The following is a 67,725-nucleotide window of genomic DNA, read 5'->3' as shown; positions in this document are numbered from 1 at the left end:
TTTCTTCCTCTACTTCATCTCTATAACTTCTACAATATTCATGGGAGAAAACTCCTAGTTGTTGTTGTAGCAGTAACTTTGCCCTGTCAGTGTAGTGTAATCACCGATCGTTTTCGTCTAGCTCATCTAACGGTAGGCCCAGGAAACTTGCTGTTTCGACAGGTTGGGTCCAGAGGGAGAGGGGTGTTAGATGAGTGGGTTTGATGGGGCATATGAAAAGGCGGTTAGTGTCGTGCGGGGTACCTTCACATGCCGGTGATATGTTTAGTATGTAGGTGTCGATTCTGGATAGGTAGGAGTTTAACCTGCTATAGTATCCATTCCTAGTCTCAAGGATGGCCCGCCAAATAGCTAATGACCAGTTATGCAAGCCACGACCTTCGAAATATCCACAATGATGCAATGAAGTAATAACTCAACTTTGTTCTAAATTGACTACAGCTGTTATTCCTTGTGGGCGCAGAAATAATTACCTCTCAGATTTTGAAAAACATATCCCATAAGAAATCAGAAATAACAAAACATATTTGCTAATTTAATGCAGAACGCAGCAGAAATTTTTTTGAAGAGTTTTTTGACTTCAGCATAGTGAGATTGAGGCCCCAGTGAAGAATAGTTTGCAGATAACTAGCATTTCGTCCATGTAAAAATGTTCTATGTAAAAGCAGAGAATGTTAACATTCTCTGTTAAAAGGTAACAACTAACAGACGCGACTGGTAGGAGATGCAGATAAAAAATGCAGTCCGCATTATCCAATATCCCTATATAGAAACTTATATAAAGCACTCCATTGAGTTATTCGGATTTGAAGTTAAACACAAGTATGCTACAACAACAAGGCAAATTGATTTATAATGCAGACAAACAGTTTGTGTTCACCAGGCTCCTGATTGAAGATAACACCCAAGATGAGATGATGGTTGAGAACCACTGACGAGTTGGTCAATTCAATCAATGAAGAGAAACTTTCGACTGCACGACAGTCGGTTCTACGTAACCGGAACGAACCGGATTTATATCCGGCCAAGGACTGTCACTTCAGCAGCATTCCACGTATATGTATAGGGAATGTTTATGCTGTTACAAAAAAAAAACAACAACAACTTCAAATTAAATTGTCTTTCTGCTCTTGATAGCGAGTTTACAGTTTTAGAACAAAACTTGCCAAGGCAATGAGTGTATTGATGCCCAAATTTCTGCCCATCTATTTAACGAAAGATTAATCAAAAACGTGATAAGTGATACGAATCTGACCAATTTGTTGGAAATTAGGCTCAATTAAAGAATAAACTTCAAAGTGGACGAGATGCCGATCACATCTATAAACCGCGACTGTTGAGTTTTCAGAATGATGTGAAGATATTTATGTGGTTTATCCCCAAATATTGTCAAATGCTTCGTGGCACTACAGCAATAAAAGTAGCAAATCGATAACTGGAAATTTATAGCTGACGTTCTATGCTCCAACTGGGAGTTAGAGGATCTTATATAAGTAAAGTCTCTCTCTCGCTCTCTCTCTTAGCTTCACAGTGTGTGGTGGACCATAGCTTCATCAACAATCCTCCTCCAATTCAGTCTCTCTCTTGCCTCATTTCTCCAATTACGAACGATCATCTCTTTTAAGTCTGCTTCAACGTCATTAAGCCATCTCTTTCTTGGTCGCCCTCTCTTACTTCCTCCAATTGGACGCAAAGTAAACAACCTTTTCTAGATTCTTTCAATGGCCATTGTTGTGATGTGGCCAATCCATCCAATCCGCTGCGCTTTAAGTAGAGCCGTCTTTCATGTAATTTCGCTATTAACTTCTACGCTGTTCTTAATGTTGACAATACAAATCAAGAAATAAGATGAGATGATGTGAGATTTTGCATTACCATCATCTACGTCAACGTTAAAACTAACCTCACTTTTTTCACAAGCTTTCTTTTTATTTCATACAATAAACTGTGTCCACATACCAGCAATGGGACTCTATTCCAGTAAAAAAACAAAAACAAATACGAGAAATTATAAAAAATTTTGCATTAAAACTTTAATGTCAAACTAATGAGTGTCCTTGTCATGTTTCTCATTTGTGTATATTCGTCCGTCCTCATACTTTTCCTTTCTGCACAAATGCATATTTATTCACGAACTAACAAAATAAATTAAATAGATTTCCTAATGCACAAAAAATTTAACTAGCAAATACATGAAAAAAAAACATATTGATAAGTAAAAATATTAAAGATGTGTAAAAACAGAAAAAACAGAAATAAAGCAAAAATTACAACAAAAATATATATTTAAATTAAGTAAAATATTTATAATGAGAGCGAAGACGGAATTATGTGTACAATTGTAAATTTGATCACTGTAAACTAAAATATACGCATACCCTATACACAAACACACACACATACATGCATATATATATAATATATGCAACATGAATTTCACAAATAAAATTTTACTAAACAAATACAAGATAAGTGATAGGCAAAATAAGCATAAATAGTGAGCAAACTGTAGTGAATTACAAAGCGTTGAAATATGAAAAAATAATGAGCGATTGCATTTTTGTAGTTTTGCACAAGACAAATAAACAATCACCGTAAAATAATAAAAATACAATTTAAAACCAACAATTAAATATTATTACCTAGTAATTGCACGAGTAAGAAATAGGAAAAACAAAAAATTATGTTAATTAAGAAGCACAGACCACCACCACCACCACAATACGCAATTTATCTATGTAAAGAACCATTGATGAGTGAGTGCTCTCTCTCTCATTCATTGTACGGTAATTGCACAAACTAAAGAGCTCACGACTGTAAATACGTACATACACACACACACACACATATGCATATGTACATTCATACGAGCATTATTAATAGTTGAAAGAGTAACGCTTGAATGCAGCAAAAGGTGTGAATTTAATTTGAATTTAAATTCGTACGAATTTGTAAATAGTCAAAAATCACAAATTTAAAACGCAATTTAGCAAACGAAAATTGTGTATGGAAAAGGCAAATAAAGTAATTGTATGGCTAAGTGTGTGACCAACTTGTGAAAATTAAAAAAAATTAGAAATGCAAGGCGAAAAGTGAAAAGTGAAATTAGACATAAATGAATTGATTGAAGCTTACAGAAAATGAATGTGAATTTTAACAAGCAGGCGCCAGAAATCGCAAGCTTATTAGCGCGTTGCGGATGTGTAGTTAAAAAGGGTAAACAGTTAAAAATAAAAAGTATTATTAATAATTAATTGATTTAAATAGCACTTAAGATGCATGTAGAATAGAATAATGAGAGGTTTGCACTTCGACCTAAAGATCTTTTGTATGCCCTAAGATGCAAGAAAGCTGAACTAAGGAATATTGCTAAAAACAACAACAAATGGGAGAAAAGGGGAAATAAATGGAGGAGTTTAATGCATAACAAGCAGGTGTTTAATCAAAGTAACAGCAACATAACGAAGACTCAACCCACAACAGAGATGAGAGGCGAAAAATTGAAGGCGCAGATAACGAAAAAGCTAATCTTAAAGTTGTAGGTGTTTTTTGGGAATGCAATAATTTTAATTTGTTTAATTTCAATCGATGATTTCGATATTCAAAACTCAAATTGTCTGATTTAATTGCGAAAAAATGCATTAAATCGCCTTAAAACTACTTTCACAGTAACAGCTCACTATTCCGTTTCATGGGCTGCATTCGCTGATGTGGGTTAACACGCAAATCGAATTAGCGGATAGTGTCAAAGTAAATAAGTAAATAAATACTATTTTATATTTACTATATATGGCCCATCGTCCGCAAACAGGATTTCGTGAAAAGTTCTGCTAAAATTAGTAAATTGATACGACTTGATTGAGAAAATGCAAAGGGTTGCGCAATCCGAATTGCGTCAATTTGAAAGAATCAGCTGCTTAGCTGGCGTAATTGTAGAGTTTTGTTAAAAAAAAAAAAAACATTTTTATTTACAAACAACTTAAAAAAAAAACTGACTGATGGGAAATTTACCTCATCTACAGTTACGTTAATATACAGGTGCGCTCATTTTTTCGTGCGATAATTTTGCGCATTGTCATGTCTCAAAACTTGTGAAAAACTGAAATTTCATAAAGATCACAATTTCAAATATTACTAAAAATTTAAATTAAAAACATAATAAATTGAATAATTTATTAAATTATTTTTATAAAAAAAATATCAAAATTGAGTCGTTTATAAAAATATTTACGAATGGCTTGGCTGAATTCTCGGTATCTCAACCTATCAATGTGATTTTCCTAGACTTTGTTGACGATTGCGGACTCTTTCTCTTGTTTGTTTTGTTTGTTTAACAGCGTAGGGCATATCACCGGCCGTCTTCGTCAAGCTCATCTAAAGGTAGGCCCAGGAAACATGCTGCTTCGACGGGTTGGGTCCAGAGGGAGAGGGGTGTTAGATGAGTGGGTTTGATGGGGCATGTGAAAAGGTGGTTAGTGTCGTGCGGAGTATCTTCACATGCCGGATATGTGTTTGGTATGTCGGGGTCGATTCTGGATAAGTAGGAGTTTAACCTAATACAGTATCCAGAACGTAATTGCGACAGTGTTACACGTGTCTCACGGGAAAGTTGGACCTAACCCGTCGAAATAGCACATTTCCTGTGACTACCGTTAGATGAGATAGGCGATGCCGATCGGTGACTACCCCGTACCGAACTACAACAACAACAACAATTTTTTTTTGGGATTAGGGGTTGTGAATTGGCATTGCTCGAAATATAACCTAACTTTTAAAAGCGTTTGACGACGAACTAAGCCAGTCTTTTGCTTTTCTGAACCACTGTGTGGCGGCGATAAACATTTAAATGTGGAAATCGAAAACAAATTTTGCTGTTGACTCAAACAGCTGGTAGTCATGCTCCACAAAACAATCTTCATAAAAATTAAAATATTTTCCTTACGCAAAATTTCTTCATTAAAAAAATTATATTTATTCTATTTATTTTTTTTTTTTTAACTTTTGTATAAATATACAAAAATTAAAAAAAATTTGGTTATCTAAAAATATTAGTATTCTATTTAATTTTTTTTTAACTTTGTATAAATATACTTTTTGTCAGACAAATTCTATTTATTATTAGTCTTACTAATTTAACTAAATGCAAATTTATTATTCTTAAGTTTATAACTTATGCAAGCCTATGTATGTATGTATATTCGTACATATATGCATATATACATATATACATTATAAAAAAATACCACGAAAAATGTGTAAAAATAAAAATAAACGTTATATAATTTCAAGAAAACATAGCAGAATATATTTTCAAGCCTGTTTTTTTTATAACTTCTTTAAAACTACTCAAATGAAACAAACACAATATCGTCTAAATGAAATTCGGTAATTTCTTTTACTAAAATCGCAGCTAATGCGGATTTCCAGCTATTTTAAAGCGGCAGCTTGCATTTCAAAGCCTACGCCGAAAAGTAGACAATACACCGAGTCGATTTTGAACGATTCATTCATTAGTCTCCTCCTTATCGGAAAGAATGCAGTCCGTGGAGCTTAGCATGAACGATTTTAAAGCTAATTTTTTCATTATTGCAGCATTCTCCCTTAAATCCTACTTAAATAGATGATCTAACTATTAAAAATATATGGGCATCAAGCCGTGTCCAAGCAAAATAAAATGGATGTTTGATGATTAGAAAATTGAAACTGTGCTATTCTAGATAAATAGGAGCTCATCTTGCTGTAGTGGTTGATTGTTGTAACAATTTACTAAAATTGTGTACCACAGTATGGGTTAATGTCCGACTATGCTGTTCACACGGCGAGAGTTTTAGAAGATGTTAATTATCACCTTGGTGAATGTCATATTTTGTCTGAAGGCCGTTTTGTTTGTAGTCCGTCATAAATATAGTTGGCCTGTATATTACTGAACTTCATCTTTGAGCTTTGTAGTTGTTGTACCAGAATAAGCATAGAGGAATGTTGCAGAAGTGACAGTCCTTGACCGGATATAAATCCGAGTCGTTCCGGTTACGTAGTACCGACTGTCGTGAAAAAAAAACACAAACAAAATTTCTTCTGATGTGGTTAATCAAAGCTAATCATCTTCTAGCAAGTGTCACTGTAGCCAATTATTCCACTGGCACTGTGTTGCAATAGTAATATAAGTACTTGCAGAGCAATATGTTATGCAACTCAACCGAGAGCATATATACTCGTATATATGTAGGGGTGACAGAGAATGTTAATGAAATCAGAAGGCGCAAACGGTTACTGTGAAGTATTTTGAGTACAATTGAGTTTTGAAAGGCTTACTGGTAAGGGATTTTAGAAGGAATCTACATACATCGACGATATAGACACCACACTGAGTTTGGCAAAACACAAAAATTCAAAACATCACACATCTCTCACCACGAAAATTAAACTTTTTACTATTTTCTTATTTTTGAAATGATACGCGAATACATAAAATTTATTACACAAAATTTTTTTCGACTACATTTGTCTTGGAGTTGTGGCTGAAAGTATAAAAAAAAGTTTAAATAAAAGAAAAAATATCACCGCAATAGTTAAACCTAAATCAAATATACTGTACGCTCTCCTCCTCTGTTAAGAGGACACCCTCCCGTAAGTGGGAGTACATACCACAAATCCTTAAGAATTAAAAAGAAATGTCTCTCTATTATTAACTTTTTTAACACTTTTCCCACGAACACCTCCTATAAGCGAACAAGAGAGAGTACACTGTATGCCACAAAAACCACCCAAGTTGTTTTTGTAGCAGCATAAGCATTCCCCGTGCATATACCAGGAATGCAGCTGAAGTGACAGTCCTTGGCCGGATATAAGTCCGGCTCGTTTCGGTAACGTAGAACCGACTGCCCTGGGAACGGAAAACCCAAGTCATCTCTTCGACTTAAGCGCTTGCGTGATAGGTTAATTCTATAGTGAATCTTCAATTTAGTACGCGAAAAATGTTATCTAACATTTGTGCCTTCTCATTTCACCAACATTCTGCGGTGGTGATCCTCATTGCTGTCAAGTCCATAGCGAACAAATTTTTTGTGTTAATTTTAATAATTTGCGTGATTTTAGTATTTCTTCGAAGTGCTTTGTACACCCCTTGATAAGCTCGAATATTTCTGTTTGGTAGATAGTTCAAACTACATCTTTACCGTACCCGCTTTTAGATGGAAACTTCCTCATAATTTTTTTTTGTTCACAATTTACGAATGAAGAATATAGCCGAACTCCATTTAATTCTCCTTCCAAATACCATAATAAAGTAATTGATTTGAGCTGCAGCAACCTGGCTACCTAAATGTGATCGCAAAATCAACTTCACGTTTAACGGCTTCGATTTTATCTGCTCAAATTCCATGTTGCATTCTGTAATTAATTTGTTGGCTTCAGAAGTAGATGGAAAAAGTTGCAGAAACAAATGTAGCGCAACATCTTCGCCAAAACTTAATGACTTCTGCATTTTTCGTGAGTACGATAAAAGAGCTAAGTACGAAAAAAGCACTGTAATCTAAGAACGATACTGCCGATTTTATGTACACTTTGAATAGGATGATTTACTTGCATATATCATACCTACTTGCGCAACATTTCTCTTTCGCTAACAACACGTACTCACAATACAAGTATGCTTGTGTCTAGCAACATCTGTTGTTGTGAGCCATTAAAAAAATGTTTCTGTATCTTTTGGTGCCATGCTTTTGTTTCTTTTGTTAGGTACAGGCCGACATAAATTTTGAACCAAGAAGCAGAACACATTTTTCTGAAGATTTTTGAAGTACTGAATAATAAATAAATAAATATTAAATAAACCTGAGCTCAGAATAGCCCCGAAATATATGTTACATTACAATGCATCAATAATGTTGCATAACCTCAAATATCAAACATTTTGTTTCTTGCACTTCTAAGTTGAAATATCTCAAAAAAGCGTTATGTTGGGTCTATTCTGTTATCAGATTCAAATTCCGCACGGCAGGAGCCTTTGAAATAGCAGTCTAGTTTTTAATTTTGAAATTTTGTGGGCATCTAATGATTGAAGAAATTTGTTTGGGGTTAAACATTTATCGACTTTAAATTTTCCATTCCCACTGCGGCTTGATTGATTGAGTATAAAATATTTCCATTTTTGTTTTCATTATCAACTATTGCAACTACCGAACTTTTTTTTTTGTATTAAAAAGCAATTTATGAAATAAAATTGCCTATGGTAAAACGAATTACAGTTTCTCCCAAACTTTACGATTTCTCCCAAGCTTTACAGTTTCTCCAAAACCTTTGGAATCCACTTATTTCCTTAAAAATTTCACTCCTTACTAATATAATATCAATTGTGTTGAAATATTACTAATTTTGCATAAAATGATTTTTTATAGAGAGAACATTATAATTAAGAAATGTGAATTTTAAAACCCAGTCAAATACACATAAATAATCGACGAAACAAAACTAAAAAAACAAATATTTAACACAGAATACCAAACAATTTTGCCGCATAAAATAAAATGAAATTAACAAAAAATTAAACGTAATTTAAAAATGAGAAAATGTGATCTACATGTCGTTGTAAAATACATACATACATACTATTTATGTGTAGTCTAAGCGACCGTTATATGCAGCAAATGTAATTTAACAAAATAATGTGAAGAAACAAAGTGACCGTCATTATTTTTGATTGGCAACATTTTCAACTCGACAATTTGGGTGTTTTTCTTGCGTGGGCACAAAACTTAATGTAAAATGTAGACATCAGAAAACAAAACAAAAATCGCACATATATATTTATACACCTACTATTTTTCCGGACCAATTGGAAAAGCAAAAGCAAGGCTTCTAAAGCTGCTGTAACTTACTTCTCAGCTTAAAACTACAAAACACACACACACACATATGTACGTATACATTTATGTATTGATGTGAAATAGTTTATAAACAGTGCAAATGTGCATAAATAAACACAAACACACACACAAATAAAAGGTGAATAGAAATAAAAAATAAAATATTAGTAACAGCTAAGCATAATGAGATTAGAATTATAAAGATATATATTATAAATATAGTATATACATATATATACATATATTAATGAGAACAGAAAATGAAATGAATAAAAGTAAAATAAAAAAAGATATTTGGGAAATTTTTATTTTCTTTGGAAAGAGCGGCTGCTGTTGTAACAGAGAAAACATTTCATACATTTTTTTTATAACGCTCTTTGATCAGATTTAAGACCGGGTCGTTCATGTAACGTAGAACTGAGTGTCGGAGCGTCTGAAACCAATCACCTCTTGGCAGATGCATTTTAATCATATCTCATCTGATGGCATTTTCAGGGAGATACTTGCCTCTCAAAGCTTCGTCCCATACAGATGCTGACGGTTGTTGTTGTTGTAGCAGCTTAAACATTCCCCATACAGATACTGGGAGTGCTGCTGAAGTGACAGTCCTTGGCCGGATGTGCATCCGGGTAGTTCCGATTACGTAGAATCGACTTTCGTGGGAACGCAGATGCTGACGGTCTTCCAGCTATCTTGCTCAAGAATCTGGTGTTTTTAAGAAATCTTTATCTACAGGCACCTTTTTACATCAGTGGAAATTTAAAATCATTGCGCCTTTTTTTAAAAGCGGAAGAAAAAATTATGTTGGCATTTATATGCTCTCCAACTTATAAAGGGTGGTTAAATTTCAAGGGCCGATGTTGAATGTGAACCACACCTAAACGTCAACGACACCGTTGGACTTCTTTCTTTGGGGTTATTTGAAAGCAAAGGTGTACGTCGATAAGCCAGCAACAATTCAAAAGCTAAAGGATGAAATAATTCCGCACATTAACGGCATAGAACCTCAATCATGCCTCAGCGTCATCGAAAATTTGGACCATCGGATGGAGATGTGCCGCGGAGGCCGCGGCGGCCATTTGGCCGATATTTTGTTCCATACGAGAATGACAATAATTTTCTAAAAAAATTGTACTTTATTCAAAATCAACGCCGGGCCTTGAAACTTAGCCACCCCTTATATGCCTATTACCAAGCTATCAAACATCTCTAAACTGTCACAAAAAGGACAACATTTATTTTGCGGTTAATCTTGTTGTTTTTAGATGGAATATGGAAATGGAGAGGCAAGTAATAATTTTTTTTTTTTTTGTTGTTGATATGATGAGTTTTACGTGTATCATCCTTTATGTAATTAGAAGCGGTTGGAGCGGCCGTAGCAGCAGCAGCGGCAACAGCAACAGTAGCAGCAGCATATGTATTTGTGTCAGCTGAGACACCAGATACATGAGTTAGAGAACCACAAGTCTCAGTTGAGATTAAATATGTAGAAACAAGAGAGTTGGTGCTGAATAAATTTCTCTGGTTATTGGTATTGTTGGTGCTGGCATCGGTACGTAAAGTATTAATTTGCGCAGTGAGAACATTGATCGACGGCACTAATTTTTTGAATACAAAGTTTGCTCTTCAATGAGTGTAGCTCATTCCATTAACTTTAGCAACAACAAATGCATTTTGCTCTCTAAGAGTAACAACCTCAGTAAACAACTGCTTCAAAGTTATTTGTTCTTTAGTATCAATTAACTGAATTGTTGTACCGAAATCTTTCATATTTTAATGAGTCGGATGGGTATATCAGGCAATTTATGCATTTGGCAGGCATTGGCATTATTGCTGCGTTGAGAAATAATTTCAAAATTAGAGGCAGCCGATTCGTTAATGAGAGTGGTAATAACACTGTCATCTAAAGGGTTTTTCAATTGGCGCGGGTCGATTTTGGCGCCCTGTGGTAGCCATTTTGTTTTGGTGACATCTGTCAAATCTTTTGTTTATTATTCAGTTGTTTATGCCAAATCATCATGGCAAGTTACACGATTGGACAGCACGTTCAAATGATGAAATTTTAAGCAAACGCCATTTTATTTAATTTCAACATCTACCCGCCCTTATTGAAAACCCCTACATATATAAAGACGATAGAAGGCGGCACAAACTTTGCAATGTCTTTTGCTTGTCTGAACTGCGCAAAACTCAGCCGCAGCTGGTAAAATATTTACGCAGGGCAATGAAAAGTTACTTTAGCACAATAAATTTTGTGGAGTGACCACTTCACCTTTTTTTTGTCTATGTTAGACACGGCATGTTGAAGATTTAAAATTAGAAAATTATAAATTCGATTAGAGTTACTATCTCATAAACTGCAATACATAGGTAAATCAACGATTTAAGCACAGCAAAGAGAGATCCAATCTAAAAACGTACACACAGCCATAGACTCCTCTAAGGCATTTGACAAAGTGTCGCACGAGATTTTAGTAAACAAGTTGGCTTGCTTGGCCATTCACTTCACCTTTCTGCAATGGACAGACGGTGCATGGTAAAAATCGATGGAGTTTCATCGGACCACTTTGTCGCTACTTCAGATGTCCTCCAAGCGAGCATCTTCGAGCCACTTCTTTCTGCCATTTTTACCACGGCATAAGCACATGTGTTTCTTTTCTAGTTTACTGTTCTTCGCGGTGGATCTAAACATGTGCTCTTCTGTTAAGAACTCAATGGATGCTCCGAAGCTTCAACTCGACTTGAACAATGGGGATACGGGATACGCTACACTAGACAGGGCCAGTTTACTGGGGCGGCAGCCCTTGGTTGGGAAAAACCCGAGTCATTCCGGTAACGTAGACGCGGCTGCCATGGGAATGGTGACTTGAACAAACTTCATCGATCGGTGCATGAGGTCGCGTCTCTCTTTGAATATTAAAAAATGTTTTTATTTTCGAGGTGTACATTTTTAACTCAGTCTACACTATTTCTAAAAATGTACTAAATATAAGCTGTAACAGAGTTTGAGGATCTTGGTGTTTTATTCGGTACGAAATTTTCCTTCAGTAATCACATTCGTTTTATTCTTTTAAAACCGTACTCGTTTCTAGTCTTCATTCGTCGTCGTACAGCAGAATTTTCTGATCTGTATATATGTATATATATGCATATAATTGGCGGGTACACCCTTTTTGGGTGTTGGACCGAGCTCTTACTCCTATTTGTGGAGTGCGTCTTGATGTTGTTCCACAATTTCACGCCGACTCCGAACTGTAGATATTTTTCATGAGGAGCTTTTTCATGTTGGAAATACACCCGGCGGTGTCTCATTGCCTGCCTAGGGGCGACCACTATTAGCAAAAACTTTTTCTGATCCGTACACCTGTATACGGCTCTTGTTCGTTCTCAGTTAGAGTAGGTTGCTGTCATTTGGAGACCTTACAACCAACTTTCGATAAATAGAATTGAGTGCGTTCAAAAAATATTGATTAAACAGGCATTGCGTTTCCTATGATTTGAGGTCCCTGTTCCGCTTTAATTCACGGCTTAAGCTAAATAATCTAGAAGCTCTAGAAAAGAGAAGGACACTTCTCTCACTTTCGTTTTTTTCATTGTTGTTAATGGCATCGTCGAATGTCCAGTTCTACTTGAGCGGTTAAGCTTTAATCTTTCACAAAAAAGTCTTCGCAAGTTTCAACCTTTTTATGAGGAAATCTTTAAGACTAAATTTGCGAGTAATTCACACATTGCTCGCGCACTTCGAGACTATAATTCGTTATCCAATTCCCGCCTACTTGATTTGGCTATATCGAAATGGAATAAGTATTTTGACCGTTCGGCTATACTGAACAGGAACACTGTTATCTCTTCCGACATAGACTATCTTGTAAGTCTTCCATCACCACCCTTGCTATTATCCTGTTCACTCCCAACTAGGGAAGAATGGAAGACAAATCTTACCGAAATCGATGGCTCTCTGATTATATATACAGATGGTTCAAAACAAGACGGCAAAGTGGGATTTGGGTTCTTTTCCAATTCCCCTCACATCAATCTATCATTTAGATTACCCGACTACTGTACTGTATTCCAAGCGGAAGTATGCGCTATGTGGTATGCTGCGGAAACTATCTTAGAAAAGAGAATATCACTAGAGGATATCCGCTTTTTCACTGACAGTCAAGCGGCCGTTCGAGCACTCAGCTCCTCTTATACCCACTCAAATGTGGTTCGATCCTGTCTCTCATCTCTTAACGAGATAAGTGTTCAGAATTCTGTCCAAGTTATCTGGATACCGGGTCACAGTGGATTCGAAGGTAACTGCAAAGCTGATGAGCTCGCAAGAGCTGGAGCTGTTAGTAACTTACCCACAATCCACATTCCGCTCTCAACATGTAAAATGATCATTGATCGAGAATTTCACAGCATTGCTGATCGGAGGTGGCGAGTGGAATCTACTTGCGTTACGACCAGACAAATCTGGCCATCCTACAATCTGAAACAGACAAAAGTGTTTCGAAACACAAACTAAGGCATATAATATCTCTTATCACCGGCCACTGCCTTTTGGGCACTCACGCACGTCGGCTCAGGGTTCCTCAAAACGACCTGTGCAGATACTGCGAGGACGAAGATGAGGAAGTATCGAGCAGACATTTGCTGTGCAGTTGTCCCGGTCTAGCCAGAAGTCGACTCGCTCTTCTAGGCTCTCCAAAAATTGGCAATCTTTCAGTACTCTCGGACCTGAAAATCGAATCGCTCATCAAATTCTCGAAACGAATTAATATCTTTGACCAAAATCTACAATAAAAATCTCGGTTAGGTGGGGAAATCATTTAAAATAATGAGCTCTAGGGCAACACAACGGACCCAACTAGCGGTCTATGTGGCACTCCGATGCGGGGTCACCCTTAAACCAACCAACCAACCAAACCAAACCAAAAATAAAAATAACAAAAAATAAAAAAATAAAATAAATAAAAATATAATAATAAATTAAAAAGAAATAAATAAAATAATAATAAATAAAAAAATATTAAATAAAAAATAGTAAATAAAATAATAAGCAAAATAAAAAAATATATATTAAAACAAATAATAAATTAAAATTTATAAAATAATAATAAATAAAAAATATTAAATAAAAAAATAATAAATAAAAAACTATTAACTAAAAAAATAATAAATAAAAAACTAATAAATAAAAAAATAATAAATAAAAAAATACAATAATAAATAAAAAAATAATAAATAAAAAAATAAAAATAAAATGATTCTTATATTCATTGGAGGATTATATTGAATTTCAACAACATAATTAAAAAGTTATAACTTTCTTAAAGGTTCCGAAAATTTATTTGTCGTTTATATATTAATTTAGAATTATATTCCTATTATAATAATATTACTTAGTAGTACAGATGGTGCTTAAATACAACGAATTTTTTTCTTTTAACACGATTTTCAATATTTTATGAAGCTTTCTTAATCTAATCCAAATAGAGTGAGATTTCTCGAAACATGTACACGAAGCGTTTAAATTAATCTCAGGAAAAGTCTCGAGACTCGGTAGATTTTGCTCTCGCCGTTTAATAATTTATTTCTTATAATATATTTAATAAATTAAAATGTGTAAGCACACAATAAATTCTTAAGTGAACTCTAAACAATTTTTTAATATTGTTTTCACCTAATTCTCTTTTTACACGAACTTTGTGGGAACGTATTTAGTTGTTATTTTTGAAGCCACAAAATCGTTTAACTTAACTATTTTCATTTCATGTCATGGTGGCCATTAAATCGTTTAACTTAACTATTTTTTAAGACATGGCACTTTTGACACTTTTGAAAACAGAGAATTATCACATCGGCATTTTTACATAATTTGGCTTTCGAGTCCAATTTAGTTGCAGATGGCATATTATTTACATGTATGTATGTATATATGTATGTATGTATATGTTTTATTTTCCTTCAATTGCTCTTTGCATTTCGTGCGGGTCCTGCACAACTACTGAAAACTCAAGTTTCAACATGCCATGATGGCTCTTTGGAAAGGCACCAGGTAACCATTCAATTTTGAAATTATTTTTATATTCCTATAATGAAACAAAAAATGTATTTGATTTCATGCATAATGAGCTTATAAATAAAGACGAGTGAAAAAACTTACACTGCTACCGCTTTCGAGCCAAATATGCGTCTTATACAGTGAGAGCTTGGGATACACACGCTTGTGCTTTCCTTTCGGAGCGGGCATAATTGGTTGTCTTACATAGGGCACAAATATACCATCGGAATTGTATTCAAAAATACGTTCGGTGTCGAGTGAGATCTGGTATACACAAAAAAAAATTAATTATTTAAAAAAAAATAATTATTAAAAAAAAAAATAATTATTAAAAAAAAAAAAAATTATTTAAAAAAGAAATTAATTATTTAAAAAAAATAATTATTTAAAAAAAATTAATTCAAACTAAAAAAAAATGCATTATTTAAAACAAATTAATTATTAAAAAAAAAAAAAATAATTATTCAAACAAAAAAAAATTTTAATTTAAACACAAAAATTCATTTGAAACACAAAAATTCATTATTTAAACAAACAAAAATGTATTATTAAAACAATAACTAATAAATTATATAAAAAAAAATTAATTATTTGAAGAAAATTAAAAACAAATGTATTATTTAATAATTACAAAAATTATTTATTTAAACAAAAAAAATTTATTATTTAAACAAAAACATTAATTACTTAACAACAAAAAATAAATTATATGAACAAAGTAAATTAATTATTTAAACAAAAAAATGTATTAAAATATTGAAATAATAAATTAATTATAATATTTAAATAAAAAAATTATAGTATTTAAATAAAAAAATAAATTATTCAAAGAAAAAAATTATTTAAAAAAAATTCTTATTTAAACAAAAAAAATTATTTTAAAAAAATTAATTAATTCAACAAACAAATTAATTACTTAATAACAAAAAATATAAATTATTCAAACAAAAACAAAATAATTATTTAAACAAAAATAATAAATTATATAAACAAACAAAAGTTACTTATTTAAACAAAAAAAATAATTACTTAACAACAAAAAATAAATTATAATATATAAACGAAAAAATTAGTTATTTAAATAAAAAATATAAATTATTCAAAAAAAAATAATTAATTATTTAAATAAAAATAATAAATTATATAAACAAACAAAAATTAATTATTTAAACAAAAAAAATTAATTATTAAACCAAAAATAAATTAATTATTAAAACAAAAAAAGGATTTATTTAAACAGAAATATTAATTATTTAAACCAAAAAAAAAAATAATTATTAAAAAAAAATTATTTAAACAAATTAATTATTTAAACAAAATATATTAATTACTTAACAAAAAATTATTCAAACAAGAACAATTATTTAAACAAAAACACTTACTGATTTAAAAACAAAAATTAATTATTCAAACAAAAACAAAGTAATTATTTAAACCAAAAAAAAAAATTATTTAAACAAAAGAAATGAATTATTTAAATATAAAAATTAATTATTTAAACAAAAATAGTTATATAAACCGTACGGCGGCCGCCGTAGCCGAATGGGTTGGTGCGTGATTACCATTCGGAATTCACAGAGGTCGTTGGTTCGAGTCTCGGTGAAAGCAAAATTAATAAAAACATTTTTCTAATAGCGGTCGCCCCTCGGCAGGCAATGGCAAACCTCCGAGTGTATTTCTGCCATGAAAAAGCTCCTCATAAAAATATCTGCCGTTCGGAGTCGGCTTGAAACTGTAGGTCCCTCCATTTGTGGAACAACATCAAGACGCACACCACAAATAGGAGGAGGAGCTCGGCCAAACACCTAACAGAAGTGTACGCGCCAATTATTTATTTTTTTTTTTTTTTTTTAGTTATATAAACAAAAAAAATCAATTATTTACACAAAAACAACTATTTTAACAAAAAAACTTACTGATTTAAACACAAAAATGAATTATTCAAACAAAAAAAATTAATTATTTAAGCAAAAAAACTAATTATTTAAAAAAAATTATATTAAAAAAATTTATTATTTAAACAATAAAAATGAATTATTTATAAAAAAATAATAAATTATATAAACAAAAAAAATTAATTATTTAACCAAAAAACAAATTAATATTTAAACAAAAAAATGAATCATTTAAATAATAAAATTTGATTAATGCAAAAAGCTCATTAAATTATTTTTACATTTTTTGTTGTGAAAATTCGTCGAATCGTTGTTGCATTGGAGAAATACCAAACATATTTGAAGAGCCCTTTGTATTTCCCCGCTTTTACAACCGTTGTACTGTTAGGTGTACGCAGCTTAATACCGGTACTGAAGCGTTTGCTAAAATGCGCAAATATTTCCTGTAAAACAACAAGAAATGCTATAGACGATTTTTGAATTTAATGCATGTGTAGAACATGGCGCAAATTTACAAATGAAAAATACTAATAATATAATAATTTTAAACCCATAAAAAAATAAGCCAAGCAGCAAAGTCCCACCTCATGTACATGAAAAGTGTGTTCCACATTTCTTTCTTCTACAGTACCGACACTTTCGTTGATCACTTCAATCACATAATCCAACCAAGCAGAAAAGGCAAGCGATGGTTCTTCAATATCATTTGTTTGGCTTCCAACATTCGTTTGTTTCTCCTCCGACTCCAATTTTCCATTAATAATTAGCGATCTCTTTGCTGGTAGTGGCGGAAATTTGCGCGTATTTACTTCATTTACCAGCTCAGATGCTTTCACCGGATATTTCTTCACCATGGCTATTGTTGGTAACTCAATTGGTGGTGCTTCAACCACTTGGTTTGTTTTCAGCAACGAATTACTATCATAATAAGCTGTGTGCGGTGTGGTGCTTGGCGTTTCCAAAACGGGTGACACTTCATTGCAGCCAATAGTAGAGGCTGTGCTATTTAATACTGGCGCTTCAAGGATGCTTATACCATTGCCAAGCCATGTTTGCTCTTGCTGTAGAGTGATATCGTCAGTTGTCGATAGGTCAATTTGATCGGTAAGTTCGAACTGATCCATTAGCTCGATTTTGCAATCGCTAAGCTCCAGGTGTGCTGTCGTTAAGTTGCTGGCCAAATTCGATTGCACCGCTTTAACTCCATTGATGGAGGGTGCATTGTGCAGTTGTATGTCCTCTACATCCTCTGCCGTAATGGCGAAACTTAAACCGAGATTCGGATCACCAGGATGTAATATATCATTTGGGTTTGTGGCTGCATTTGTGGGCATGCAATTATCCGAAATATTTTGGCTTTGCAAATTTTCCACAGAGTTGAGTGGGTAGTTGAGGATAATATCTTCGAAGTCGGGAATATTCTGTGGAAAAGATATTTAAGAAATAAGTATTTGAAGCAAAACGTAGTAGGTATGAAAAAAGCATTACTCAGAAGGTATCGAAATTATTTACATTGATAAAGTGAAATAATTTATTCAATAATTTTATCACAAGTCTACTCACTCCATCAGACATAAAATCATTATTGTAAATAAAAATATCGTCCACTTGTCGACTATCACTTCTTTCCATGTCGAAGTTGCCACCAATGTCTATGCTTAAACCGAACAGTGCATCCTCCTGCGTTGAGTCTACAATTGGTGTCTCAATACTAGTTGGCATCCAGTAGGATTTAAGTGCGCTTGCGAAGTTCCCATATGCCGTTTTACCTTTTCGGTTACTTAGCACTGCCGCTAAGACTAACAAAATATGGTCACACACTTCTTCTTGCATCACGACTGAATTGTCTGGCTCGACTATGATTTTGAGCTTTTTGCAGGAGCAAGAATATATGCCCTTTCGTGTAGAGATGCCGTTGCTTACAGCTGTAACATGTAGCCGTCCAGCAGGAAACACTTTCGACTCATCACACCTGACCACAAACAATGAGCTGGAAATACGTTGCACAGCGGGCACACTATTTTCTTCTTGTTGGTAGATGCTCCACAGCCGTTTCTTGTGCTCTTCATCCAAGCCGTTTAAGTTCCAAAGCACATCGCGAGAAATGGGAAATATTTCTGCTTGTGGCAACGAATCTACATTTGTGGTATTGCAGGCTAAAATGTGTTTGCAAAGTGCTGAATTGTTGATGCCGCTAGGACAACAACTGTAGCATTCGAATGTTGTCGAATCGCTTCCGCATGCGGCTGTTGATAGCACAAAATTACGTGGCTGTGCATTTTTTTCTTTACTACGCAGAGAATACAGTGTTTTGCGTTTATCCAAACTCTCTAAGCGTATAGGATCTAAAGGTATATGCAGACGCAGCGCATCTTTTCTCAACTTACAGTCTTCATTGCGACAGATAGAACTACGCACACCATTCAATTGACCACAACCTGGACATCGCTTCAAACCGCGCAAAGATCCGCGCGCAATTGAAGACGGTACGAATTCAAATCTTTTTGGTAAATTTACGTGAGCCGTACGCCCCTGGTCAGTCATTTTTCAACAAACGAAAAATTCCCTATTTTCTGTTACTGTTTTTGTTGTGGTTTTCTAATTTTGCACAAAAGTAAGGGAGAAGGCACAAAACAAAGGCCACACATAGTGTTGTAAATGGCTAAAAATAACGCGACAAAATTAATTAAATTTATTAATGTGCACAATCTAGCAAGCCTGTGATATAAACAGAGAAATATAAACATTATTCGCAGAGTAAAATTATAATATATAAAAACAATACATATTTTCTTGTTGTTAATGCTTTTGCTTTAATCTCCATATTACTTTTTATTAGATCGGGGTTTCTCGTAATATTGCCATGCATTTAATAAAATCCAATGCTGTATCGCTTTTAGCGGTATGGCAACCCGCTATTAATGTCGGTGACCAAAACAGAAAATAAGCAGACAAAGGAATAAATAAAATTTTTAAATAAAAATAAAATATAGTACAACGGGATTTTACCCACCTGGCCTTAAACTCTGTCTGTCCATTGCATACGAAACTATTTATATTCAAAATGTTCCTTTTCATAACTATCGCGACGCTTTGCCTACTGTTGGCTATTGTAGGTGATCTCATCAAACTGGTGAGTGGCTAAAAGCAGGTGCTTACTTAAGACACATGTGGTAACAAACTAATTTATCACTTAAACTTTCCTTTCTGTGCTGCAGTTACAATTGTCCAAAATATTTCGCTGTGTTTACGGCTCCGCCTCCAGCGATGAGCTGCAGCAAGAACTAAAAGAAGCCCGCGAAAGAGTGGAGCGCGTGCGACGGTCTTCCGCAGCAACAAGCCACTATACCTACACAGTAAAATTGATGCGTGCGGAAAACGAGCTTAAGACCATACAATCGAAGCTCCGCAGTGAGGGTAACATGCAACGTCTCAAAGGTGCATCCGTCGAACTTTTTGTTAGTTACCTGCTAAAGGGTATTATCTCATTGGTACTTTTCATAATAACTTTACGCAATCGATATACACCTGTTATTATATTTCATGAAAACATAAGCTTTGAACCAATTGGTGCGCTGTTGAGTTTTCCAACAGGTGTTCCAAATGCGATATCTGTGCCGTTCTGGGTACTATCCTGCAACAGCGCATTTCGATTGATTGTCAACGCTCTCAAAGGAAAGTGATTGTATTTGTTTTGGCAATGACAATGGGAATGGTGGTGGCGGTAGCGCAGTACGTAAGGGAGGATCGAGTGTTTGTTGTAATATGACTGTATTGGAAGTGTTATTAGCTTTATTAGGGTGCAAAAAGAAGGTTGTCATGAAATTCATGGCTACACCTCCCTATAACTGAAACGAAGTGCTCTGTACTGCCAAACAAATACATAAAGCATTTCATACATTTTCAATTATTTAAATTGTATAAACTTATTTATTGTGAAATAGTTTACAGCATTTTAGATGATGTTTTCAAATAAAATACATTGATGTAAAGTTTTGTCGAGAAAAAAACGAGTGCTATTTTTTATTATTTCTTTGTAAGTCGATTGAACTTTTGCGGAGCAGTTTCATACAAAATAAAAAAAACACCAATCTAACGGTTAGACGCGATAGAAGTGAAACCTTCCGTAAAACAAACTGAGAGAGAATAAGACGAAAGCAGCATTAGGAGCAAGATAATTATAGGTTCATTATAATATTGCTATAAAGTTCATATTTTATTTTCTTCATTTTATTATTATTCATCCTCAATGTTTTCAATTTCAACAAATGATACGAGTGGCTTATGATAGCTAAAATATGATACAAATGCTTTGGTTTCGATGTTGTCAACATGTCTTTGAAATACCGCGTCAATGGTTGTTTTTGATCGTGTTGTCGATTCAGTGCGATTGTTACACATTTTTAAATTGAATGTTGTATTGAGAACGTCAATTAAAGGAACCGCTGTGTCCAATGCAAAATTTACGTTAAAATCGCCACTTAAAATCATTGGAACTTTATTGTAATCTTTTCTAAGTATCCGCGATACTTCTGGTGTATACTTTATTAAATTTTCGTGAATGAATTCCGTGATGCTATTTATTGATTTTTTTTTCTGTCGATATTCACGACACTTTTCTGCATTATTTTTCGGCATAATTGCGGTAAATATTTAAAAATGAAAATATTTACGAATATAAAAATACACACGCGGTTGCTATTATGAGCGTCCCCAGCAAAACCTGCGTGACCGAAACTCTAACACAATTACATTTTTTTGAATGTTACAAACACATATGCACGCAGGTTTTGCTGGGGCGTGACCGAAACTCTAACACAATTACACATATGCACTCGTATTTGTTTGAAAATCGACTTTTTTTTGGTTCTCCGTCACCTTTGGAAAATGTGTAAACAGTAAGCAAACTTTATTCATATATTTTTCCTCATTTTTGCATCAGTAAAATTAAACAAACGCCGTAGCCGAATGGGTTGGTGCGTGACTACTATTCAGAATTCACAGAGAGAACGTCAGTTCGAATCTCGGTGAAAACACCAAAATTAAGGAAAACTATTTTTCTAATAGCGCTCACCCCTCAGCAGGCAATGGCAAAACACCGAGTGTATTTCTGCCATGAAAAAAAGCTCCTCATAAACATATCATAAAATAAAAAAATAAAATACCTGTATAAAAAAAATTTTTTTCTTGTGATTCGAACCAAGGATTTTGGATCGGAAGCTCACATTGCTAGCCGCTCGGCTATCGCGCCATGCTGTCGGCGCTGGCCTAAAAGTTATTTAGTTCGTCGCTACGTGTATATGTAATATTCGTAGCCAAGAGTGTCGCTTTTTTCGTTTCACTTTTTCTCAAATCACTCCCAACGATTCTAAAGAAGTTTTCACTTCAAAAAAAAACAACAACGTGCTCGCACTACGCTTGAGCCTAATTGAAGGCTAGTGATTTTTCTTTAAGCTTACATTAACACATTGAGTGCCACCATACAACAAAAAAATGGGGTTCGTCCGGCCACGATTTTTTTTTTACATAATACAATAGAATATTGTTCAACAATTCTGAATATCCGATTTTTCTTAAAATATATGTAATATTCGATAAATAGCGGTACTTTTTGTTTATGGTGACGCGTTGGTCTCACAGGGCCAGGAGATTGACCGTTAGAACTTCTGTGCCACATGAGACCAACGTGTCACCACACATTCTTCTTTGCAGTTTGCTAATAATGATGCATCGGATGAATATCAACCAAGCTCAAGTGATTCCGACTGTAGTGAATATAACGAACCACCTCCTCGTAAAAAAAGAGCAGAAGTAAATCCTGAGGATGAACCATCATCTTCAAGACGCGAAATGCACGCTATTGATCAAACGTTTTCGAGTGTTATTAAAAATTTGCAAGTTTCCGATTCCGAAGAAGAAAATGAAGAAGTAAATTTATCTGAAAATATAGCAAACAGATCTCACAGAAAGGAGTACCTTTGATTGGTATCCTGCAGATGGAAACAAATTTAAAACTTTTTCTTTCACCGAAGAGTCTTCTGGCTTTCAAAGTAAGCTATACGATATGTTCAATAAAGAGCCAGTGGACTTCTTCAAATTGTTTGTAAATAACGATATATTGGACCTAATTGTAAGTTGTCGCCATTGGAAGCAGGTAGATATATTCAATATCTAAAATTGTTCGTGTTTAGGTACTGGAAACAAATCGCTATGCTTCTCAATGCACCCAGAAAAACTCTTTGCCGAAATCCCGTTTTCAAAAATGGACACCAACTAATCGTAATGAAATTGAAAAACTTATCGGTATAATCATCTGGATGGGGTTGTGCCCATATCCTTCATTGCAATCATATTGGCAGAAAAAGTCGATTTATCAGAATTACTTGCCCAGCATAATGCCAAGAAATCGTTTTCCATTATTTCTGAAAATGCTGCATTTCAACAATAATGAGGATCTGACAGAAAATAGGTTACATAAGCTTTCACCATTAATAGAAAATGGGGAAGAAATGATAAAAGTAAAACAAAGTCAACGAGAAGTATTGAAACCAAAAAAAGAGGTTGTCTGTAAAGTCGGTTTACTGACGATAGTTTAACGTGATAACGTCATAAGAAAATACTGATTGAATGATTGCATTTTTCAAAAGAAAATTTTAATTTTATTTGTTTGATAGATATTTTGTATGGATATAGAGAATGAGTTAACATTAACATAACATAATATACTTTAACATAACATAACATAACATAACATAACATAACATAACATAACATATCATAACATAACATAATTTGCTGTTCAAGCAAACATGAGCAAGATAACGACGCATTTTTTGGTGCGTGCAGCCGGCTACATAGAATTATAAGACGTTATCACGTCAAAAAATAATAATAACATTAAAACAACAGGTATTATTAACAAACTTGGTTTTATTTTAAATTCTTCAAGTGAATCAAATTAATAATAATCAATAAGAAGGCATATGCAAATACAAATACGTGAATTTATATATGTACATATATATATACGCTCACTTAAGTAGGAGAGAGCAAGATGTCGAACGTTGCCGTTCGTTTGCTTTGTCGTTCGTTCCGCGCTTTCGCTTGCAGTTCATTCAAGGTAACGGCAATGAGCAAGGTAACGACAAATGTGCAAGGTAACACTAATGAGCAAAGTAACGACACATTTTTTCGTGCGTGCAGCCTGTTAAATCGAATTATAAGACGTTATCACGTCAAAAAAGTAGTTGAATATAACAAATGCAAATCCTACATAGATATATCTGACCAAATGAAATCTTACAACACCTGTCTTCGCCGTTCTTTGAAATAGTATAGGAAACTTGCCATAGAACTAATAACAAGAACGGCTTTAGTGAATGCTTTTGTGGCTTATAAAGAAGTAAACAATGAAAAATTATCAATAACGGAATTCAAGGAAAAAATTGTTGAAAGTTTATTCGAAAAGGATCATGAATTGGACGTACCAGAACCAAAAGCTCATAGATTGGAAGATCTCGGTCGATCAAAGCGCCGTCGATGTATAATATGCTACAAAAGAATAACTGAAGAGTCGGGTAGAGAACAGGCTACCAGGAAAACACCGAAAACAAATGCGTAGCATGTGAAAAATACTATTGTCTTCAATGTTTCTTTTACTGCCATAAAATAACACAAAATTCAATAAATTGATGTAAAAATGTTAAAGTACTTGAAGTGAGTTTATTTTTTTACTTTTTTCTTAATGAATTGATGTAAAAATATTTAGGTATATGAGTTTGACTGTAACTAATACGTTTATTTTAATCAAAAACTGTATCCAAAAGCTATTATTTCTCCCTACAAATATAAATAAAACCTACACGAGTAAAAAGATCCGTTAATTTTAATCACTTTTTGAATAGGCCATATGATGCCACATTGGTCTCATACACATAGGCCAAGCAGCATAAACAATGCAATGGCTCTAGTATGGCGTGAATACACTACTACTAATAGCCTCTATGAAGCAGCTGCATCAGCACAAGCCACATTATACCGTGAGACCAAGTGTCACCACGAGGCCTGAAAGTCTCTTCGCACTGTGAGACCAACCTGGACTTACATGGCACTCAAGGTGTTAAATACACCTGTTGGCCACCTTCTGTATTATCGACATCTTGCCTAGGCGTAATATGCAACCAACGGTGCTTTCTAACGGAAATTTACGTCAATTATTTTTAGTTTTCACTTAGACTACACTTAAAGTGTGATGATTAGCTCGTTTTAAAATTATATTGTCTTTTGTTTTTGGTAAACTCCTTTCAATTTGTATTTAATTTTGATTTTTTGTTAATTGTAACCAGTGTAATTAAATTTAAATCCGACTAAAATGGTACATAAGCTACGTGATCGTGATGTATGCCAAACTTCACCTCGTCCCAGCCAAGTGCAAAGTGCTTTGTTTAGTCCAGAACAAAGAACTGTAGCACATTCTACGCCTAACCATAAGCGACAAATGCAGCCGGTAAGCAACAGCGTTGTAAACTTAAACTATTATATTAAACTAAAGTTTTGATGATAATAATTTAATGCTCAAATTCTCCTTTAGCTGGAAACAATCCAAAGTTCGTTGTTGGAGGCTCATTTTCCCACGATTACTTTAAATCAGTGGCAAGAAGAAATTTCGTTTGATAACTCTGCTGATTTATATGACCTAAACGTACCGAAATATAAGTTGAAGCTGCATAAATTGGTTGACAAGTACATATTTGCACATACCTTCAAAAAACGGAGCGGAGTCTCATTGTATACAATTAGGAAGGCACTAAAGGAAGAACATTCATGCCATCCTTTGAGGTGTAAGTTGTGATGATAACTCAGGGGTGAAAAAGATGTGCAAGTTTATTTTATTTTAAGTCGGAAAACCTGTATCCCGTTACATTGCCTTGGGCATTGCCACAGGAAAATTCCGGCAAATAACCGGTTATGGAGCGTCTGGCACGTTTCGCTTAAATCGCACAATACATGCAAAATATGCGCACCAATTGAGAAAGCTCCATAAAGGTTGGTAATTTAATTAACTAATTTAACTACCAAAAACAAGTAAATAATATAAATAACAATATTTTTAGTTTCATCGCATTCGCATACTATACAAAGACGGGTACAAAAACAAACCAAAGCTAATACAATGCCATAAATTTTTCCAAAACGAATTGAGAATACTTAAATGATTTATTACCAGACGTCTAACAATAACTTTGCTTTAGTATAGTATTTGATTAAATTGTCACAAAATTTACATTAATGCATACACGTTTTTGATAACCAACGTTAGAAAATAAAAATTAAGTTTGAATTTACATTTTACATTATTTCTTATTCAGCAGTGTACTTTATGCTTCAATCAAGTCTGCTTCATTAACATTAATAAAAACAATAAAATTTAAACTATAACTCCAATAACGGCGCTGAGTAACTTTGTAATTATTTTTAACTGCGTGCTGCATAAATTTGTTCATTAGCTAAGGCATCGAATTCCACCTGCGATTCTATCCAACTAGCCACGCGTAGCAACATTTCCTCATTTAGTGACCGACTCATCAATTGCAAGCCGATTGGTAGTCCACGTTGTGAAAGGCGTATTGGTATGGAAATTGCTGGTACGCCTGCCATATTAGCAGGTTGTGTGCAGAAGTCTTGCACTGCGCACTGATCACGATTACTTAGCGACACAAAATCGCTATACAATGGAGCATCAGTTAGTGTGGTGGGGGTGAGCAACACATCCACTACATTTTCGCCGTCTTGCGGCGTTTCAAATACACGTTTAAAGTCATCAGATATTAGTCTTCGAACTCGCAGTGCTTTTTCGAAATATTTCTGATAGTTTTTACGCAGTAGAAAATAGTTTCCAGTTAGTATGCGTGTCTTCACTACCGTATTGAAACCTTCAGCACGAGTTTTTGCATATAATTCTTCCGTGCTGCTTTCATTGTCAGCGCGATGTCCATATTCAATGCCATCGTAACGTGCCATATTGCTCGCCACCTCACACTGATTCAATATGGAGTAAACGAAGATACTTGCCGCCGTATTTGGCAGTGAAACTTGCTGCACATGTGCCCCACCATCTTCCAATAAGTCGGCCACTTTCATCCATGTTTCTAAAACCTCCTCGGAGAGCCCCTCGCAATGATATTCTTTTGGTATACCAATCCGTATATTGCGAAGATCAATATCTCCAAAGTGTGGTATGTTTATGTTTCGAAAAGGTTTCCTCAATGTGGTGGAGTCTTTAGCATCTGGGCCAGCGATTGCGTTAAGTACGTCCACGCAATCACTAACACTACGTGTAAAAATGCCTGGTACGTCCATGGAATTAACCAGAGGGATAAGACCATGACGTGATACGAGTCCATACGTGGGCTTTAAGCCAACAACACCACAATATGATGCAGGGTTACGTGTAGAACCACCAGTATCTGATCCGATAGCGCTAGAAAGATAATCCAAACAAACTTAATTCAAATCATTGCGCAATGTAATTTGTTAATCTTTTAAAATATTCTGCTTATGCATGCAGAATTTTTCAATGGTAAAGCGCAGCAATAGTAAATAATTTTAGAAAATTTATTTCTATACCAGCAATAGTTTTGATATTACCTAAATAATTACCGTTAGCTTAAATGCTAAATTTATGTCACAGTTGGCAATCATCTTTATCAGTAGTTGGCAATTCCAAGTATATTTGACATTTATGAAAGTGTCAAAACGCATTTTTCGCTGCTACACTTGCTGCCGCGTCTGTCACAAGTCGAGTGTAAAATAGCAAAATAGACCAATTCTCGACATTTTCACGTAATTTTCCGCTTTAAAAAATGTCGGCTCTATTTCGTTTGGCCAATCGCAATATATTGCAGCGCAGCGTTACCCTGCGTCTATCGCGCTCCATCAAAACGTCACAAAAGAAAGATGACACTGCTGCCGTCGCCACACCGACAACTAAGGAGGATTTTGCCAACCCAAACCCAAAGAATTGGGTGAGCTATGGTTTTGACTATAAGGATAAGGCGAACGACCGTACCGCAACAAATTTGAGCTTTTTCACGGCCGTCACACTTTGTTTGGTTTGGGGCACATTTCTATGGTCATATTCACCAGATCCTATGTTGCGCGACTGGGCACAACGTGAAGCATATCTTGAATTGCGTCGTCGTGAAAACGCTGGAGTTGATCTAGTGAACCCCAACTATGTGGATCCCGCCTCAATTAACCTGCCATCGGATGAAGATCTTGGCGACGTAGAAATAATCATTTAAATTTATATAATTGAAATTTTTATCTAAACTAATTCTTTAGTTTAAGCGAAATGCCACTTTTGTGCTATGTTATGTAATGAATTGGGTAGATGCTACAGCACTGTTGCAGAAATAAAAGGAAATCGCAATATCGAAGGGAGTGTTTTTCAAATCGAAATATTAAAATATGTTTTTCTGCATAAAAGTGGCTTAAAAGAAGTAAATGATATTAAAATGTAGTGCGAGCGTTTTTAGGTTGTGTTTACGAAAACAAAGCAGTGGCGTCGGGTGATAACAAATGAACAGTTGGATGACCAGTGTTGCGTGACATTTTTGCAAAATTGCGACATTAAGAAAATAGCATGAAAATGTATTATTTTGAATTTCCGGATTAGATACGATTTTCTTAGATATTTGTAAACTTTGAAGCATTTGCAAGGCAGTTATATGAGAAAATATGGTTTTATTTCATCTAGCACTTACGCATAGCAAATTCCTGCAGCTACGGCCGTCGCAGATCCACCTGAGCTTCCACCAGTTATATGCCACTTTCCATCGCTCAAATCTCGGCTCCATACATTTTTTGTTGGTCCGAAAATAGAATCCACCGTTCCAGAGCCCATAGCGAATTGGTCCATATTCGTTTTACCTATTAACACCGCTCCTGCGGTTAACAGCCGTTCGCACACAGTTCCATTAAATGGAGGAACAAAATTTGCCAGCATTCTGATATTTAAAAGTATTAATTTATTTACTTTCACTTTATATGAAAAAGAAAGAGACTTACTTAGATGCACATGTCGTGTTTAGGTCTTTTGTACAAAAGTTATCCTTTATCGCAATAGGAACACCGTCAAGTATTCCGAGTGGTTTTTTGTTCTCATAACGATAGTTGGACTCTTTTGCTTGATGTAAGGATTTTTCGGGTGACAAACGTATAAAAGCATTCAAATGCTTCAATTTCACAGCATCATCCAACGAGTGGTCGACGACCAAACCTGGCGAAATACTTCCTTCCGCGTAGCATGTCGAGAGCTTAAAGAGTTAATGTATCTAAATATGAATAATCACAAACTTTTAATTCAAACTTACTTGTTTTATGCTCAATTGGAGATGCCGCTTCATAACTTTTCAATATTTTGTCTAATATTCACAGCAAAACAAATGCAGGTGTGTTCGAGCTTCGAGCGGTAGCAATGTTTATTTTCATGAGGTAACGTTAACAGCAACGTTGATTTCATTACGATTAGCTTCTCGTTTGCAGCGACAATTCCAGCAACATCACACTTTCTATCAACAAAATGTTGACCATTTGTTGCTCAAATTTCATTGCGTCATTAAAATAAAAGGGGGAAAGTAAGCAAAATTATCTCAATCTAAACAAAGTTACTAATAATTATAGTTATTTAATGTTTAAAATAAATTTTCAATCGGTGTGTTTCTACTATTTTTACAGTTTTTGACAGCAGATTGGCAGGCAGAGAGCGAAAGAGAAAAAAGTAAAGACACGAAACTAACACAAACGCTAACTACAGAGAACGTTTACATTAACATTTTATGCTAACTATGTAAACAAACATTAACATTAACATTGACTAACAATTTGCACTAATAAAATCAAATATTAATTTTTTTTAATTTTTACGAAAATTACTTTATTACGAGTTTCAACTGTTAAATAAATTAATTGTAACCATACCACGTATTTTATTTAAGATTAAATGCGAAACAAAAAATTGAATTGTAGCCAAGAACATTCATGCCCTTTAATTCATTTTTCAATTTTCAGTGGAATAATTATTTAAAATTTGTAATGGTATTAGCTAAAAGCGGTTCTCAACATAAAAAATTTGCAGAAAAAAAGCCAAAAAGGTGCATAAAAAAGCGAAAGTGTCAGTGCCAGATGTTGTTTTAAAATAAAAACATGATGCCAAATTGTTCAGAACGTCGAGTTATCGATATAGAAAGTTGTTCAGTAACACTTTACACCACAGCAGCAATATTCTCAACAGAACGCCCAGTTTTCGGTCTGCCAGTACTTTTTCAAACCTCAGCAGAATCAGTTTTTTTTTTTAATTTTTTTCACCAACCTTTGAATCGATTCCTCAATCGGATGATTGTTTTCACCAAAAAATCAACAATTTGGAAATGTTTTGTTCTTAATAAGTTTTCATAATAAGTTTCAATAAATTTAATGCGTTGTTCTATCGCATAAAATTGTAAATCTATCCGTCTAGGAATTACTCACTACTGACATCTCAGCGTCCTTTTTGAAATACCCTTTATTAAGCTTGTAAATAAATGATTTAGCAATGATTATAAAGATATATAAAGTACTATCGGGTGTTTTTTAGCAGCATGAAAACTATCTATATCGATAACTAGGGGTTGGCAGCTGAGAATGGCAAATTGCATTTATATTTCGGTTCAGTAAGATTTGGTAACTCATTAATGCCAGAACAAAGCTTCCAAATTGTGGAAATTTACTTTGAAAAACAAAAAAACTCTGTTTGCGTTGTTCATAGAGAACAGGCGGCATCAGCGGCCCCTATTCCTTTCGAAATGTGAAAGAAGTTTCTGTTACAGTGAATAGCGAGCGCTATCGAGCCATGCTGATTGAGTTTTTGTTTCGAAAAATTGAATTTTTGATTTTAAAATTTAATCAGCTAAGCATAGACGACATTTAGTTTCAAAAAGACGGCGCAGCTTGCCATACAGCGCTCTTAACAATCGATTTATTGGATTGATCGAATGTACCACTTAACTCGTAGCCGCGGCGGACATATGCCGGATATGTAGTACAATGGTATAGTGACTGAGTGCTTGAACTTGTCCAACCCCCACAAATCTAAACTAAATCTAATATGCCGGATATGATATTTAAAAAATAAATTCCATGAAATTATCTACCAGATATAATAAAAAAATTCTTTTCAACAATATTAAATTTTTATTATTATTTTAAGTTTTTATTATTAAACTTCTTAGGCTCTTAAAAAACACCCGATACTATATGCTGGTCATTGATTGATGTTTTGATTTATGTTAAAGGAGAGAGCGAGAAAGAACGTAAAAATAAAAGTATAGCTGCTGACAAGAATTCAATAAATGGTTAAAGATGAACAAACTTAAATGAAAGAAAAAATTGTTAGAAACTAACATTAACGGGTCATTTGAATTGCAAATAAACAACAGAATAATTCGAAAAACTGTGCATTACAAAGCAGTGCAAACAGCTGATCAACTAGAGAACGTTCTCTAACTCTCAGCATTTATGCTTGCTTTTCGACTTGCTCTCTTGACCATTTCTTGTTTTCTTTTCTTTTTTCTCTGTTGACGCCTTTGACAATCGAATTTTGCAGCATGTAATTTTGTCATGTATTAAAAGCAAACTTAATATATAACAAACGGATAATTCGATTAACAAATAAATGAATCGGGAACTAGTTGAAAACATCTTGACCGTGCTTAAAACTTCTACGGACAAGAGTGTGGTAATCAAGGGGCTTGTGAAGTTACGAACAGACGTGGTGAAGGACCATGGAGGCATTGTACTTTTCCGGGTAGCTGGTGGCGTACCACCAATGGTGCGCTTCCTCAACAAACCACATGAAAAAATTCTGGAGGTAGCCTTGAGTATACTTGGAAACTGCTGCACTGATGAAGACAGCTGCAAAGAGGTGAGTATAAATGTTCATAAAAACAAAAGCTGAACTTCGATAATTTCTTCATTTTCTAATTCCAGGCGCTGCTTTGCAAGGTGGCTTCTCCACTCACCACCATTTTGAAGTCAATTCCTAATCCTATCATACAGTGTCGCGCTTGTCGATTGTTGGGAAATCTTGCTAAAGGCTCTGCCAGCCAATTACTTGCCGCACACTGTCCTGCCATTGCTCAGGCCGTCTGCCAAATCATTACCGAAACCAGCGATGTGAATACGCGCCTTATGGGCTTTCGGGCATGCAGATTTCTGCTGCCGAGTGAGCAATTTGTGCAACACTTTCTCGCGGCAAATGGTTTCGTTATGATGATACGAATTTTAACAGCTGTTATGAAAGCAGATGCACACCCCCCCACGCAAGAAGAACTTTTGAAAAATGGAAGTTGCAGCCCTCCTGCAGCGGGCCTAAAAAACAGTCAACATCGTGAAAAATATTTTGAAGAAGTAGCACGCAACCTGGAAGGTGTACGTAGTGATATATTCGATCATGAAATGTTAAAGAATCATCCGCGCGCTTTGGGCGACTACGCTATGCCAGAAGAACGTGCTGCCTTAGAACTGGCTGGTGAAATATTTAAATGCTTACTAGTGTTGGCGGAACTACCGATTGGGCCATCTGGTTGGAAGGCAAGAAGCAAATGCTAATAGAAAGAAGCAGAAAATACTTTATAACTAATATTCATTTAAACTTTTAGGCGCTAAGCAGCAGTGGCTGCACTTTCGCACCAATTACCTTTTTTATTACGGAAGAAAATCCACAACGCGGAGTTGCTTTGAAAATCATTTCAAACTTCTCAAAGCAACTAGATGCCTTTCACATGCTCAGCTCTGCTGATGCAGTAGTGGCGGCTTGTGAACTCCTTGTTACGGAAAATATGGCAAGACCTCTAACAGAAAGTGAAAAACGTCATTGCATTCACATTATTTGTATGCTCTCGCCGGACGCGTGTAATCGCGCCAAGATACGACGCTCAGGCGCCTTGCGAAAATTGATTGCAATGGTGCGTGATTCGCATTCAAATACGGAAAAATCTCAGGTAATGAGGAGCTAGTTATGAATGTATTGTTAATGCGTAGTTAAAATTATGGTTTACGACTTGGTTATTGTTGGTTGTAGCAAATGTCTTGATACTTCAGGGCTAGCACTGGCTCATTATTGATTGAATTATTAATGATTTGTAATTTAGAATTACAAAATATATCACAAAGAAAATTTAAGTGCACATATTTGTATACATATGTACGCATGTGCTATTTTTCCAGATTTTATATTTGCTGAACAACTTTCAATATGATAATATGAGCATGGACTTAATGCTCAGAGAAGGTCTGGTGCCAGTTATTATAGGTGAACTCGACACTTTTCTCACCAGCGATGATGAGTACCACAAGAAAAAGCGTGAAGAGAAACAACAAAGCTCAAAGAAGCGTAAGCTACCGAAGGATGCTTATGTAGAATCCAAAAACAAGGTAGTTTGTTCCCACGTATTTCACACTTTAAAAATGAGATTGTAACATCTATGGCTTGTAGGTGATTAAGGTGCAGGATCGGGCTTTCCTCATTGACTGCGAGTCTCCCAGCAGTTCGCCGCGTTCATATAACACACCCTCCAGCCCTTGCAGCTCTCGCGGCATGTCGCCAGTTGGCAACAATGTGTTTAAATTAGAAGGTGAGAGCCTTCATTAATGATTGAAGTACCATTTTGTGACTCTATACTCTGTTTTTGTATTTTTGAGATGATGCTTCCGATGACGAAACGTATTCGCCCGTTTGTAGTGATGAAGAGGATGACGAGGAGACACCCGCCGAAGCAACAACAGACAATGAGGCAACACCAGCCAATGTCGTTGCTGTTGAAGACGTTAATCTTCCGATTAGCCAGAGTGTCAACAACAATAACACTGCCGATAATTCGGAGATAATGAGACTGCTGGACATTGCCTGTCAAACGAACGAAACAATTGAAGATAATATGCTTGATAAAGAAGAAGATGAGGAACAGAGTCAAGGTATGATTTGACCAATGCATCTGCACGGGTAAAATAAATAAATTATAAGAATAAATAAATCACAATTTTTATGCAGATGTGCCGTATCAAAAACTACCACAACTGGGCAGTATGCCACGCAGTACGCTGGATCACCTGGAAAATTTACTCTTCCGCGTTACCTTGCTGGTGAACAAGCGCGGCGAGTTGGGCAAGCCCGAAACTATGTACACGCTGATAAAGGCCATCAATGTGTTTGGCGCTAACAATAATTTCGGCAGCTCCTTAACAAATATATTGCAGTAAGTTGTGCAAGAACTCATGTGTCCATAAGGGCCTCATTAAATTATGTGTTTTTCGCAGGGAGAGTCAGTTCTTTGCACAGGTTATTCGCAGTGGCATAGCGCACCAGTTGTATCAGTTGACGAAAAGTGAAGAGGTTTGTTGCATTTTCATTGCTGATTTTTCCGCGAATTTTTTATTGCAATGCACAATTTCGCATTATAGATGAACAAAGATGGATTTGGTTTTTTGGTTACCCTAACTTGCGTTGGTGAATCCAACTATGGTAAGGCCGAACTAGCACGCTTTCTGCGTGGTGATGATGAGGATGCCCAAAAGCGTGCCGCAATCACTGTCGCGTATATAATTAAAAGTCAACGCTTACTGTATCAGTTCCTAAACGACGGGAATGCGCTTAGTTTGCTGCTACAAATTATTTTGAGTGGTAAGCGTGATGAGTTCACAGCAGAAGCAGTGGATGCTTTAACCGCCATGTCGAAGTATACACTCGGCATATCAGTGCCTCGCATCAATGAGGCTATGCGCGCAAGTGAGCGCTATGAGGAATTTGTTGATGACAAAACCAGTCCGCTGCATGAAAATTGTGATATGCGTTTTGTAGTGCACACAAAACACAGCAAGTCAAATGCTGGCGAGGATGCACTCATTTCTGCAACTGGCGATGTGGAGCAAATTGTCGAATTTAATAAGGACTTGCTGTGTAATACCAGCGAGGTATTCAACACAATGTTGAATAGTGATTTCAGGGAACGCAACGAGGGTGAGATACATTTGCGCACCTGCTCTGTAAGCGGTTTGCGTTACTTTCTCAACTTGATAGTGCGTCGGTCGCAAAAATTGAGATACAACATACCAAATGCGCATAATTATCATGCAATACTTGAAGCTTTTGAGATGGCACGCGTGTACATTATAAATGAAATGGAGCTATTCTTACAACAAATGCTGATCGGGTTATTGGATGACACGAATTGCTTAAATGTACTCGAGTGGGCATTGCGAAACTACCATGCAGAATTAACCGAAACTGTAATCAACTACTACTTGTGCTCAACCCTAACGACGGACGCCAAAGTTAAGTTATTCCACACTGCTGACTATTCCGAATATTCCACCGAGTGGTTCCAAATGATCATCGACGCTATATTTACACGCTGTCGAAATGGATTTTAAATAGGAAGACTTTTTTCAGTTTAGTTTAATTTTAATATTTTTACTTTTAGAACGCTCATTAACTGCATTAAAACTTAGTATCAATTCATATTGAAATATATGTACATATGTTTGTATGAAGCAAAAATGGAAGCAGCAAGCACTTGAGTCAGACAAAGAGATACTTTGTGGCGTTATGACATGCAACAATGTTTGAAATTTGAAAGAATTCGTTTAATCTCTGAAATTTGATTACTGTATTGAGAAATATTCATATGTTTGTATGTATAATATTTATATCTAGCGATATCGAACTATTCTATTTCGTGTACATTTCGGAATGTAAGCGAACGGTACAATTTAAAATATGATAATTATGTAATAAATAAAATGAGTTGAACATGAGCATAGTTATAAAAAATGCATACGTTTAAGAGTTATACCGTAGCCGAAGGGGTTGGTGCGTAACTACCAATCGGGTCTCTGTGCATGAAATACCAATTTCTAAAAAAATGTTTTCTAATAGCGGTCCAATGCACCTTCTCCTTGAATGCAGCGCTAGAGCGCGGAGAAGTTTGAAGCATCTCGGTCATTTGCAGCCAGAAGAAAGGCACATAGGCACACCATTTTGTCAAAAAAACTTATTTTGCTTATTCCTTCGATTAATAACTAGTAATGTTAAATACTTTAACGAAATCTGTTTGGTTTTTGAAGTGGCGTCGATGGACGAACGAGAATGGAGATTAAAATTTCAAGGCCATGCAACGTTTTGGGTATTTTCGTTCCGCGAGAGAGAAAAAAGATATAACGTAGAGGAAAAGGAGAGAGAGAGCTATACCTTATATACATATATCTTAGCTACACTTAAGGCTATTTTTCCTGAGTTTTTCCTTGTGGTTGCTAATTTCTAATGTGGAACTTGTAGGAAATATATTTTTCGGTGCCTACTTTTTGGCGTTATATTTCCTTGGTGCCTACTATTAGGGTCGTTTTTTGGTCCCAATTTTTTGGCGTTTTTTTTTCGTGCCTACTTTTTGGCGCTTATTTCCGTTTCCTATCTAGTGCTTGTGCGTACTATAAAGTGCTATCCATTTCGGCGTCGGATTTATCGGTATTGCCTTGCGGTAATTTGTGCTGTCGCTGCGTTACTGAAATCGCTGCGTTTGTGCTGGTGATAAACGCTCGGAGTAGTGCGCGTTGTTGCCACGGTTTGTGTCCCGCGTTTACTTACACCGGTCGACCCTTCTTCGTTTTTTGTAAATTTTGTCTATTTGTATTCTCTGCAAATGTTGTCAATTTATTTAGATAAATATTTTTTCTCTCGCTCTCTCTCTCATTCTCTCTCGGGTCTCTCTCATTCTCTCTCGAGTCTCTCCCTCTTTTTTTGTCTGCCTTGAAAGTTTCACTTCTGTTATTTGTACCACGCTACAAGCACATTTTTTAATTTCAGAGGATTCAGTTCAGAGATATAGTGGTCACCGCAAAACGTCTTTTTTGAGAGGAGCTCCCGGAGATCAGCTGTAGCTCCCTTCAAAATAAATATTTTTACGAATACTAAGTCTTAAAATACAATTAAAAGCTAACATAATATGAGTACAAATTGTACATTAATCAATCTAAACGTTTTCTCAGAAAAAAATCTGGAAAATTCATATTTTTCGGCCTTCTAACTGTATATAACCACTTAATAAGGGAACTGAGTCTGTATGAGGTATTGTATACGTAGACAGGCAAAATAAATCGACTACTCTTGAACTAGACATAGAATTAACGACATTCAACGGGAGACACTTACCACCTTCTTAAGCTGCCGGCCCCCGAATGTCGTAATCGGAGTCCAACCACCACCCACAGCAAATGAAAAACTCCAGCTCCCGCTTTACCTTGACACAATTACGTTGTGGATACTGTAGCACATGCCCCACCCATTCCACTCATCTAACACCCCTCTCCCTCTGGACCCAACCTGTCGAAACAGCAAGTTTCCTGGGCCTACCGTTAGATGAGGTAGACGAAGATGACCGGTAATCTACATTACACCGACAGGGTTTAGTATTAGGTCATGTGGAAACCTCCAACGAATCTAAATCTAATAGTGATCTCCCCTCAGCAGGCAAAGGCAACCGTCCGAGTGTATTTCTGCCTCACAAAAAACCATTTGCCGTTCGGAATCGGCTTAAAAGCTTTGTGAAAAAACATCAAGATGCAAGGAGGAGGAGCTCGGCCAAACGCCAAAATAGAGTGTGCTTCGAATCATAGCCTTGTTGAAAATTCCAAATCAGCGGCAAATTCTACTCTTCTCATAAGGTAGTTTTACATTTCGAAGTATCTGAACGTACTTGACCGCATCCATATTACTTTCAATACGATGAATTGGTTCGACACCGTTGCACGAAAAGCAGCCTTACGCCATTATTGAGCCTCCCCAGTGCTTTATGATTGGTAAGAGGAATTAGAGGTCGAATGCTGCACATTTTGGGTGGTATACTGTTCACTAGACAGGGCTAGTTCGCAGGGGCACCAGCCCTTGGTCGGGAAAAACCTGAGTAATTCCGGTAACGTAGCACCGGCTGTCACGTTTTGGACGCTACACGTACTTTCACACCACCTGGAACTGAACTCTATTTATTTTCGTTTCATTGCCACATAAAATATATTTAACGCCAATGATTTTGAGAATACTTTCACTGGAACAAACTCAATTCAGCGTTGTCGTTGCGATGCTGCCATAGACCGTGAAGCTCTACTTCTGCCAATCGAAGCGCAACTGTTATTTTCGTTGTTGGCTTTTCCAGGAGAATGAAAATTCAGTTCAGATGTGCATACTCATACCTTTCATCATTGGGCGATTCCTATATACATATGACTTCGAATAAACTATAAATTTTATCATAAATAATTTTACTTACATTCTCCAGTTTAATCACAATTTGTATTAAAATTTAGAACTTTTACGCTATTCGCAAATTTTTTCTGTTTTTCTCACTTACAAATTCCTACAAGCGAAAATTTATCCAGTAAAAACTGCAACTTCCCCCAAATTTGGCCCAATTTCAACAAATCCAGAACTGACGAGTTGTTAAGAAAACCACGAGCAGGCTTATTCTGAATTACGTCAACTATAACCGGCCACGGGCCCTTTGGGAGGCCATGCCAGGAAGATGGGGTGGCTGTACAACGATAGAGGCAGAAAGCTGCAAGCAAGAATAATCTAAAGAATCAGTCTATCATTACCTGTGTGAGGGCCAAAGTCTGGGTGCTCTACGACATAGAACGCTCGATGATCAACTTGAAAGAAATTGCAAGAAAGAAAATAGACGACATAGTTTGCGTTCCCATGACAATCAGTTATACGTTACCGGAACGACCCGGATTAATATCCGGCCAAGGACTGTCACTTCAGCAGCGTTCCTCATATATATATGGGGAATGTTTATGCTGCTACAAGTTTGCTTATAGTCAAACCAAGATGATACGACTAATAAAAAGCAGCGGCTCCACAAGTGGTGTATCAAAATAGCATTTTTGTTACACATCAGCTGAACTGGTGAACTTGTAAAAAAATTGAAAAGTAAAACTACTTTATGCCGATTGAAATTTTTTTACATAATTTTTAGTCCGGGAGCCAGTGGTCATTTTGACCTCATCATTTCATGCCGACTGATTTTAATACTGAAGGCAGACGCCATCCAATGGATGACGAAACCAACCGTCAGCTGGTCGAGTAGCAGTGGGTACGTGCGTGGGATGCTGCGTAACGTGTCGAAAAAAAAAATTTTTAACAACTCACTTAATACCGGCTAATGCCGGAAGACCGTCAGCCGAAGCATTGAAATTTCCGCGCGCCGCCGATACATTCTTGCTTCGGCTGACGGTCTTCCCACCGCTATAAACGCAGCTGACCATCATTATTATATTTCCATGTGTCCAAAATTATGTAAAAAAAATTTCAATCGGATAAAGTAATTTTACTTTTCAATTTTTTTACAAGTTCACCAGTTCAGCTGACGTATTTCCCCCCTCTACGGCGCAGCTGACTATTTTTTTTTATTCTACTAAATGTCAACAATACACAAATAAATTTCAGCCGGTATTAAATGAGTTGTTAAAAATTTTTTTTGACACGTTACGCAGCATCCCACGCACGTACCCAGTAGCGCCAGCGGACGGTTGGTTTCGTCATCCATTGGATGGCGTCCGCCTTCAGTATTAAAATCAGTCGGCATGAAATGATGAGGTCAAAATGACCCCTGGCTCCCGGACTATAACATGTCTCCATACATGTATGGGGAAAATTTATGCTGCAACAACAACAACGCAATTTATATGTAATCATATACAGTTTTAGATTTATTTATGTACTTTATTTCAAAGATACTTTAAATTTAGCTTACTTGTGTTTAATAAAAACTGAAATGTACATAACTACATAGAAAGAAAAAAAATATATGTGTTCAATTGCGTATAAACATTGCAAAATTGCATTAACCAATATAATACTCAGTAAATCATAAATGTAAACTGAAGAAATACACACACGCCGCAAGCAAGAGTGTTATAAATTTGCTCCCACCCTACCAACCAGCATATCTGCTCATGTATTTTACATATCATTTTATTCTCTACACCGCAGCAGTGTTCCAGCGCACAAACATATACACTTTTAGCTCATACTGTATAAACTTATTACTACTATATGCAGTGGTGTGTTTAAAATCACTTTAAAGAGATTTTGTTAAACTAAATATTACTATTTGCGTTTCACACACAATTATTTCTCTTAAAAAATGAGTAATAAGTTGCAATTTACAATGGGCACACAAAATCAAGTGTTTACAATGTTAAAAAAAGGAAGTTAAATATGTGACAAGGCCAGAAATAATGTGTATTTACATTTACACATTTCAGTTTTGTTTGGCGAAATTTTTACGCTTACTTCTGCTGTTTAATTATGTTGTTTGATCGGCTTAAAAAACTGCTTTTACATTTTTTCATTTCTCATTTTTCATTTATTTCGTTTGGTAAATTATTTTACTTAATGTAACCTCCTTTTGCATTATGTATCGTTTTATCATCGTTTATCATATATGTTTAATTTTGTATAGTTTTATTTTAATAATAATATTTATATTTAAATTATGTTCAGTTGCGAAACTATGCAAATATATTATTTAGGTATTTTCGTTTTCTTCTTGTTGTTGTGTTTTTTCACTACTATTCCAATTGCATCTGCATCTATTTGATATTGCCAGTTTTTGCTATAGTCGCTAACGCGTTTTGAATATCTCTATATATTTCTCATTTGCGGTAATTTCACAACTACATGTCGACGCCGCAAAGGCTAATATATTTAATAGCGGTAATTACATTAGCACTGGCAGTTATCAGCATTACCATTGCGATTGTTTCGGTCGGTATTAAGGCGGATTTGATCAGGAAATTCATTATATAGTTCAACCTAAAGGATTTTAAAGAAAATTAGTTGGGTTCAAGTAACATTTACAGACTTTAAAACAGAACAAACAGAACTGGGTACTTACCTCGGCTTCCTGAGCAAGCGCATTCTTTGCAATGGTCTGGAATGCCAACTCTACATTGGTGCCGTCCTTTGCTGATGTTTCAAAGTATGGCAAATCATTTTTAGATTGGCACCACTGTTGGGCACGTCGCGTGGACACCTATACGGCATGCAGAATGCATTTTTTTTAACGAAATAGTAATATGGTTTTTTTTAAAATATTTTCATATTGGTTAACTGTGAAATCTATGTATGTACCTGTCGGTTATCCATGTCAACCTTATTGCCCAGCACTACGAATGGAAAGTGATCGGGATCTCTGGGACTGGCCTGTATCAAAAATTCATCGCGCCATGAATCGAGATTCTTGAATGAATTTGGTGATGTGACATCGTAAACGAGCACACAACAGTCAGCGCCACGATAAAAAGCCACACCAAGCGATTGAAAACGTTCTTGTCCAGCAGTATCCCAAATCTTTGAAATAAATAGTTCGTTATTGTATTATTTTAATTGACTTGAATAAATTTACTTATGTATGTATGTATGGATGTATGTATATAGCAATTAAGTGAACTTACTTGCATTGTGACTACTCGGTCGTCAGCAATGATTTCTTTTGTACAGAAATCAGCACCGATCGTTGCCTTGTATTGATTTGAGAAACGTTTATTTATATATTGATTCATGAGTGACGTCTTGCCGACGCTACTATCACCGAGAATGATCACTTTCAGCAAAGACTTCTTGCGAGATGCCATAGCTGCTTATTTCGTTGTGATTCCTATAGAGCTTTGCTTTTAACTGAGCTATGTGAGTGGCGTTTTGGTGATAAGACTAGAAAAAAAAGAAGAAAATTGTAAATTGCTGACAGTGGCGCTGCTTTGAGGCCAGTTGATCGTAAATATTATTGTACCCTAATTCGATCTGCGGTGTAGAGTAATGTCTAATCGCTTTATATATAAATTTCTATATCAATATCAAATAAACCACTTTTCAAAAATATACCGACTTCTTCTTTGCATGGATGTATGTATTGAAATATGTATTTGACATACATTCGTGAGTATGAACACAATCGCCTCAAGGGCAAATATCAAATAGATAATACCCAGAAAGTATTACACCAAATTAGCTGCTTACATATATTTGTTGTTGTATGACATTCATTTACATGCACACATATGTATGCAGGAAATGAGTAAGGCAGACGATTGATGAGTCAGCTGATGGCTAGTTATTCAATGATCACCAAACAATAGCATTGAACAATTGACTGCTTTGTAATGTGAGGTTCTTGAATTTCTAGCGGTATATTTCAGAGATAAATGACATTGATAGAGACGGAAGTGAGAGAAAGTATGGCAAAACAGAATACCCACTTTTAGTTATCAGTTACTGCTACAACAACAACAACAACCCACATTTAGCAGTCATCCCTCTTTTTTGAAATATTATACACAAATCTCCAACAAAGAACAACAACAATTAAGTGTATGAAGTGCACTAAAACATGTATAGTTCATTAATAATGAATGCTTAGCAATGAATGGGATATAAATAATTAAATTTCTCTTAGTAAATCAAAAATGTTAACAATTCTTTCTGTTCGACTTGGATTTTTTTTAACAGCACTGAATTATGTAATTCCCTGGAAAACTTCAATAATCCTCCATTTATCATTTAAAGATCCAATAAAAGAAAAAATCTTGCATGCTTCCACACGCAAAAAAAATTGATTTTTGCACCGATGAGATCGCTGGGTCGGCAAAGTTATTTTGTCTTTACACTGCTGTGCATGTATGTATGTACATCGGAGCTCTTTTATGAGATAAGCATTATCACAACTGTGTAAAAATCTGCAGTTCATGCCGTAAATGTGTATGTAGGACACAGTACATACAGTGATCGTCAGGAATTTGTGACTTTATGCCACGACAACATTATCTCTACAGTTTTTCTGCTTAGAAAAATAAATGCGTGTTAACACTTTCCTAGGAGTTATTTACTAAGTAAGGAAGGAGGTGTCTGATATATTCCTTGCTTCCACATAAAACGCATTTAGATGAAAGTGCAACCAATTAGAACTGGACTGGAATGTAACTGATTCTAATTTTTTACTTTCTTTTCTAATAGCTGTCGGCCCTCGGCAGGTAATGGGAACCTCTGAGTTACAAAAAATAATCAAATATCCAAACTTCTGTTCTGCACATATCAAAACCGATAAGATTTTTAAAAACATTTTGTGGTGTGACGAATCGAAGTTCCGTTGTTTTGGGTCTGATGGAAAAAGGAACGTTTGGCGTACACCGAATAAGCCTCTATAAAACATGGCGGTGTTACGGTTATGGTATACCCTGGCGTAGGTATACGACATCTTTATATATAGGTCGAGAAATGTAAGAAGGCGGTCAAGAAACACATTTCATTTTGTTCGAAACACTTCAGACTCCAGCGTGTACGGTGAACTTTTTTTCTTGTAAGGTGATTCGGTCTAATACAGTTTGCGACAAACGTCAGCGCAGCAGTATTTTGACCAATTATGATTTTTTTTGAAAGTTCTTAATTTTTTTATAAAAGTATTCTAACAAAAACTGTTTAAATAATCAACGAGATTTTTCAGCAATTGCAATCTCACACTTTAGATTAGGTAGTGCTGGCAGTTTTTTTTTTAAGTTCTCACTTAGACCTCTGGGGGCCACTGTGCTACCAGTGCTATGTATTATATTTGAAGTCGAAGTTATTATTTTAAGCAATTCTTAATGCACGTCTTCGAGAGTTTTAACAAGCCGTTCAAGCTTTTTCCCAACACTTTAATGCACTAAAATTTATTAAGCTATAAAACTGCATACTGAAAAGCTTTCCAAAAATTCTAATTAAAAACTGTGGAAATGGTTTTCATTCATGGAGTTCTCTTAATTTCTGCACATAACTTAAAACCTTGATTTATATGGTTCTTGTTAGAAAATCTGCTATGCATACTTTTCCAAAAAAAAAAAAAAAAAAATGGCAATTCATTGCGATAAATAAAAATAGTCAAAACTGGTCCAAATTTCATGTAATTTCGTTTTGTCACTCGGATTTAGTACATTGGCTTAGATTTTAATAAAATAAATCCAATACTTTAAGGAATCGTGCCAGGCAACGCAGTATCGTGCTAAAAAAAATCGAATATATTTCTGTTGATTAATTCGTTAATTATATTATTAAATACTCCCAAGTCTTTGTTTCAATTGTAGTTCCCTACTCATTTAGCGATTCATAGCGTAACTTATATCAGCCTTGGGTAACTTTACTTTTTTACTTCAACTTCTAATCTCATTGGTCGTTTGTGGAGTTAATGCGCTGGGTGGCTTTTTCCACCGAGATGTTGAATAATCATCACATTCGTCTTCCTCCCCTTCACCCAGTTTTTCCTATCCAGTTTTTATTATTTTTAAACGTGGACTTCGTTTTTCACAACTACAACCACATCATTCACGCCTCTAATTCAATTTTGACCATCTTTATGTGGTTGTGAAAACTTAAGTTATTGCTTTTCTTTGTTTGTATTTTTTTCAAGCTTCTACGTAGAATTTGTACCTTTTTTTGCAAATACGCAGTTTTCGCTTTTTCACCAATATGAACTATTTTGCACTATTGTTATATTATCTATTAGAACAGGAAAATTAAAACAAAATATATTTAACTAGCAACGATGATTAAAACATCAAAAACCTCGATAATGCTCAGAACGACTGACAGCTAAACTGACTAAATGATAAACACACAAAATACCAATAAAAACGAGTAATGAGAAAACTGTGTGAGGAGTGAAAGCGAATGACGTAGACAGCAGAATGGTGAGTTTTTATGATGTAAACGGTGCTGCCTGATAAGGTAAAACTATTTCTAAAATAATTCCATTTGTGGAACAACATCAAGACGCTCACCACAAATAGGAGAAGGAGCTCGGCCAAACACCTAACAGAAGTGTACGCGCCAATTATTTATTTTTTTTTATTTCTAAAATAATTTCCTTCACACTTTCCATGATATGAATCAGTACTGGTACATTGGCTTAATTTATGTTTAATTTTTAATTAAAATATTTTCTGTTTTAAGAAACAAAAAGGTACATAAATAAATAATTGCAAGTTTATGAATTTATCACTTCTTGTGTTCAATCGCTATATTTTTGCTGCTCTCTGTCGAATATACAAAAATAATGCCAAATACGCATGTGTATGTGAAGGAACTTCTTTATATCCTGTTTAGTGAATAGCATGAATAATTGCACGAGATCTATTACCCTAAGGAGAAAGGAAGAAGTAAATTTTCCCAGTGTCCCAATGGACTCATTCGAATTTACAATGAATATTGGCAACACCAGTCTAAATTTGTCTTTGCAAAACTGTCTCGTGTTAGCGTCAAGTAATTTGGCAATACATTCATACTTCTTCACTTATGCATTCACAAACCTCTCATTATCTTCGTCGCTGTCTTTGATTTGTCGTAGACAGTAAAATTGGCAAATGATTTGACGAACGATGCTTCGTCGTAATTCGCGAAAGAAAGGAAAATCTAAAAATTGAAGAGCGCACAATTAGGAGAAATCTATTTTAATTTGAAGAGGGATTGAATTTATTATAAACTATGCTTCACTCTACTCTTCTATTTTTTTATTCAAAAGAACAACTTAATACTAGTTAGGGGGCGCCAACACTCTAAACCCACACATAACTTGAAATTTAGTTTGATTTTTTCGTCATTTCAACCTTGGAGCTGGCTCTAAACAAACAAGGAGTGACGCAAACTCGGTTATGACTAAGATAAGTAACTAACTTATTTATAGTCGGCTTTAATTTGACATTGATTATGCGCCAATATCTCTAGCCTGTACAGATGGCTCCACGGTTGCCATAACTCGCGAAGATGTCCAAAAAAATGTTCAGCCTATTTTTCAGGATGCCCATAAAGTGTTTAATCCTCTTGAGGTTGCACCCTACTGTTGGAACTTTGCTTAGAGCTTTTATTTGGTTGAGTTAGTATAACGCCGCATGAACAATAATGAATTATTCAACCCCTGTAGGCGAAGGGGTAACATTTAGAAGTTCCGGATTCGAGACCCAGTGTTGGCATGAAATACCAAATGATAGAAAGTTTTTCTAATAGCAGTCGCTTCTCCGCAAGTAATAGTAAACCTTCGAGTGTTTTCTGCCATCCAAAAGCTTCTCATAAAAAAAACATCTGCCGTTCGGAGGCTGTCCCTCTGTTGATGTAGGTTCCCTCCATTTGTGGAAAACATCAAGACGCACACCAAAAATACGAGGAGGTGCTTGACCAAATACCCGACAAAGGGGTGTAAGCGCTAATTATTTTTGTAAATATAATTAATTAGTTAATGAATCTCTGTGGGTATATTAAAGGGGTTCTAGAAGAACCTAATTAACTCCTAACATTCAGTTTTTTACAATCATTCGCTTCATAGGTTTTAATTGAAAGTGCCACGTATGTCATGGGTATGCAACGATTTCGACGACTATACAAGATTCGATATTTTAGAGAAGACCCCAGAGTGCCTCAAAATAATGAAAAAAAAAAAAAATCAATGAAAGGTAAATTTGGTGAAACAAAAATATATTCTTGTATTAAATCAACTAAGACAAAAAGAGAACGAAACGGAATAGACCGAGTCAGACTGATGAGGGTTATTTTTTATAAGCTCGGCGAATGTCGCGTACGCGTAAACTAAAATTTAAAGAAATCAGGAGCTAGCCTTTTCTTGATCCAAGAAAGGTTTTCCATGTTTTCATCTTAAAGAATTTCATCGATTACCAAGACTGTTAAAATTTTGCTCGTCACATTGCCAGAAAAATTTTTAAAAAGCGATGTTCGAAAACTATATTTTAGTGAGCAAACGCAAAATTTGATTTTTACAGTTATGCTCGCCCTCAAGCCGAGTTGTTACACACTTTGCATCGTGCAAACTCCGCTAATGAGACCTGCATACATATTTCACAAACTCTTCGCTAAATTATATATATAATGGGCGCGTACAACCTTTTTGGGTGTTTGGCCGAGCTCCTCCTCGTATTTGTGGTGTGCGTGTTTCACAAATGGAGGGACCTACAGTTTCAAGCCGACTCCGAACGGCAGATATTTTTATGAGGAGCTTTTTCATGGCAGAAATACACTCGGAGGTTTGCCATTGCCTGCCGAGGGGCGACCTCTATTAGAAAAATGTTTTTCTTAATTTTGGTGTTTTCACCGAAATTCCAACCGACGTTATCTCTGTGAATTCCGAATGGTAGGCGCGCACCAACCCATTCGGCTACGGCAGCCGCCTGATAGTTATAATACGTTCACATATAAGTAGATGATCTACCTTTTCGTACTTAACTCCAAATTCGTAGTTAAAATGCGAGATTTCCCATACAAAATTTCTCTCCCAAAATCCGAGATTATAAAATAATCCTACATAATGTCACAACAGTATTGACAGCCGATTGTCAATTTTGCAGGTAATCTGCCATATGTGAACGGGTAGATTAATTTTGTGAATTTATTGGGAATTAATTCATATGTGAACGTACTTTGCATCGTGAAAGCTCCGCTAATAGGACCTGCATACATATTTCGTTCTTTTCAGATGTCTGGCAGCACTAACTCTTCGCTAAATTACACAAATTTAACAATATAATCAAAAACTATAGGTCTAAAGATCACTATATCCTCCACCCTTTACATTTTTTGTGCAAAGCGTATAGCCTAGTACTAATTATTCCTCTTTTTTATTTACCGAAAAAATGAACTATGGTACTTTGGCAATATGGAGTCGCTAACTAACTTAATACTTTCTGAAAATTACACACCACAGTCGATACTGTATTTTCCCAACACTGTAAATATGGTGACATATTGGTCAGATCGGAATCATAAACAAAAGCAGAAAAAGCAAACAAGAAAAAGGCAAAGCGGATAACAAAAAGATTTTAAGTAGATTAAAAAACGCAATTGGATTGAAAACTTGAAAATTGACGTTGGCCATGTAAAGCGAAAAATATTCATTTTGAATAGCGTCGATAAATCGATTACGATTTCTATATATATACAATGACTAGACCGTACCGTTTAAGCGATAAACGAAACTACGCCAAATACATATACATACATACATATATACGCACACTTCCTTTTAATTACGTAGCACTTTTCACAGCACTAAACTTCGTTGCTTTTAATTGCCTACTAATCCCATAATTTTTGTTCAATGGGGATAAGTGATCGTTTTTCTTACAATTGTGGAATATCGTAGCTGAAAGCAAATAATTTCTATCGTCACTTCTTAGAGCGAATAAAAAAAACTTGTAAATGTGTATAAATAAATATGAATTACTTATCACTGTACACTTAAAAAACGTTTTCTACGACACAAATTTCTAATATTTCCAAGAGCTAGAGAAAACAACTCGTTTAGAAAAATTCACTTTTAATAAATACAAGACAATAAACTAAAGGTATTCGTGTTGCCAGCCTTTAATCTTTTCACTTAGTTGTACGTGAATATTCGTTAGGGGGCGCCATGAGCAGATTAGACATGGTTGCATTCATTTAAAACTTTGTTTTTGTGGATATTTTATAATAATTATATTGTTTTTAGAATCAGATACAATAATTTAAGTTGTGCGTACAAATATTTGTAGCTTAAAGTGCTGAAAAAGTCAAGTTTCATAATTTCAACACGGGTAATTTATTTTCGAATTTCTCATAGCGACATTTCTCTTCGATCTGTACATGCGGCAGTTGAGCTTCCGCCAATATGTACGCCAGCGGAAATTAGAAAGTCAAACGTGTTGCCGGAAGCATAAATAGGAAAATTACTTCAAGTTCAAAAAATATAAATGACCAGTGCGCATTTTGTTTCCAAGTGAGTGCTGCATTAGCTTAAACAATCGCCATCAACATAGTTATAAATCCAAATATTTGTCAGACCCCAATTATTATCCAGCATTCATGGCATTTGTACCAATTCTGACACCATTTTGAATGCATACAAACGGCACTTCCTTTTGTTGCAACACATTAGCCACGACTGATTGCAACGATTAACTCGTCATACAAATTAGGGCAACCAGTGCTAACGATTTCCTTAACAAAATCATGTCATTAAACTGGAAGCTTCAGCGGACTATTGATTAAGCGCCCATTAGCAGCACTTTTGTGTGTACGTGCATATCTGAATACCCATCAGAATCACTTGCAAGTGATGATGTGATGTGCATCAACCAACCAACCAGACAGCCAGGCAAAATGTAACGGAACATTGGTTTTGTATAAGCTTTAAGGCTCCTTTTTGAGGATGTGTGTTTTCCTGCACTTTTCGGTGTCATTAATTCTCTGGCACGCAAATTTTTCTTTTAAGCCAAACGGGTCAACTAATTACGAAAAATTGGCTTGCTTCACTATGTACGCAACGCACTGCAGCAGACCGACTTGGTTCATGCTTCGCGTTGTACTCGTATCACGATTTCATCATTGACGAATTCAGGCGTTTGGTGTGCATCATCATCAACGCCAGCTCTAACATTCAATGCCACGCCCGCCTTCACGTCGCATTTGTACACATAGCCATGTGTACACACACACACGCACACATTAATAGGTACGGGTTACTTGATCGTTGATGCCTACGCAATCGTATTCGCACTTGCGGCTGCGTCTGCATCTTCGTCAGCATTTGAGCCAATAATTATGGTTATTAATCGGCTGTGGAATTGGCTGCTAATTTGCAGTTTAGTTGCAAATTCTGGCCGATGGCATGCAATTATGGTCTAAATTATAGCTTAAAAATAAACAAAACACCGCATCGAATGTCAGCCAGTGCGCTTTAAGTGCAATGCGAAGGCAGTAAGGCAGTAAGAGCGGCAGCAACTGACTCAGCCATAGCCACCGCCGCCGCCACCATCGGCGGGAACATCAGATCAGAACGCATCGCGACAGCATCAGACCGTTTGGGGATCGACTCGTGTTGAGTGTTGAATAGCTGTGATCAGCATGCACGTATACTGGTAAGTACACATACACACACACACATACCTATACCAGAGATACAGAGATACATTAACATTCTCTGCTGATGCTTTTGTGTACGCAAATAGATGCAGATATGCTGGTATCTCCATCAGACGAAAACTTTATCGGTTGCATGGGATACGGCGACTGCGACCTCAACTGTTCTGCGCTAAAAGCTAAAGTGTAAAGTTGTTGCGCCACTCACATTAACCACTTCCTCAAGCTGTTATTTTCGGAGCAGCTGTGTAATGCGAGTACACAGTGTATGGAATATTATTTTAAGTGACTATAACTTTTGGTAGGAAGAAGAAGTCTCTCATGTTCTCATATTTGATGAAACTTTAAAAATATGCTCATACATACATACACGCTACTTATACTAGTACATATACACTATATTCTCTTTAAAGTCAAGTTTTAATGGGCATTTAAATGGTTGGGTTAGGGAGGCATGCTGTACTGGTCTATTTCTGCAAATCTATGTAAGGCAAAAAATGGGGTTTCAAGCCACAGGGAAGCTCTGCGGAAGGGCTATAATATCACTAAACTGGAACTTGCGCCAGTGCTGCCCTGAATATCGTTTTGTACTTACTTCCCATCGACTTTTACGTTATTTCCATCACTGCTCAAAGTGCAATCAGGTTAAAGGAGGTGGCCTATGGAGACAATTTTTCAAGGAACATGGTAGCATTTTTAGGTAGTTAACACTGCAAACTGGAGTTTAAGGGTCGTGCTGGGGCGATTTTTCCAAATTGACAGGATTGGAACGAGGGGAAAATTTGCACCGAAGCTGGTACCTCTGTCTTCACTGATGACTCAATGATGGAATCGGCAGTCGGAACAGGGGTTTTCTCTAAATCAACCATTTTACCTATTTCCTGAAAATTGCCGAATACTGCTAGTGTTTTTCAGGCAGAAGTCTGTGCGATCCTGCAGGCATGCAAAATGCTTAGGAAACGTAGGATCAAGGGAGGTATTAACATTTTCTCCGATTGTCATGCCGCGATCAAATTCCTGACGACGCCATGGTGCAAATACAAACTAGTCAACTCCTGTAAGGAGGAGGTCAAATCTTTTTGGTGTGCAGGTAACATAGATGGGGACATAGGAACATAGAGGGGAACGAAATTGCCCATGAGCTTACCAAGAAGGGGTCGCCTAAATTGGTCTCAGAGAACTCCTACCCGGGTATCGGCATCCCACAGACAGTTGTTAAAGGGGAACTGCACAAATTATTTCTTAGGAAAGCACAGAAAAGATGGAGCTAGATTTACCTTTGGCTGCAGTACAATAGAAGGAGTACTCAGAAAGTCCTGGGGACTCCACGCCTTTCAATTTCCAAATTCGTAGCTGTGCTTACCGGCCACTGGACGATGGGCAAACACACGGAAAAGCTGGTTTACCATTTAGCCCTATTGTAGAAACTGTGGGGACCTTTCAGAGAGGGAGACTGTTGAGCACTTTCTCTGTAAATGTCTGGGTGCTCTTTTCTACGACAGCCTGGGGCAGTGCGCCAACCTAAATCCCATAAATCTTCTCCATTGCATCAACAGCTCTGGCTGGCTGTAGATATTTGTCTGTTGGGGGTCTCAAAATGGCATCAAAACGGCGCTTCAGTGCTACATGGGGAGTGCGCCAGCATGATACTTCAATCATTTCCGAATTGCTGATCATAGTTGGTTATTTTACTTTCAGTTCTCGTTCTTTTCGTCATCCTTAGACTTTACATTAGATTCAAAGATCCTCGATGATAATCTCCACATTTTGTCCAAAAGACCAAACACAGCGCAACCTTTCGATATTCGACTGTGAATGTCGACTGCTGAGCCATTTTTGTTGATGACTCTTCCGAGATAGCAGAACTCATCTACTACTTCGAGTTTAGTATTCTTTACCTAAAAGATTTACGAGCGCACAGTGTTGACGCACTACATCTTTGTCTTCGCAATGTTGATTTTCAAGCCCACTTTCGCTGCACATTCGCACAGCGATCTTTGACTGTATGCGTGATCACTTCTGCGGTAGCAGACATATCTCGTCGACGTAGTCAAGATCTTCAAGGTAGCCGCTCAGACTCTAGGATATACCTCTGTTATTCACGGATGCTTGACGAATTATTAGGTGAGTGCCAGGTTGAATAGGAGCGGGAATAGCAGGCATCTCTATCTTACTCTTGTCTGCACTTGAATAGTTCTCAAATCTTACTCTGCAAGTGGCTTCTGAGTACAATGCTTTTATGAGATAGATGATTTTTTAGGTACTCCTTTACAGACGAGGGCTCTTCAGATCGCATCGTGGTTGAGTGAGTAGCAAACACCTTTTCAAAGTCGATGAAACACATGCACAATGATGGGCACCACTAAAAAGACTGCACTACGATCACTCGTACGGTGCTAATGTGGTCGAAACAAGAGCGTCGTGGCCGAAATGCGGCTTGTTCTTTCCTTGTGCCACACAACAGGGCGTCGGATAGTCGTTAGTTGATTATATGAGCTATGATTTTATTCACCATATTCAGCAACGTAATGCAACTCCAATTTTTTCATTCTGATAGATTGTCCTTTTTCAGTAAAAGCGTTACAACGCCTTTGTTTAGATCGGTGGGTATCTTTTCTGAGTTCTATACATCCTCTAGTAACGGATAAGGGGTGGAAAAGTGATGCGCAATAAATAGCCACTCCGTTTCAATTGACAGTCTCATCCACTGTAAAAACTTGGTGAGCCCTGTTTCATTCGCCAACGAGGCTCGATCGAGTAAAAAGCGAGTAGGAAATTCCTCGCCACCCTTTACCAGCTTGGACGCATGGCCGGCAGCCCCGGAACCAAGCTCGCATGAGAAAAGTCAATCACCTATCCATCTTAAAACTCTGATTAACGAAACCAAAGAAAACAAGCAAAATAGGAAAACCGATAAACTAATGACGGCCTTCACATGCCGGACATACTTGTATATTGAGGTTGTTCGGGGCTATTCTCACATTTTACAGTTTTTCTTCGATAAAGTCGAAAATGCGAAAATGCAGGCCAGGCCGATAAAATTCTAAAGGGTGTTTATGGCGCCGATACTGTAACAGTTAGTTACGTGAAACTATTAGGTGCGCAACTAAGTTCCCGCTGTTTGTCAATAGATGCCGTCAGCAATATGTGCTAGTCGATTCTAACATAACCTAAACGTCATAAACCAAACTTAAACATATGGTAAACAAACTGCCTCGACACATTAGTGATTTTGTTTTGGTATACTTTTGATCTTGCGAAAATGTCTGATTTTTTGGCGAATAATCGTCATTTGCGGGAAGTGTTGATTTTCCTCTTTCATTCGAAAAAAAACGGCTGAAGCGCATCGAGAGCTACAAAAAGTGTGTGGAGATACTGCTTTAAGTGAAACAACTTGCGGAGATTAGTTCCGACACTTCAAAGACGGTGATTTTAATGTTGTCGACCGTTCGCGTGAAGGAAGACCAAAAACCTTCGAAGACGCTGAATTGGAGGCATTGCTCATTGAGGATCCGTGTCAAACGCAAAAAGAGCTTGCTTTAGTATTAGGAGTTACGCGCCAATCCATTTCCAAGCGATTGCATGCTTTAGGAATGATTCAGAAACAGGGGACTTGGGTTCGTTATGAGTTAAAACCAAGAAATGTTGAACGTCGTTTTTTCGCCGGTGAACAACTGAAGGGTGAAGGGTTTTCTTCATCGCATCGTGACGGGTGATGAAAAATGGATTAATTACAGCAATCCAAAGAAAAGAAAGTCATGGGGACTTGCCCGGTCACGCTTCTACGTCGTCGCCTCGGCCGAATATTCACGCGCGAAGGTTATGCTATGTATTTGGCGGGACCAAGTAGGTGTTATTTATTATGAATCGACTTCAATTGATTCGATTGAGCCGAGCACTGCGCGAGAAGCGGTCGCAATACGCGGAGAGGCATGAAAAAGTGATTCTACAGCATGACAACGCTCGGCCTCACGTTGCCAAAGCCGTTAAAACACTGAAATGAGAAATCCTACCCCACCCGCCTTATTCTCCAGAACTCCAGATGTTGCGCCGTCCGATTATCACCTGTTCAGATCGATGGCACATGGTCTAGCTGACCAGCAGTTCCATTCATATTAAGACGAACAGTTTTACCGTACAGTAAAAAAAGTTTTTTGATCGGTTGCATAATTTTCGTTTGGCGTTCGTTGAAAAATGGAAAATCAAAAGGAACATTTTCGTCATTCCGCAAAGAGAAAACCGCATCGCAAGCTCATCGAAAATGGTGACAAAACCTTAAAAGGACGGCAGTGTCTAAATTGGTTTGCCAAATTCCAGTTGAAGTCCAGAAGTTGATGACGCCCTAATCACAGCAATAATCCTTTCGGATCGTCACAGTACAACACGTGAGGCTGCAGAGAAGCTTCATGTATCACATCCATGCATTGAAAATCACTTGAAATAACTTGGCTATGTTAAAAAAACTCGATACATGGGTTCCTCACGAACGAAACGAAACGCATTTAGCGCAACGCTAACAGCTACGATTTGCTAAAGAAACGTATTGAAAATGATCCATTTTTAAAACGACTGATAACTGGCGAAGAAAAATGGGTTGTTTACCAAAATATCAAGTGGAAAAGATCGTGGAGCAGGCCAGGTGAGCCAACTCAAACAACATCAAAAGCTGATATTCATCAAAAGAAGTTTTTGTTATCAGTTTGGTGGGTTTACAAAGGAATTGTCTACTTTGAACTCTCACCATCCAACCGAACGATCAATTCTGATGTCGTCATTGAAGAACTAACGAAATTAAAAATGCAGTTGAAGAGAAGCGGCCCGAATTGACAAATCGAAAAGGTATTGTATTTCATCGTGACAATGCAAGGCCACACACATCTTTGGGCACTCGGCAAAAAGTATTGGAGCTTGGTTGGGATGTTTTGCCACATCCACCATATAGTCCTCACTGATCGCCATCTGATTACTTTTTGTTTCGATCTTTACAAAACTCCTTGAATGGTAAAAATATCAATAACGATGATGATGTCAACCAGTACCTGATTCAGTTTTTTGCTAATAAAAATCAGAAGTTTCATGGACGTGGGATTATGATGCTGCCTGAAAGATGGCAAAAGGTCATTGATCAAAATGGTTAATACATTACAGAATAAAGTTATTTAGTGCCAAGAAAAAATTGTCTTCGATTTTCTAAAAAAATCCGCACTTAGTTGCCAACCCAATATATTATTTTTAATTTTTTTTTATTTAGCTTTGAGCTCATAAAATAAAAATACGAAAACTTAAAACAGTTTAAATCATTTTGTTTTAATTTAGTTTCGCTTATTTTTTTGCAATGCATGTAAATATGTACCTCATTCCCGATTTACAATAAGCAATTTTCTATAACAGTATTTTAATAAAAAGTAACTAAAGTCGTTGCGCCCCAGCCAACCCGAAGCTGTCGTGATAAGCTGGAGGTTTCCAAAATGCCACGTTCGCCCATTTGGCACTTACTGTGCGCGAAGGCTCTTCACCATTGCAACTCTACTCGATACTCCTCAGCAAAGCTGCATTAAAGTTTTGTTGTTATTTACTTTTGTGTTGTTGTTGTGATGGTGATGACGTTTGTTCCGAGCTGTTGCAGCGCCCATTATCGATTTATGATTACCAGCTTCAAACAAACATGATTGCTTCGCGGTTGATTATCACAAATTTACAAGTTCTCTTTCACTGCCAATAGCCAAGAGTCGCGTTGCCGGTTTGTCGGTGTGTCGGTTTGCCGGACTGCCAACTTAAGAAAAATGAGCTTGTTAACGCTTGATGATGATCGTAGTTAGTGTCTGTTTGTATGATCTAAACCATATAACCTCGAGGCAATCGTCGTCATCGTCATCGTCGTCGTGTTGCTGACCGCTGCACCTCTGCGCTGCTGCCATATCAGTTTGCTCGCTCAGCTTCCCTGTTTCTGCTGGTTTATGTGATTTGTTATTGGTCGACTGGTTGGTTGTATGCTTGGTTAGTTGACCGTTTGCTTGAATTCTGGGCTCAATTTGGCTTCTTTTGTTGCTTTGCAGTTGGTTTTTCTTGTAACTGCTGCTGCAGCTTTGATCGGTGTTGCAGCAACACACTCTTGTTGGTTGTTGGCGCATCATTAGAGCTTTATGTAAAATTACACCATGCCATGATAACACATAATCATTAGTGTCGATGATGTATCACAAACACACACGCATGCGCTGATATGAATACAAGGTAATCGCTGCGCGATAGGATTGATGGGCGCAGTTCGCTGGCAGGATGTGTCTTAGCTACAGTGGAGCAAGTGGCTATGAAATTCTTCAGAAACCTAACTAAATGATTTTCATAAATAATAAAAATAAAAAATATCATTCTGAAAGTGATGAAAGTATCTACGTGGAAACTGCAGGGCACCTTCCTTTTTGAACCAATTTTGGGTTGACTAAAATTTAATGTCAAATAGCTTAATTCTGGTACAAAATCATATTCTATGTAGTGTCAGAATGGTGTATGAAAAAACTGTAAAGCTGACCTGATAGAAAATTCTATGGAAAATCGTAAATTAGCACTCGGAACAAATTGAATTCCTAGAATTCTTTCCTAGTCTCCCTAAATCTTTTTCACATGTGTCTAAGCTTACATAACAAACACGAGATTTATTGTTGTTGTTATTGTAGCAGCATAAATATTTTCCATACATGTAGTGCGTAGTAACAATCCTGGACGGCTCCAAAATGGAATCGGGAGCCGGAGTAGGGATTTTCTCTAAATCAGCCAACTTGTCTATTTCTTTAAAGTTACCGAATACTGCTAGTGTTTTTCAGGCAGAAGTCTTTGCGATCCTGCAGGCATGCAAAATGCTTACTGAACGTGGGTGCGAGTGAGATGTTAACATTTTTTTCCGATAGTCAAGTTGCGATTAAGGCTCTGACGACGCCATGGTGCAGATCCAAACTGGTCAACTCCTGTAAGGAGGCGATTAAATCTCTTGAGTTCTTAAAACTCTGCGGCACTCAATTTCCAAACTCGTAGTTGTGTTTAGATTAGATTAGATTCGATTTGTGGGGGGTTGGACAAGTCCAAGCACTCAGTTTGGAGACCATTGTACTACACTCGGATAGATTTTAGTAGAAATAATAGAGATAGGAAAGATAAAATGTGAGTGATAAGAGGGATAAATTAGTTTGAGATCACTCTTCCACAAATCTCTAGAATTTATTGATGAATCTTAAGAGATCCGGAAGAGGAAGAATACGAACTTTATCCATACTCAGTATGTCGCAACCCAATATCTTAAGTCTGATTCTGGACAATGCCGGACAGCTACAGAGAAAATGCTCTGGAGTGTCGTCATCCTCAAGACAGGGTAGGCATATCGGGATGTCGACGACCCCCATGGCAGCCATATGCTGATCACAGGCGTTGTGCGCTGTGATTACACCCATCAGTACTCTCAAGTCCTTTCTGCTGAGTTTTAGGAGAAATATCGCTAATTTCCTGGTTGGTTCTTTCACAAAGCTCTTGGCTACTCTGCATGAGTTCAGAGAGTTCCGTGCCTACCCAACCTCCTCTATGGGTAGACCTCATGAAGTCGTCCATCCATAGTTGAACCGATGCAGAATTGACACCTAGAAAGGGTTCAGGGCCTAGTGGCATACTTACATAGCCTTCATTTGCCAGTTTATCAGCTAACTCGTTCCCTGTAATACCAAAATGTCCAGGCACCCAAATAAGACTAACTTTGTAATGTTTTGCAACACTGTTCAGTTTTGTCTTACATTCACTGCCTAACTTCGAAGAGCAGTGTGGGTTAGCAAGGGCTTTCAGTGCAGTTTGACTGCCACTACAAATTCCAATACTGTTGCCCCGCCACTTTTTCTCAATTAGCCAGTACGCCACATTCAAGATGGCATAGATTTCCGTAAGGAATACCGTGGCCATATGTCCTGTGGACCACTTAATATTTTCATTTAAGTACCATCCAGATCCGCTTCCATCACTGGTTTTGGATCAGTCGCTGTAGAAAGCTTCCTACCGAAGCTAACGAAAGGCACCTGATTGTCCACTGGCATCGAGAACTGTGTGTACCGCCCCGACAACTGATGATATATCTGACAGTGGCCAGTGCTTTCTGCATTTCTCCAGACTCCGTTGAACTTGAGATTCTATGCTGCCTTCATCGCTTTCTTTCGAATTTGAAGATCTATAGATTGCAGTCAGTTGTGTTTACGGGCCATTGAACGATTAGCACACACATGGAAACGCTATGTTTAGACCTTTCAGAGAAGAAAGCTGTTGAGCACTTTCTTTGTAATTGTCCGGGATTGGTAGCTGGACAATTAAGGTCGCGTTGGCACTCCTTTCTTTGACAAACTGGTGCAGCCTTCTACCTATATACAGGGTTTGATTGAAAAGTAATGAGCCTTCCCGCGCGGAGCGTCTGCCAAGCGATCAACCGAATCGGCTGGTAGGGGAAAATGATCGTTGGACCTTCCCCTTCCACTAGAAACTGGTCCCAGTTCGCTGGCAACAGCGGTGCAGTCAACATCGCTCCGCGCGTGAAAGCTGTTTTAAAAAAGTGTTAGGATTTTGCAGTGGCGAAAATGCAGCGATCGTTGGAGCTACGTTACTCGATCAAATTTTGCGTAAAGCTAAACAAAACGAGTACCGAAACCATTGGGCTATTCAAGGAGGCTTACGGGGACCAATCTCTGTCCAGGGCCCAGGTAAAACGGTGGCACAAGTCGTTCAAGGAAGGCCGGGAGGAAGTCGAAGACGAAGAGCGATCTGGAAGGAAACCATGCTGATCATCTTTTTCGACTCTGGAGGCATCGTCCACAAGGAGTTTGTACCTCCAGGAAGTACTGGAAACGCGGCATTTTACAAAGAAGTGCTCCTTCGGCTGAAAAACCGCGTCGCCCGGGTTCGGGCCGACCTCGTCAACAATTGGACCCTTCATCACGACAATGCGCCGGCGCACACCGCCTTCCTCTGCACCTCTGCATTGGCCAAGATGGAGGTTCCGGTGCTTTCTCACCCTCCCTAAAGCCCAGACCTGTCTCCTCCGGACTTCTTCTTGTTCCCGCGCCTGAAAAGAAAGCTGAAGGGGAGGCGTTTTGACTCCATCGAGGCGATCCAAAAAACTGTGACAGCCGAATTGAACGCGATTCTGGCGGATGAGTTTAAAAAATGTTTCCTGCAGTGGAAGGACCGCTACCAGCGGTGTATTGATGCTCAAGGGTCCTATTTGGAAGAATATTACAATAGTTGTATAAGCCAAAAGGTTTAATAAAACTGCTTACAAAAAATATGGCTCATTACTTTTCAATCAAACCCTGAATATATGATTGGCGGGTACACCCTTTTTGGGTGTTTGGCCGAGCTCCTCCTCCTATTTGATGTGGGCGTCTTGATGTTGTTCCACAAATGTAGGGACCTACAGTTTCAAGCCCACTCCAAACGGCAGATATTTTTATGAGGGCAGAAATGCACTCGGAGGCTTGCCATTGCCTGCCGAGGGGCGACCGCTATTAGAAAAATGTTTTTCTTAATTTTGGTGTTTCACCGAGATTTGAACCAACGTTCCTTCTGTGAATTCCGAATAGTAGTCACGCACAAATCCGGGTAGTTCCGGTAACGTAGATCCGACTGTCGTGGAAACAAACGATATCGTTAATTTTTGTTGATTTGTTTTGTTTTAATATCGTGTTTTTTTGTCGGTTATCCAGACTACGCACGATTTCACTTTTTAATTTCATCAATCAGCGTTGTGTAAATTGAACTTTATCGTAAAATTTATGTAGCTCTGTATAAGGATCTGTACATGAAGTGCTTTTACTCGAGAGCATCATTTTCCACTTAGGATGATAGCAGATGTTTTTGTAATGGAACCGGTTTTTTACCTTTTTCAGTTGCTTGTGATATCATTTTAAAAATAAAAATAAAAAAAAACACCAACAATAACGCACCCAATGATAGCTAAGATCCTCGAAACATCTATCTAATGGGCTGAATCAAATTTTAGAAAGAACGAACACTCCAAATAGCCGTTTAGGTCACGTGAATTATTTCTGTCATTTAAGAATAAAGTACAACTGCCCTCTCAAAATGTGCCACTGTCAATTCAATTCACTCACAGCATCTCATATTGCAACACCAACGTGTGCAAAATTAATGGTAGCCAAAATTGTAGTGTTTACCGTAGCTGGCGATGTTATTACCAACAATTGTTTCAGCGCTTATTGTTGTTGTTCACACATACACACGCACACATGCATTCGTGCTCAAAAGATTTAAAGCGTTATGATTTATTAGAGGTGCTTCTATACGTACATACATCCACTCATAGGTATGTATGCATTTATGTACACTTAGAGGGATTTGTGGCATAATTGCAACAACTCTGTTGATTTTCTCGGTGGTGTGGGTTTTCGTGCCATTTCGTTTTCATTGTCAAACGTGCAAACAACATTATTCCACAATGAATAATTTGCCAATGCACTATCAGAGCAATAGTCCACAAGAAATGGCTTACAAGAAGGTGCTTTCCGCTAATATACACCCGATGCCAAGTAGTGGACGCAGTAGTCAATCGATCACGTTTCAACGAAGCCATTTACTTTTCCATCGCCGTTCACTGCTAGACGCCACAATAATTATGGTATAAATAAACTTGGACTCATTGTGACTCCATATGCCTACACAAAAGCTCCATGTATGTTTGTATGTATCTGTGCCTTTATGTGTGAATGTGTGTATTTAGCCTCTATGCATGTGGTGTGCAACTCATGCCCGCCTATTATGCCTAATCGGTGAGTTGTGCTGGGGTGTTGTTTATGGTGTTGGTGGAGTTGGGCTTAAGACGCCATTCGTGCCCATAGTCAAGTGGCAATTATGGGCTGAGTATGCACCGAATTTGGAATTTTCGTCGCAATTAGCAGAATTCTATGTGACTCACATCAATACCTGTGTCGGTAACTGTTTGGGTAATATTGTGCGGAATATTAACAATGCAAACACACAGCCACATAAAAGTGTATGTAAAGGGTGGACCATCTAATGTTTAAAACTTGAACTACTGATTCTTTTTATTGTGCCAACTACAATACATTGGGTAATAAGAGAGAAAGTTGAGCCAACATCTGCGGTTTACGAAATAAGTCGATTGATGCTTTAACGACGTTGAGAAATGTTGAAAATTTACTTGCAAAATAGTGAATTAAGACTCGAGATACATTTTATTATTCAGTTTAGGCTGAGACAAGATAGATAGACTTAACCCATATTACCTGTCATGTCTGACTCACAGTCGCAGATCCTCTTGTCATTAAGCAGGGACTGTAGGCAGCTGGTTGGACTGATGACGGGCCGCTTTATATGGGCGAAACTCATGGAAAAGGTAGGCATTTCAGACAGTGCACTCTGCCCAGCATGTGTAGAGGAGGATAAGCCGACGGACCACTTTCTGAGCGTCTGCCCGGTCTTCGCTCGAATCAGGCTTGAGCTCTTTGGCAATGATGTGTTGCGATACAACCACCTTGGCGCCTTGGCGGCACCAGATCTACTCAGATTTCTTCGGAGGTCGGGTAGATTTAAAGATAATTAAAAAGTTAACCCAAGTGCAGTTCAATGGACTTAATGTTGCCTGAGTAGTTATAAGCGGAACCATCCCTATAGGTATTCTAGCACAAGAGCGCAAACGGATATGGGAGGCAAAAAACACAGGAATCCCAGTACCATGCTTCTCCGATATTAGAGTTCAAATGCTCACACTTTGGCAGATAAGATGGAACTCTGAACAGTATGGTAGATGGACAACCAGACTAATACCCGATCTAAAAAAGTGGGTAAAAAGAAAGCACGGTGAGGTAAACTATTGCCTTCCACAGTTTTTGCCCGGACATGGGTCCTTTCGCAAGTATATGTGGCGAATGGGAAAAGTGAGCCTCCCAAACTACATATATGGAGATACTCAGTATGATGATGCGGAGCACACCTTCTTTAAATGCGAGAGGTGGAACGTAGAGATAACAGGTCTGCAACGAGCTATTGGTGTATTTACACCTGAAGAAATAATCGAGAAAATGATGATAGACGAAGGAAAATGGAATGCCGTCGCAAATTTCGCGGAGGATATTATCCGAAAAAAGAAAAGCGAAATGGAAAGTTATGCTGAAGAGCATTGAGCATAGGTTTCTCAAAACAGGCGACCCTGGACGCAGGGTAAGCAAGTAAGTGTTCTTCTTAGGACGCCATCTTGGCCCTCTACCTCTAAGCAATGCGGAAGCAGTCCCGGGGTGGAGGGAAAAATCCAAGAGAAGAGGAGGGATATTTTTAGTGGAATCACCACACACGTAGTAGCGACGGTTACTATACGGTGCGAAGACATTTTTAACCCAACCTCACCGCCAAAAAAAAGAGGTTGTCTGTAAAGTCGGTTTACTGACGATAGTTTAACGTGACAACGTCATAAGAAAATATTGATGGAATGGTTGCAATTTTCAAAACAAAATTTTAATTTTATTTGTTTGATAGATATTTTGTATGGAGGAGGAAAATGGAATTGCAATGGAATAGGTCTAGTTACATTTACACAAACGTGAAAAATGACGAAACATTTATCAAATTCATGAAAGATATCTTCAATTTCGATTGTGCATCAGACGTTAATAAGTCAATAACACTAAGAGGCATCATCATCGATTTGCCTTTTTCAAGACACTTTACACTCGAAACACTCCCTTTCATTTCCTATTTGTCCTATCATCGTTTATTCTCAACAGAGAAATGGTTCATTACCATGCACACAGGAAGAAGGCATATGCAAATACAAATAAGTGAATTTATATAAAAATGCGCATATACATACATATACATACATATATATGCTCATTCAAGTAGGACAGAGACAGATGTCGAACGTTGCCGAACGCGGTGGCCGATTGTGCTCTTTGTCGTTCGTTCCGCGCTCTCGCTTGCAGTTCAAGCACATTAGCTTACATTTGCTTGCGTACGGAATCGATTCGTATATTTGATATGTCCCTTTGACTTGTATGCATCTTTACATATATATTTGTTCTTTTTGAAAATTGCGCGAAATTGTATATAAAAAAAAAAAAATAAATAATTGGCGCGTACACTTCTGTTAGGTGTTTGGCCGAGCTCCCCCTCCTATTTGTGGTGTGCGTCTTGATGTTGTTCCACAAATGGAGGGACCTACAGTTTCAAGCCGACTCCGAACGGCAGATATTTTTATGAGGAGCTTTTTCATGGCAGAAATACACTCGGAGGTTTGCCATTGCCTGCCGAGGGGCGACCGCTATTAGAAAAATGTTTTTATTAATTTTGCCTTCACCGAGATTCGAACTAACGACCTCTCGGTGAATTCCGAATGGTAATCACGCACCAACCCATTCGGCTACGGCGGCCGAAATTGTATATGTATATGCATATTTATATACATATATTAGTATACAACATATCTGATAAGGTATATGGTAAATATTATCATACATTTTTTCCTTCATCTTATATATAAAAATGGAGACGTTTTTTTGTGTTCGTTAGTCGCCGATTCACGCCTAAACGCATTCACCGATTTCAATCAAACTTTCACAGATCATTGGTATTGGTCCATAGATGGTTTATGTGAAGTTTTAAAGAAATCGGTAAAAGTATGCGTGTGAAAAATACAATATTTGCGTGTTTCCCTTATACGGACATTACGTATACGGAATGAGAATACACGCAAATGAATAGAATATACACAGACATGAATAACATTGTTTCGATGTCGAGTGACGTATGCGACTGTATTATTCGTAACGCAATAGTTGTCCTCTCTTTTCTTTCCTTTTAATGCATGCGTGACACGGCATCAAAGCACATTGCTTTTTTTAACTGGAAAAATATTTTGAGCTTCATTTGAACGTTTTATGATTTAGATAAAATAAAAATTCGTTAAATATACAATATTTGATTCCATTAATAACCATAAGCCTGTATTTTTCGAAGTTCAAAGTTTTTGGACAAATACTGAAACGTTTACTTAAATTAAATGTTAAACACATATATATAAATTCGCAAATGTAAAAGTTCAGATGGATTTAAAATATACGAAATTATTCAGCGGTTGAATCCATAAATTTTTTGAAATCCATCAATATGGATCGACAGTCGCCATAAATGTTCTTTTAAAAAATAAAATGTGTTAATTTGATGGTAGCTCGAGTATTGAGATTAGGTTTCTATTAGTATAACTTTGTTCATGGGTTTGAGTAATTTTTTTGTGGTGAAAGTCTAAAACCAAGAAAAGAAAACGCGAAAGCCGACGAGCAAATTAATTGTGTGGGATGAATGTACAATGGGACATAAAAAATCAGTAGAAGCATTAAGAACTTTGAAAGATTTACGTAATAATCAAGAAATATTTGGTGGCGCTTTAATATTATTGTCTGGTAATTTTGTTCAAACTTTGCCAGTAATTCCCCGTTCAACACCAGCAGATGAATTAAAAGCATGTTTAAAGGCATCCCATTTATAGAGGCACGTAAAAACTTTGACTTTGAAAACAAATCTGCGAGTTTATTTGCAAAATTATGCATCGGCTGACGAATATTCAAGACAACTTCTGAAGATAGGAAATGGACACATTCCTATTGATGCTGCTATTGGCTTCATCACTTTGGCAGATAATTTTTGTAATTTCGCACACAGAAAACAAAAATTAGTTTCAAGTGTTTTTCCAAATATTGCGCAAAATTATCAAAATCACAATTGGTTAGCTGAAAGGCAATACTGGCTGCGAAAAATAAGGATATTGGTCAATTGAATGCGAATATTTTAAATGATGTGCCTGGTGAGATTGTAACATTTAAATCAATTGATACAGTTATAAATCAAGATGACGCTGTAAATTATCCAACAGAATTTTTAAATTCCTTGGATTTACTTGGACTGCCGGCTCATCGCTTACAATTGAAAGTTGGTGCACCAATTATTTTACTTAGAAATTTAAATCAGCCTCGATTGTGTAACGGAACAAGATTAGCAGTCAAAAAGGTCATGAAGAATCTTATTGAAGCAACAATTTTAAAAGGAAAATTCAAAGGTGAAGACGTATTGATTCCGCGTATTCCGCTGCCTCCACCAGATTTAGCTTTTGACTTCAAAAGATTGCAATTTCCAATACGTCTTGCATTTGCAATGACAATAAACAAAACACAAGGAATTGACTTAGAATATCCATGCTTCTCCCACGGACAATTATATGTATCATGTTCACGCGTAGGTAAGCCATCAGTTCGGTTTATTTATACCACAACTCAGGGCAAAACAAAAAATGTAGTTTACGCAAAGGCTTTGTGTTAGTTTGAGTTTAAAATTGACATTAATTTTATATTGTAAAAAAAGAATAAATACACATAGAGTGAATTTAAATCGAGTGTCCGCTAGTCCGCTAGTATATAATAAAAAAATTAATAATAATAACATTAAAACAACAGGTATTATAACAAGGTATTATAACAACAAACTTGGTTTTATTTCAAATTCTTCAAGTAAATCAAATTAATAATAATCAATAAGAAGGCATATGCAAATAAAAATGCGTGAATTTATATATGTACATATGCGCATATACATACATATATACGCTCACTTAAGTAGGAGAGAGCAAGATGTCGAACGTTGCCGTTCGTTTGCTTTGTTTGCTTTGCCGTTCGTTCCGCGCTTTCGCTTGCAGTTCATTCAAGGTAACGACAATGAGCAAGGTAACGGCAAATGAGCAAGGTAACGACAAATGAGCAAGGTAACGACACATTTTTTCGTGCGTGCAGCCGGCTAAATCGAATTATAAGACGTTATCACGTCAAAAATATTGTCTGAGTGCTGTACTTGCTAGTTGTCCCGACAAAAAAACTGAAAAAGTAGTCTCAGTATAGCGGCCGCCATAGCCAAATGGATTGGTGCGTTGGCTCAAATCTCCGTGCATGAAATAGAAAAATAGAAACAGTTTTTTCTAATAGCGGTCGCCCCTCGATAGGCAATGGCAAACCTCCGAGTGTATTTATGCCATGAACTATTGCCGTTCCGAGTCCCTCCATTTGTAGAACGCCATCAAGACGCATGGCACATATAAGGGGAGGAACACGCCAATTATGCCAATTATTTATTTGTTTTATAGTCTCCCAGAGCATTAATGCACTCGGTCCAACTAGATTCCAATTTATGAATTCCATCCCAGAAGTGAGAATCTGGACGGGTTGCACAGCTGTGATTACCTCATCATTTGATAAAAAACGCTTTTCACGCATGCATTTTTTTAGGTCTGGAAGCACATGGAATTTGCTTGGGACCAAATTTGGTGCATACGGTGGATGCTCCAGAAATTCGAGCTTTAATTCATGAATTTTAGCCATTATCAAAATGCTCTTGTGACTCGACGCATTGCACTGATGAGAAAGAATTTTTTCTTTTGCAAACTGGGTATTTTTTCAAGAATTTTTTCCTTCAGCTAGTCAAAAAGGTAAAAATAATATTCAGAATTTATTGTTTTACTAGTTTGAAAGTAATCCACAAACAAAATCCCTTCTTGCCCGATTTCTGGAGACGAACTCGTGTCGGAGCCAAAACACCAGATTCGCGCCACCGTTTAGTCACATATTTTGATTTTGGATCTTGGTGATAGATCCAAGTGTCATCCACAGTGATGAATCGATTTACGGAGTCCACTTTATCCTTTCGAAAATGCTTTAAATGTTGATGAGGAAGTCGCATTCGAATGTGTTTTTGTTCTATTATTAACGAGCGGCACCCATTGTGCACACAACTTTCTGATCCCAATAATTCATTCAAAATATTGCTTACAGTGAGATGTCTAGGGTTTCTACTAAATTCCTTTCAGTCACTCGACGATTTTTTAAATGCGATTTCCTGTATTCCTGTATTTTTCTTAACATAGATCGCCTTAGAACAACCAAAGCTCACGTTGTCTCAGGCATTGATTAAATCGCAGCAAGTTTGATATTCTTGCTGAACTATGTTAACTAATACGACGTGTCCTATCTGGGCACTGTCTAATAGGAAGACATGCCAGTAAATTAGGGGCACCATCCAACGACTATTGTAGAAATTGTCAGGATGTAGAAGAGGATGAGACAGTCGAACACCTGCTATGCGGGTGCACGGCTCTGTGTGGAAGACGGTTGAGATTGCTAGGCGTCGCTTTTTTGGACCACATTGCGGGTGTTGAGAATCTTAAACTAACTAGTATAGTCAGCTTTTTAAAGTCCACACAATGGTTTAGAGAGGTCCAAGCTGAGTAAGGATAGGATACTTCCGATGGTATCACAAGGGGTGGTATCTAATTGGACTAGATGCATCGGAGGATAAACACTTCACCTAACCTAACCTAACCTAACTAGTGAGATCCCAATGCCATGGGACATGATGCCACCGATGTTCAGTTTTGTCAAATGCTTCAAGACTGAACTGGGCAATAAAAAGTTTTTGGAAAGGGCTATCTAAAACCTACAAGATAAGCCGGAACATTACAAAATGAAACACGGACGGATCTCTCATCGAGGAAAGTGGGGGAGCAGCTGTTTGCGGACCGGACAAAAGATACGCGAAAGCGCTAGGCAAAACTACAAATATAGTTCAAGCGGAAGTCTGCGTAATATGTAGAAATACGCACTCACTTTAAACTCTAAAGCGACTATAACAAAGAAGCATAGCTGTCCTTACTGAAAGCCAGGCAGCAATCAAGGGTCTCGAATCTTACATAAAAACTGGGGCTGGAGTATCTTGATAAGCGGAAAATCTTAGACTAGAGCAATCAGTTATGTATCCTAAAAGTTCCAGGGCGCATAGGAGCTACTGGGAACGGAATAGCAGACA

At 36.9% G+C, this 67,725-nt stretch overlaps 7 protein-coding genes across 11 annotated transcripts; 4 read left to right on the top strand and 3 right to left on the bottom strand.

The window, feature by feature from the left end:
* Positions 1 to 14,330: 14,330 nt before the first annotated feature.
* LOC128855908 (uncharacterized) lies at positions 14,331 to 19,424 on the bottom strand. The gene is made up of 5 exons (XM_054091141.1): positions 18,375 to 19,424; positions 17,396 to 18,232; positions 17,093 to 17,254; positions 15,019 to 15,180; positions 14,331 to 14,944 (listed from the first exon to the last, which is right to left on the bottom strand). The coding sequence occupies exons 1-5, from the start codon at positions 19,353 to 19,355 to the stop codon at positions 14,810 to 14,812; spliced, it is 2,277 nt and encodes a 758-aa protein (XP_053947116.1). The 5' UTR covers positions 19,356 to 19,424; the 3' UTR covers positions 14,331 to 14,809.
* Positions 19,425 to 19,719: 295 nt separating this feature from the next.
* Positions 19,720 to 20,834, top strand: LOC128855907 (guided entry of tail-anchored proteins factor 1). The gene is made up of 2 exons (XM_054091140.1): positions 19,720 to 19,944; positions 20,030 to 20,834. The coding sequence occupies exons 1-2, from the start codon at positions 19,876 to 19,878 to the stop codon at positions 20,492 to 20,494; spliced, it is 534 nt and encodes a 177-aa protein (XP_053947115.1). The 5' UTR covers positions 19,720 to 19,875; the 3' UTR covers positions 20,495 to 20,834.
* A 4,188-nt stretch (positions 20,835 to 25,022) lies between these two features.
* Positions 25,023 to 26,155, top strand: LOC128855904 (uncharacterized). The gene is made up of 4 exons (XM_054091138.1): positions 25,023 to 25,317; positions 25,402 to 25,651; positions 25,710 to 25,856; positions 25,925 to 26,155. The coding sequence occupies exons 1-4, from the start codon at positions 25,183 to 25,185 to the stop codon at positions 25,990 to 25,992; spliced, it is 600 nt and encodes a 199-aa protein (XP_053947113.1). The 5' UTR covers positions 25,023 to 25,182; the 3' UTR covers positions 25,993 to 26,155.
* A 73-nt stretch (positions 26,156 to 26,228) lies between these two features.
* On the bottom strand, positions 26,229 to 29,319 carry LOC128855903 (glutamyl-tRNA(Gln) amidotransferase subunit A, mitochondrial). Its single transcript, XM_054091137.1, has 4 exons — positions 29,186 to 29,319; positions 28,881 to 29,128; positions 28,577 to 28,819; positions 26,229 to 27,291 (listed from the first exon to the last, which is right to left on the bottom strand). The coding sequence occupies exons 1-4, from the start codon at positions 29,216 to 29,218 to the stop codon at positions 26,286 to 26,288; spliced, it is 1,530 nt and encodes a 509-aa protein (XP_053947112.1). The 5' UTR covers positions 29,219 to 29,319; the 3' UTR covers positions 26,229 to 26,285.
* On the top strand, positions 27,569 to 28,249 carry LOC128855905 (NADH dehydrogenase [ubiquinone] 1 beta subcomplex subunit 11, mitochondrial). The gene has a single exon (XM_054091139.1). It carries the CDS (start codon positions 27,674 to 27,676, stop codon positions 28,112 to 28,114), a length of 441 nt encoding a protein of 146 aa, XP_053947114.1. The 5' UTR covers positions 27,569 to 27,673; the 3' UTR covers positions 28,115 to 28,249.
* Positions 29,320 to 31,239: 1,920 nt separating the features above from the next.
* On the top strand, positions 31,240 to 35,658 carry LOC128855902 (uncharacterized). Its single transcript, XM_054091136.1, has 9 exons — positions 31,240 to 31,773; positions 31,839 to 32,441; positions 32,510 to 32,851; positions 33,078 to 33,284; positions 33,346 to 33,484; positions 33,552 to 33,824; positions 33,901 to 34,105; positions 34,167 to 34,242; positions 34,311 to 35,658. The coding sequence occupies exons 1-9, from the start codon at positions 31,525 to 31,527 to the stop codon at positions 35,277 to 35,279; spliced, it is 3,063 nt and encodes a 1,020-aa protein (XP_053947111.1). The 5' UTR covers positions 31,240 to 31,524; the 3' UTR covers positions 35,280 to 35,658.
* Positions 35,659 to 39,595: 3,937 nt separating this feature from the next.
* LOC128855901 (ras-related protein rab7) lies at positions 39,596 to 48,275 on the bottom strand. 5 transcript variants are annotated; one of them, XM_054091131.1, is made up of 5 exons: positions 48,155 to 48,275; positions 41,358 to 41,613; positions 41,035 to 41,253; positions 40,799 to 40,936; positions 39,596 to 40,716 (listed from the first exon to the last, which is right to left on the bottom strand). In XM_054091131.1, exons 2-5 carry the CDS (start codon positions 41,535 to 41,537, stop codon positions 40,627 to 40,629), a joined length of 627 nt encoding a protein of 208 aa, XP_053947106.1. In that variant the 5' UTR covers positions 41,538 to 41,613; positions 48,155 to 48,275; the 3' UTR covers positions 39,596 to 40,626. The 5 variants fall into 5 exon arrangements, with proteins under 5 accessions (XP_053947106.1, XP_053947110.1, XP_053947109.1 ...); XM_054091135.1 differs by having other exon boundaries at positions 48,167 to 48,271; XM_054091134.1 differs by lacking the exon at positions 48,155 to 48,275 and adding an exon at positions 47,946 to 48,049.
* Positions 48,276 to 67,725: the final 19,450 nt, after the last annotated feature.

The sequence above is a fragment of the Anastrepha ludens genome, chromosome 2 (genome assembly GCF_028408465.1).
Source record: "Anastrepha ludens isolate Willacy chromosome 2, idAnaLude1.1, whole genome shotgun sequence".
In the NCBI taxonomy this organism is placed as follows: Eukaryota; Metazoa; Arthropoda; class Insecta; order Diptera; family Tephritidae; genus Anastrepha; species Anastrepha ludens.
Note: the sequence above shows the minus strand (reverse complement) of the source record. Positions and strands in the feature narration are given on the sequence as shown.

What these genes read in the sequence shown, in the direction of transcription:
- LOC128855908 (XM_054091141.1), bottom strand. Translation starts at nt 19,355, where the DNA reads ATGACTGACCAGGGGCGTACGGCTCACGTAAATTTACCAAAAAGATTT. An exon ending in ACACTTTTCATGTACATGAG is followed by an intron (nt 17,255 to 17,395) that starts GTGGGACTTTGC and finishes GTTGTTTTACAG; the next exon opens with GAAATATTTGCGCATTTTAG. An exon ending in GGCTCGAAAGCGGTAGCAGT is followed by an intron (nt 14,945 to 15,018) that starts GTAAGTTTTTTC and finishes GTTTCATTATAG; the next exon opens with GAATATAAAAATAATTTCAA.
- LOC128855907 (XM_054091140.1), top strand. Translation starts at nt 19,876, where the DNA reads ATGTTCCTTTTCATAACTATCGCGACGCTTTGCCTACTGTTGGCTATT. An exon ending in TAGGTGATCTCATCAAACTG is followed by an intron (nt 19,945 to 20,029) that starts GTGAGTGGCTAA and finishes TCTGTGCTGCAG; the next exon opens with TTACAATTGTCCAAAATATT.
- LOC128855904 (XM_054091138.1), top strand. Translation starts at nt 25,183, where the DNA reads ATGGTACATAAGCTACGTGATCGTGATGTATGCCAAACTTCACCTCGT. An exon ending in TTCATGCCATCCTTTGAGGT is followed by an intron (nt 25,652 to 25,709) that starts GTAAGTTGTGAT and finishes TTTTATTTTAAG; the next exon opens with TCGGAAAACCTGTATCCCGT. An exon ending in ATTGAGAAAGCTCCATAAAG is followed by an intron (nt 25,857 to 25,924) that starts GTTGGTAATTTA and finishes CAATATTTTTAG; the next exon opens with TTTCATCGCATTCGCATACT.
- LOC128855905 (XM_054091139.1), top strand. Translation starts at nt 27,674, where the DNA reads ATGTCGGCTCTATTTCGTTTGGCCAATCGCAATATATTGCAGCGCAGC.
- LOC128855903 (XM_054091137.1), bottom strand. Translation starts at nt 29,218, where the DNA reads ATGAAGCGGCATCTCCAATTGAGCATAAAACAA. An exon ending in TCCAATTGAGCATAAAACAA is followed by an intron (nt 29,129 to 29,185) that starts GTAAGTTTGAAT and finishes TAACTCTTTAAG; the next exon opens with CTCTCGACATGCTACGCGGA. An exon ending in AACACGACATGTGCATCTAA is followed by an intron (nt 28,820 to 28,880) that starts GTAAGTCTCTTT and finishes TTTAAATATCAG; the next exon opens with AATGCTGGCAAATTTTGTTC.
- LOC128855902 (XM_054091136.1), top strand. Translation starts at nt 31,525, where the DNA reads ATGAATCGGGAACTAGTTGAAAACATCTTGACCGTGCTTAAAACTTCT. An exon ending in CAAATACGGAAAAATCTCAG is followed by an intron (nt 32,852 to 33,077) that starts GTAATGAGGAGC and finishes CTATTTTTCCAG; the next exon opens with ATTTTATATTTGCTGAACAA. An exon ending in ATGTAGAATCCAAAAACAAG is followed by an intron (nt 33,285 to 33,345) that starts GTAGTTTGTTCC and finishes TATGGCTTGTAG; the next exon opens with GTGATTAAGGTGCAGGATCG.
- LOC128855901 (XM_054091131.1), bottom strand. Translation starts at nt 41,537, where the DNA reads ATGGCATCTCGCAAGAAGTCTTTGCTGAAAGTGATCATTCTCGGTGAT. An exon ending in TTGACATGGATAACCGACAG is followed by an intron (nt 40,937 to 41,034) that starts GTACATACATAG and finishes CATGCCGTATAG; the next exon opens with GTGTCCACGCGACGTGCCCA. An exon ending in CGCTTGCTCAGGAAGCCGAG is followed by an intron (nt 40,717 to 40,798) that starts GTAAGTACCCAG and finishes AAAATCCTTTAG; the next exon opens with GTTGAACTATATAATGAATT.